We start from the raw sequence: 63,594 nt of genomic DNA on the forward strand, positions 1-63,594 counted from the left end.
ATATTTTTGTTTTCTTCTTCTTATAATTATTATTACTTTTATTATAATTATTATTACTATTATTATTATTATTCTCTACATATATGCAGACTTAAACTTTTAGGCTGTATTGACCAATACAAAAGCTACACATTAAACTATATTTTTATCCCGCTTAAAATGGCTTTAGAGATAAGTAAATGACTGAAAAGATGAATAGATATGATCAATAACAATATCAAAAGCGCAGACTGCAGTGAGAGAGTGCAGATGAATGAGTGTAGTATGTAAAATGAATTATTTTTCTTTTATGATGTGTTCTGTTTTTTACTTTGAATTCATTTATAGTTATTTGTTTATATACCCATGCTGTAAATACAATGTTTATATATTTATTTGATCAATAAAAAAAAAAAAAAATGAAAGCAGCACAAGTTCGTGTTGTTCAATGTTCATCAATGACATAATTCGATTAAAAGACATCTGTTAAACTCGGTATAAACGCAGTGAATGATAACTTAATATGCGTCTTTTTACAGTGGTTAAATGTAAATATCTAGAAAAAAGTGATCCCTCGGAAGCATTTAAGACAGTAAAATTACACTCGGTTTGAGTCTGTATATGAGGGATAATGAAAAAGTGCAACATCCCTCACGCCCCCTAAGTTGCAAAACAATGGTCAAATTCAGGTTATGCCGCCTGAAAATACATAGAGGATATTCAAGTTTTTTCTATAAATACATGATTTATTTTCATCGAGTGGTATGAAAATAAATATTTCATGAGTGGCGGTAGCCACGAGTGAAATATGGTAATTTTCATGCCACAAGATGAAAATAAATCATGTATTTATAGAAAAAAACTTAAATTTTCTGTTTATTATATACATTTTTCTCTTTCAGGACATTAAAATTTGCAAGACTTTCCCTTAAATTTTGAGTACTGGCAGAATTTAAAAGAAAGTAGTCCGGCAAGACACCAGTGAAAATACGGAAAATATGTTTCACTGCAGTGAAAAATATTTTTTACAGTGAAAATACGGAAACTGAAAATACGCATTTTATTTCATCAATATGTCTCAATATTTCATTTAGAAGTATATAATAAAAGAGTTTATTGTGTGACAATGAATTTTATGTTACGTGTATTATTGCGTCAAGATGTGTAATGCTTTAGTAAGAAGGCCTGACGTATGCACTACGGTAAATGAAGGCGCCTTTATGTCCATGCAGAACATTACATACCACTTGGATTGTACAATTCTTTCAGAAGGACAGTCCTTGATTTGATTTTTCTTATTTTGATAAAAAAAAGTTATTGAAATACATATACACAAAATAGAGAGAATACCTAAAGAACATTCAAAACGGCAAAATTCGTTTTATTGAGCCAGTTTATGGACAGTACTTGAAAGTGCAAGCTACTGTCAGCGCCCCTAGCAACGGCTTGAACAGAATTCAGCAATTAAACATGGTAATGGTGAATTTTGAATCTAGAAAAATCCGCAGATTTTTTTTTACGGTAGTAATCATGGAAGCTTCAATGAGGCAAGTTAGTGCCATTCAATGAAAAGCGGCGTATGGCCCCAAGTACGATTATACGTTTGCCTTAACGAATATAAATTCATATGACTAGTACTTAAAGAAATCTTATTACAAATATTTGAATTGACAAATTTGTAGATCATTCCAAATATGGCAAAGACTTAAATGTGTAAAAAAAGTTTAAAACAATTAAAATATATATTTATTATCTCGGTCGTCGATGAAGGGAGAATTAGCGTTGAACCCCCACCCTCTACCGTCCGCCTATTTGTCCGGCGTATGTATTGAAAAATCAAAGACAAGCTTCATAAACTCAAAATGTTTCTAAGGACATAAACAAATTGACTTAAGCATAAATCTTAAACTACTTCAGTCCCAAACCTAAATATGGTTACATTCTATTGAGGAAAAAGCTGCACAAGATTCATAATTCTCTTTTGCAGTTATTGTCCTTTTTCAAATGCATATGATTATTTAAGCATAAACATGGTTTCATTACACTTGAATCCTAGGATTGTACTTTTAATAATAGCATACTCTAAATAAATGTACAAATGACATTTTAAAAGTCAAAATGATATTTAATTGCTATTTTAATTTTAAAGAATGTCTTTTTGCTCGACACTGATAATTTTGCTGGGCTTTGTATCACAAAACGGCTCTGAATTACATAATACACAGAGGTTTCAATCAAGTTATTTGTAACATTCGACGGGGGTATCAATTCAAGGAATTTTCTTTAATATAAACATTTAATAAAAATATCAATTTCTGCCTTTTAATTAATACGTAAGGTTTATAATGCTATTTCTTAATAAATACAAGCCTTTTATTCAGCCATTAAATAATGTTTAATTGAAATTTTAAACGTAACTGCCGCCTTATTATTAGGGATATCATATAATTGCGTTGACTGCTTCTCTGGTTGTATGTTTATTATTAACATCGTAAACAATAACGATAAACATGAACAATAGATGTTTGCTTTATTAACTAGATCGTTATTCTTTGACAGTATTGCTATTGTCTTACAGAAAGCGTTGCTTGTAACCATATATACTGTGCGAGGATACCATATGGGGTAAGTTACCGCAGGTGTGTAAAAAGGCGATATCATTCGTGCATAAATTGCGAGTAGAGAAAATAAATCATTTCAATATTTCACGTAGACAGCTAACTTTATGATAAATTTGAAATCACGAGCTTAAATAGTTCTTTTACTTCGGTAGCACCATATAAGACGGTCAAATGTGTTTTAATTGCAAGAAAAGTTAAACCGTTCTTAAGTTGTGTATATTGTGTGTTTTTTCATATATTTTATAAATTAAAGTTTATTTGAGTGTGTTCATGCCAGGAGCAAATATCTGAAACTCCAAAATTAGGCAGAGGTAAGTAACTAAAGAATATTTAAGATATATTAGTAAATAAATAGTTAGTGTTCTCAAGAAAAATCTTCAAATAAATGCAACGAAAGATACAAGCAGCGGAAAAACACGTTATTTAATTTCCAAGACGATTATGAGTTTCAAATTTTATTAATTCTTTTTATCATAATAACAAATATTTCCTATTTCAAAAGGTTATACTCGATATACCTTTGTTAACATGATACGGTTTAATATTTCACAATTTTTCATCATTTCAGATTATTTTTTTTCACTCTCTATTTATATGATTTTAAAGGGACTCCACTGAGGTTTTTTGACATGATGGGACTGAAAATATTTTTTCCAGATAAATGTATCATTTGATGTAGGTTTAGACCACTAATCTTTGTGCAAAATTTCAGATCATTTGCGCACTCTGTTTTTCCAGAATAATTCTTCAAATTGTAAAAAAATGACCCAAAATGAAAAGCGTTTAAATGCTTTTCACTCAAATTGGGCTAAGAAAAGCATACAAATACGATTTTCAATTTATTTCAAAGTATATTTCTTAACTATCTTTGCATATGTTTCTGTTTAAAGTGCCCCAGCTTATTTATGTAAGAAATTCAAAGTTATGTTTTAGGCTTTTAAACCTCAGTGGAGTCCCTTTAATACAGTTTAAAATTGAAAATTTACTTCTGTTTTTCCTGAGGAGATATTTTTTTTCTATTCTCCAGGCGACGCTGGTTAGAGGACATATATTCAAATACAAGTCAGACATGAGCAAATTAACTATTTTTTCTTTAACATTTTTGTTGTGTTACGTATCGCTCGTACAGGCAATGTTTTTCACAAACAGTAAGGATAACGACTATCCTAGGATTGGAAAAAGACCTGTACCAGCATCCGTGTATAAAACTTGGTTAAGTAGAAATGAACAAATTGAATATTTACCTTACAACTATGAAACAGAACAAGACAGAAATGACGTAGAAGATCGGCGTGAAAGATCGTATCATTGGACAAAGGGTAAATATATCTTAAAATAATACAAGTGATTTATGTTATATAATTTTCTTTGGTAATAATTAATTTTCATTAAAAAAAACTACTCAAACATGGCTAAATCTTTTGAATATTTATATTTATAACATTAAAATTGTATGAGATGTATTTAGTTGGTGTAAAAAGAAATGATTTTAAAGTTTTCAAATTTGACAGAAAAGGATGAGACAAAAAACACATTTGAATTATTCTGAGAATGTTGATTATTTTAAGCTTTCTGTAATAATTTTGATTCAATAAATAACGAGAAGTGAGCAAAACATATCACAAAATGTAAAATTGAAATTTGATTCAAATTAAAGAAATGCTGAATTTCAATGTAAGAAAAAAGTACCAGTATACGTGGAAATTAAAATGCCAGCATGCTGGATTTTCAGGTTAATTTTTGCTGTTTCAAATGTCTTATGACATTTAAATTATGTTCAAGGATATGAAATTATTACTTTAATTTTTACATATATGACTCAAGTGAATTCTTTTTGTAGTATTTTCTTCTATATATATAGTTTAGATATTTCTTCACTGAAATTCAAATTCAAAGGCCATTTTGACCACGTGACCAATACAATGTGCTAAGAAAAGTAGCCCTTTCATACCAATGCACAATGCTATGAAATCTATTGGTCATTTTCTACACATAAAATGTGTATGATTAGTTATATAAAGATTTTTGACAGGTTCTATGGCCCCGGTTGTTTGGAAATATACCCGAACCGCTAGGCGAGGGTTATATTGCAAACACACGTTTATATACTGTCGGGGATATTTATAAAAAAAAAATTATAATACATTAAGTTTCCTGTTTAATAAAACCAGTGAGGTTTCTTCATAAATTGACATCATCCATGTTTATAAAACTATATAAATGTCACGATTTTCCAATGAAAAAAACGACGTTACAAACGCTCAGTATTATAATTGTTAAGATATTCTATTTCTAAAATTTCATGTCCGGTTAATGTGAACTGACAAGGAGTTATTAAGTGAGAAGCATCAGCTATAAATGTTTTTAATTTGTATTCATTCGAGAGAAAATTCAGCAAATGGTTATTTTTTCACATATTTGTTTGTGTGTGTTTTAAATTCTTTTGAGATCTACATTTATATACATTTTTTTAGTTCGCAATCATTGTGTAAAATACTTTTGCTTATACTTAAATGTTTTTAAATAAATCACGTGATATGTTCTGAAATTAGACCAAGAGAAAAAGTAACGAATAACAGTTTTTGTACCACATATACATTACATGTATTTTCTATATATTTACAGATTTTGATGACGTTAAACAATCTACAAAGGGCTCTGTACAAGTCACGGGTGAAATACTTGATCGGAATTTGTACCGGATGTTGATGTCATATCTAGATTCTGACGATGATTTGATATTTTAATCATAGTTCAAACGTAACAGTCAGTTGCAACAGTGTCTTTAATCTGGCATAGTACTACATTGTTCTAGTCTTAAGATCATTTACTTGGAGAACATTTTGCTTTGGAAAACAATGGCTGTACTAGAAGGATTGTTAAAAAAGAACTTTTCTCAGGTTGAATAAATAAATATTGCTACACATTTTACTTAATTTACATACATTACACAATAATTCGTTTTTAACGAGTGATTCGTACAGAAAACAAGACAAGAATTTGACTTTTTAAGTTATTGTTTATGTTTTTTTTTTAAATGAATTGGAGTATAAGTTTTCCGATTATTTCTGATTATTGTTAGACAAATATTTTAGCCCTATGATATACAGATAAAACATTTGTACTGTCTGTTCTCTTCTATAATCATTTATTGCCTTGAAATCTTAGGCATAAGTATTAATTTTAAAGACATGAGCAAAGTCTTAAAGTCTTATCTATAATTATTCGTGACCTTATATATCCATTTCAGATTTCAGTATGGTCATTTTATTTATTTGTATATTTTTAATGTACGAATCTAGACATGATTCTTTGAATACACTGAAACTTAAGAAACATATTGAACAAGATTTCAAAGAAATACGTGTCTGTTTGGCTTTTATTTTACAAATTGCTCTACTAATGCGCATGTTTTGTTTGTTATTGGACTCTTTGTGTTCAAATTGTCTTTATATACAGATTGGAAATCAAAATATGGTCGTTTTTAAACTAAAATTAAAACGTAACAATACCATTAGTCGGGTTATTTTAGTATAAACTGTTGTTGATTTATAAAACTTTTGTTAATTTATATATTACAAAGAACCGTTTTAACATGGTCATATAACCGTTCATATATCTTTATAATGAATTTATAATACAGCACATTTTCTTTATTTGAGGAAAAATGGAAAATACCTCATAATTTGACAGCAACCGTGTATATAAAGTATAAAAACGTCACTATAATCAAATGAAAAATAAGGTCACAAACGTGCAGTATTATTACTAATACTGCACGTTTGTAACGTCATTTTTTATTGGATAATCGTAACGTTTATATAGTTTTATATACACGGCTGCTTTAAATTTGTAAAGAATTCTCACTTTTATCACTAAAAAAGGAAGTTAGCAGTATATATTATAAATTCGTTATAAAGATTGTTGACAGGTTATATGGCCGAATATTAACGGTTGTTTGCAATATAACCCTTGCCTGACGACTCGGGTCATATTTACAAACAACCGTTTATATTGGGCTATATAACCTGTCAACAATCTTTCACAGACGCACTGAGACTTTATACTTGCTGGATAATATCTGAATGGCGTATTTATGTGTCGTACTAAATTATTCCCGACGTTTAATACTTCACGACCTTCATTACACCCACAAAGAAATTAATGTCTGTTATTATAATTGTTAAAAAACATGAGGAATTTTAAATTAGATTCGCACATAGCTAATCAAGCGGTGGATGTACACACCTGATTCTTGTAAATAATGCCGGACTTAATCCTCTTCGTAACTTATGTGTTTAGTTAGGAACGGTTTATTAGGTTTCGTTTTTTTTTAAATTCCATTGAGTTAGTTTAATTTGCAAATCTTTAGCAAAATACTCGAAATTATTATTGTTACTTTTATTATAATTATTTGTTCAAAAAAATGCATGGAAGGAAATGATCGTATTTATTTTGGAAACAAAAACATTAGCGTTTTAACATCGCATTTTAATAATGGTATAAATTAATTTACAGTCCGTTAAAAGGACTAACCGATTGTTCCTTAATAGTCTGTTAAAATCTTGTTGCTCAAACCATACTAATTTGGGTGTTGATTAACACTTCTAGCTATTAACAGGTTTATTCAATTCCATAAATCCCTATTCTGTAGTCTTCAAAATAAAAAATCATTTGAAACGGGTAAGATCAACAAATTTTAATAACACCTTAATCACCGTCTATATCCAGTATCGCAGGAATGCTAATAACATAAAAATTAAAAGTAACGCAGAATCTGTGCAAGCTATGGCAAAAACGTGTAACATGGTGAGTCAACCGGCCTAAATATTTTATCGTAAATTAAGTTAAAAGAAATTAATCAGCGTATACGGCTCCTAGGACATTATTCTTTAACTAGCATTATTTGATTTTCTAGGAATATGTTTACCTTTTAGATCATTCGTAATGAATATCAAAAATCATAATGTAATTTATACGTTTTAGTATTTAAATATATCTATGAAACACGAAATTCAAAATTCAGGTCCTCATTCTCACGAATGATCTTTAAAACTATACATTTTCATGGAAATACTTTTGATGACGTTTGAAATATAATGTGTCAGCTGCCGTATGTGGTGATTCATTTCTTTAAATTTGATGTACAATGAAAAATATTTGCTCATTTTCTTTCCGTGGTGTCCGTATCGGCCATAGTATTGCACGATTCTGCGTTACTTTTGCACAACTCCTGCGTTATTTGCACTTTACAGCGTTACTGGGTATACACGGTGTAAACTTTACCTATCGAGAAATTGGAAAGAGTTAAAATCAAGTGACGGATTCTCAAAACTCTGAAATTTGGAAAGGCATTACTTGCAAGGACACTCCGGGATACTATCAAATGGCATCGCGAGAGTGAATTGAAAAGTGGACCAACAAGAAGGCTGAATAAAACCTGCTTAAAATTGTGTTTCGACCCATTATTTTTAAATATGTTTATATATATGTCGTTGGTAATTGGCTATTCTATACTACCGGCTGAACTTTCTCTTCAGTTAATAAAATCAAATCAGATGAATAAAGCCTTCCTTAATTTCATAGAGCATGGCCACTATAACAGTTTTAAACTTTGAAGTTTGACCTGTGATTTAAGCTGTAAAGTTTGCCGTGAGAGTTGATACAGGGGGAAAAAACGTTTGTTTTTATTGAACTGATTATATATTGTTACAGGGAATAATGTATCAAAACTTTGAGAGATCTGTCAGGAACTAGTATGTATGATGAGTAAATTAAATTTTTACGTAATATCAGAATACGCTTTACAGTGTCTAGTTTAGAGTGTTGTCTAATATTGTTATAGAATATCACCAACTCACAAAAAATGCTTAAACATATATATCTTTATTTCCTCCAATACTGAAGAGTTACAAATAAATCCCTGGTAATGGTTTAAATACAATTTAAACTTTAGAACCACGCCATGCAAAAAAAAAGAATTTTACTCAAAATTTCTCCACTATTACCATTTGATGTCTTGCATATGTTGCAATAATATGACATTTAAACCGATCCATGTAATAAAAGAAGTCGACTTAAATATAACTTGAAAATAGTTAAATTTGTTTATTCACTATTACCAGTTTGATATTTTGCATTTGTTTCAATTTTATAACTGTCAATACATAAAAATAAATATCACACATACAAATCATTTCTTGGATCCCTCTGTTAAATTTAAAAGGAAATTAAATAATTTAAATTAAATAAACGACATACTTAGCCCTTTAAGTTGTCGTAAAAGTGAGCAATGGTTAAATCTAACAGTGCGTTAGTGGATTTAATGGACTGCTAAAGGTAACATGGCTTTGAGAAACTGTTCCCAGAACTCTTATTCTGCGACAATATTTGACATTGATAAATTCAAATAGAAAAGGTGTAGAGTCCTCCGTTTTTAACTCCAATGTATTTCTTTAGGGAAATGTTAACTTAAGCGCATTGAAATAATATGATACATAGAAATTCGTGATAAATTTCAAATAATTTTGTATTATAGAGAATCTGACCAATCGATATAAGGGTAGCAAGAAATTAGTAAGATGATTGTTATTGCCAGGGAAATTAATATAAACGACTCGTATAATCTCACTGCTATGTTAAAAGTATACCTGTACTCTAAAAAAGCAATACTTGTATTTTTAGCAATAATATTGTCATTTTATTCAGTTCAAGAGTTTTATTATGATCGAAAATGTATATTAACAAGTTAGAAGTTGTCACAAATAGAATTAAGGGCGTACACTACACTTTTAAAATAGACATTTAGGCGTAATGAAAACTACGGAAGCGTCCTGGTGCCAATTTAACATGTTCTATAAAAAAAGATAACTCCTACGTAGGACTTTGTAACTCCTACGTAGGACTTTATAACTCCTACGTAGGAGATAAAAAAGCCTAATTAGGAGTTTATAACTCCTACGTAGGACTTTGTAAGTCCTACGTAGGACTTTATTAGTCCTACGTAGGACTTTATAACTCCTACGTAGGAGATATAAAAACCTAATTAGGAGTTTTAAAGTCCTACGTAGGACTTACAAACTCCTACGTAGGACTTTATAACTCCTACGTAGGAGTTAAAAAAGCCTAATTAGGAGTTTATAACTCCTACGTAGGACTTTATAAGTCCTACGTAGGACTTTATAACTCCTACGTAGGAGATAAAAAAAAACCTAATTAGGAGTTTTAAAGTCCTACGTAGGAGTTTAAAAGTCCTACGTAGGAGTTTATAACTCCTACGTAGGACTTTATAAGTGTTCTTCTACGTAGGAGTTATAAAGTCCTACGTAGGAGTTATAAACTCCTAATTAGGCTTTTTTATCTCCTACGTAGGAGTTACAAAGTCCTACGTAGGACTTACAAAGTCCTACGTAGGAGTTAAAAAGTCCTACGTAGGAGTTATAAAGTCCTACGTAGGAGTTATAAAGTCCTACGTAGGAGTTACAAAGTCCTACGTAGGAGTTATAAAGTCCTACGTAGGAGTTAAAAAGTCCTACGTAGGAGTTTAAAAGTCCTACGTAGGAGTTTTAAACTCCTCATTAGGCTTTTTTATCTCCTACGTAGGGCTTATTAAGTCTTACGTAGGAGTTACATAGTCCTACGTAGGAGTTTAAAAGTCCTACGTAGGACTTAAAAAGTCCGACGTAGAACTTATAAAGTCCTACGTAGGAGTTATAAACTCCTAATTAGGCTTTTTAATCTGCTACGTAGGAGTTATCTTTTTTTAAGTAAGTAACATGTTAAATTGGCACCAGGACGCTTCCGTTGAAAACTGTATAAAAGAAATAATAAAAAAAAACTTTATATTTCTTTAAGAATATTGTGGTTCCCTGCTCGTTTTTACGGAAGCGTCCTGGTGCCAATTTAACATGTTCTATAAAAAAGATAACTCCTATGTAGGAGATAAAAAAGCCTAATTAGGAGTTTATAACTCCTACGTAGGACTTTACTTTACAAGTCCTACGTAGGACTTTTTAAGTCCTACGTAGGACTTTTAAACTCCTACGTAGGACTTTGTAACTCCTACGTAGGACTTTATATGGTATGACTCTTTTTTTGTCTTTATGTTATGTTAATCTACGGTCACTATACAAAATTTCATGAAAATTTAATCAAACATTTTTGCTCTCGCTTTAGTTGAAAATAGAGAATAAAAAGTCTTTCAAAATAGGCCGAAAATTAGTACATGTACATGTATAGTGTTAGGTTAAGAAGAGATAAAAAATACACTTTGCCATAGCTTGAAATGTTTGCACACACATCTGGAAGTTAGCTACATTAAAATAAAAAAATGAAATGCTTGATTACCTTGTTTATGAATTATCTACCTTTAAAATAAGCTAAAGTTATATATGCAAGGGCAAATAACTCGGAAATGAGATCTGATACCCCTTTTATTTTCGTTTTAATGTTTCGTAATGATGTATTTAAGTCATACAATCTTTAATCATTTGTTACAACAGTGTTCATTTTTTCCTGTCTATGTTTATATAGAAAAATGAAGCGTGCGTCTTTAAGTTGACATTTTCACAATATAGTTTTAACATATTTTATTTCTTTGTTACGATTTACAATATACACAGAGTAATTCAAATATTCTTTAAAAAAAACAGGATTAGAATGAAAGACAATGTGTCTTATGAAAGTCTTCTGCTTGCACAATTTGCCAACCCTTTTTTAAGTAACATAAGAGAATTTTGATACATTGATATATATTAAAAGAGCATAAAAATAATTTAGAATTATTGGTCGATATCTTATATGATTATTTCTTTGTCTGTTACATTTGTATAAGAACTTGTTCTGTAAATTTTGTCATCTCAAAGTATTGTTACCATTTGGTGTAATCCTATGTTGTTTACAAGGTCTGAAAAAAATACACACAAAAAAATAGTTACAACAAAAACGTTTATTGGAGAGGATTCAGTACTGCTTCAGTCGGTGCAAGGTAGTGTGGCAGAACTCGCACTTTCATTATATCTCACGAACAGTCTCGAACAAATCGAGTCACTGATTTACAGCTATTTGATTTTTTTAAATTGTAATCGAGGAATTTTTCCTAACATGAAATGTCCGTGCATAAAAGGTAAAATTATCTATTGACAAAAGAATTGTTTTGCTATACCGGATCCCTTCCAAAATTATTATACAACACTGTCTGTTACGCTGTTAAATAAGAACTTGTTCATCAACAAACAGATAAGATTTTCAACACAGGGTCAAATAACTCAAATTAATTAAATATCCCATCGAGGTTCCGCTTTATTTTATATTTTGATGTTATTTTGGAAACAGATGTTGTTATTGATAAAGTGTATAACTTTGGATATGCGATCTATTTTAGTGTTAAAACATATTAGAATTGCAAGAATATAACTTCAGACAGCCGTTGAAAAAGCGCTGCAGAAATATCTATTAAAAAAGAAACAAAAGTCAATAAATCAAAGTATTTCTTTTCATCATCAGGTTTAATTAACGTACTTTTTTATTACGTAAATATAACATAGCACGACTACTGCTAGTTAGTGAGAATTTATATAGGTATTAGCCAGGGAGAGCGTCGGATTTGTTATTCAGAGGTCGCTGAATCAACCCTCGAGCGAGGAGAAATTTCTCATTGCCAAAGCGAGGTGAAATTTCTCATTGGCAAACCACAATCCTCGGGTGAGGAGAAATTTCTCATTGGCAAACCGCAATCCTCAGGCGAGGAGAAATTTCTCATTGGCAAACCACAATTCTCAGGCGAAGAGAAATTTCTCATTGGCAAACCACAATCCTCAGGCGAGGAGAAATTTCTCATTGGCAAACCACAATCCTCGGGCGAAGAGAAATTTCTCATTGGCAAACCACAATCCTCGGGCGCGGGGAAATTTCTCACTGGCAAACAACAGTCATCGGGCGAGGAGAAATTTCCAATTGGCAAACCACAATCCTCGGGCGAGGAAAAAATTCTCCATGGCAACGAATCTATTGCTCACTTGTCTCTCACTGCTGATTCAAAAATTATGTAGGATTAGTAGTTGGTCACTTATGAAAATCAAAGTGCTGAATGCACTGAATGCGACGGACATGCAAGGCTTTTTCAGAAAAAAACGAAAACGGTCAACGAAATATTTCTTAAATAAAACCATGCAAAAAAAAACTTCAAGCATAATACATAGTACATGCGAGAATGTTAATTAGAATTGCTTCGTGTTATATTATAGTTGGCATATAGACAATACAATATAAGTCATTAGTATTTCAATTTTTATTTCTCTTGGATATGTTTCATTAAAAATATTTTTGGTTAAAATCATCAGCAATTAATGGTGTATTTTAGATTTTTTCATAAGGTAAAGAACACATCGTTTTAATTTTAATTTAAATTTCACTTAAGCACTACAATGTTTAGTTGTCCCTTTCAGTTTCACACTAAATTCCATTTTCAACTTGTTTGTTTCTTACAATTGTATAAAACTTCTTAAAGTATTGCATGTTAACAAAGTATGTATCTGCTGATTTATTAAATGTATAATGTGTACTACCTAATCGCTTTCGAAAGTCAGCACAGGTGATGTAGTGGTGATTGGCTAAAATCTATTTTTAGAATAGTGTTATCTATTATAATCTATCACAAATCTATTAGCTGATAGCAGGTTAACTCATACCGTGACCTAGAAAATTATGCGCGAGATATTCTAGAATTGTTTAGTCACGAACAACTTTTGATCTGTTAATAAAAATGTTTTGTTTAATGGAGAAATATTCATTCTAGGAATTATTGAGCTTACTCCTTAATTATAGCATAATTTGCTGTCCTACTTTTCGACAGCGGTAAATCGTTTCAGCAGTTATTTGTATATTGCGCAATAATACTACGGTGCTACAGCGTTTTTATCAATGAAATACATTCATATTTTAACTTGGATATTTGAAAAGGCTATATACGAAGTTTTTAAGATATCCCGACAAAGTATGGGAGTTTCATAGGATCAAATCCATGTACTATTTCTTGGGCTGTTATTCGGTTGAGGACACTTGCTCGATAGTAGCCGATGAAATCCCATGTGTAGATGACATAGCTCTGATAGCGCCTGTGGGCGCGTCCGTCGCAAAAATAGTAACTACTGGTAGATTATTCAGGAAAACATGTGGACTAACCGCCGAGAGGAAGATATGATCAGAAATGTGTTAAATTGGTGTTAAACCTTAGAAACAAGAATATAAAAAAAAACAGTTAAACTAAACACACAAACAAATTCTTCACTATGATACGTCATCTTGAATTTCATCATAAAAGATAAATTATCTTGATGCATCCGGAATAACGTGGGCTATGATTTGTATACAACAAGTATAATGCTTTGAAATGTCGACAACTTGATCGGTTATTTCAGTCATCAGCTTATTGTTAATTACATACAAATAAATAAATTTAGATAAAAAAATAATGTGATAATTAAATCAAATGACGGTATTTATTTTCTTATTTGATAAAAGAGAGTTGACCATATTTGGGAGAAAAATGTTTATTGCTAATAGACGTTTACATTAATTAATGTTGTAAACTAGGCATTATTAAAATCTTTTATGGGAAGTTTTTTATTGTAACAATAATAGACACTTGTTTCTTTGATGTATCATGTTCTAAAGATGCAATAACTATGGGCATGAATTTATCGTTTAGGTACCTACAACTTATTGGCTAAAATCTGTATATATAATGCAATAACTATCGGCATAATTTATCGTTTAGGTACCTACTACTTATTGGCTAAAATCTGTATATATAAAACGTATCTTATCTACGTGGAAGACGGACATTCGAATTCAAGAAGTCATCTACTATGATAGTAATTATTATTTTTGCAAGTTTAATCGTTTCTTTTAGCAACATAACAGTTGTTGAAACGGTGTTTTTCACTAACAGTAAAGACAATGACTTACCTAGATTTGGAAAAAGACATTTACCATCGTTACTGTATGGACTAAAGTTAAAGGACGAAAATGAATACAATTTACCGTTCACAAATGAATACATGAATGGTGAAACTCCTAGTAATGATAAAATAGAAAACATGTACGACCAATCAAATGGTAAGATTATTTTCTTGTGTTTTCGAATTTCTTGTTATAAGATTTTCTATGCATTGCAAAGGTATCATAGTGTTTTTGTAATAAACATATATTTTAAAAAAAACATAACAAACAACAGTTCATAAGGTTATAAGATTAACAAATTTAAACTATCCTCAGATTACTATATTGTAAACTATCTGCATTATTTAAAAATATGACTGAAACGAAAATCTCACATCACTATAAATAATCGCATTGGGCAGTACTAAAACGAAGTGTAACATTGTATTATAAATCCTGAAGCTGTTTAAACATTCACCTGGTGGACAGCCTTCGTCATCAGTATACAGGCAGGCCAGCCTGCACATCCTGGCAATCTGGCCAGGCTCTTTACTGTTGATAGCTCATATTTTTGTATATTATGTGTATTGAACACTTTGAAAAGGCTGTTCCGAATTAAAAGCTGGGCAAATCCATTTCACAAATTAAGCAGGTTACGTTTAAAAAAGATCGCTGAGGGAAATAACTTGCCTTTGTTACCATATAAAGTTAAAACAGTTCAGTTTATACAGAATTGATTGAGCGGGAAGCTGTACGCTTATATAGACACACTTTAAAATCAATTCCGGGAACCAATTACTAATGAACAATGAGTGAGTGTAAAGTTTCTTGCCTGAGGAAAAAACGGTTTGTCCCTGACGATGTTTGAGCTATCCTTATGTTAATAGTGTGACGCTTTAACTATTTCGTAAACCGACATGAATCTTAAAGGGTTTTAGTGAGATACGGATTCCGTACAATAAAGGTCCCTTACATTATGTGCATACATTTGAAAAATAGAAAGAAAATTGTCATTTTTGTGTAAAATTTTACGTTGGCTTGAAGGTGGCTGATTAAAAATTCCTGAAATATTTTTTTTATTAACGTCCGTTAAAATGTATTCTTAGTCTTAATGAAACAAAATATAAGATGAGATGTCATCGACTCAAATATTTCGGTACACCTGTAGCAAAAAGATCGACTCTGTTAAAATTTCGCTAAACGGCATCTAACGCGATTATGACCATTGCGAAAATATTTAAATTTTATTTCAGCTTTATGGCAAAAATAATTTCGAATATAAGATATTTTGTTAGCCGATGGAGTTGTGGTAACCGTAACAGTTGCCAATGACACGGAGCGCGTCAAGTCCAAAAACTAGCTTTGGTGGAGAACTTTGATTTCAAACAACTGAACCTTTTAGCATAAACTAAGCAGAGTGTTATCGAAAGTATGATCAACTTTGCACATGCCAATTTTCAAGACGCTACTCGCAGAGAGTTCGCAAAGTGTCGCATTCTGCCTTACAAGATTCTTTAATGTTGGTTGCTGAGGTTATACTTTTATATTGATTTTACTTAAAGTAACCATAAATATGCAAGTCAAAATTTTGTCTGTTAATGTTATTGCATTAATATGATGATGATTCAAAGTCAAATGACTTAAATAGTATGCCGGAAATATAAAGATAGTTTCCCAAATATCAATTACTATGAGACGAAGAATAAAAATAATATTTGAAAATATTGTAAAACGCAGGTACATTTCAATACACTTTTCTATTACCCATTGCTCTAAAGTATATTTTGTTAACATTTTCTTTTCACACAGGTGTTAGTTGTCAGGTGTTATTGTAATACAAACTGTATCTTATCAATATCTATGATAGTCAAATGTGTGCGCATGAACTGTTAGCTACATTATTAGTTATAAAGATTTTGACAGGTTATATGGCCCTATATATACGGTTTTTGTAAATATAACCAGTGCAGCTAGGAGAGGGTTGTATTGCAAACAATCGTTTATATTTGTCCATATAACCTTCCAGGAATCTTTAAAATAATTTATAATACTAGTTCGAACAAATTTTCATTTTAGAGGGAAAAAGTGAGATTTCTTCATAAATTGACAGCAGTCGTGTATATAAAACTATATAAACGCCACGATTATTCAATAAAAAGCGACATTACAAACGTGCAGTATTATAAAATGATAAAGAAATGTTATATTAAGTTAACATATTAGTATATATGAAGAAATACAACTTGACGGTGGCGTATTATTGCTATAACTGAGACTCATGTTATTCTTTTCGCGTTTCTTTTCTTTTATTCTTCTTTTTTATTAAATCAAGACAAAATATTTAAAAGATTTTTGCAGTTTTGTATGGTGGTAGCATGGTGTTTAACTGATTATCTGTTCATATTTTACAGAATACGACAGCGTGAAGGAAAGAGGGGAGGTTGCTCCATATTCTAGAAGACAGGAGGTCAAGGATTTATTTAAAATACTGATATACAGACTACACTTAATAGAGGATTGATATTCGTAAAGACAATAACAGCACATCAAACTACTGCGAGTTTCACACACATATACAAAATATGCTAATGAATGCCATATAGTTATGAAAATTACAAAAAAATATCACAATTTTTATTAACAAGAAAAACTTTTTATTAGTTTATTTTGATACATATTTAATACATTTTGTAATTTGAATACACATACGTTGCCTACCTTAGCATTATCTTACACACTCAATAAATTATACAATCCTAAATTCTTGTTCGTTGTTATATCAATATATTGTTTAAATCCTCTTTAAGTAGATGCAATTAAAAAATACTTATATTAGAATATGTTATTTATTCAGCCTAAAATAAATACTTTTGCAAGCTTTGTATTTTATGGAAATTAGAAGAAATCTAATTAAATTGACAGAGAAAAACAATAAACAATGTACATTTTATACTAATAAAAAATCTTTCGTGGTGTAAATTAATATTTATGATGATTAATTTTTTTAATAAAATTATCTTTTTTCCAAACCAGATGTTTTTTTCATATCCGTGGTTCCTTAATACATTTATGAAAAACTCCTAAATTTATTACAAATATCATTGGAATATTTCTTAATTTTATTTAATTATTGAAGAGATATAATACATAATTTTAAATTTATCTTTAAATAAGAACTATTGAATAACATGTTTGATTAATTGTGCTAACAAAGTAGACCACAAATTATCAATGTTTTAGCTTAGATAAAATAAATCATTGAGCTACAAGAAGTGCCAGGAATCATGTTGATCTAGTATATTTCTATTTAAAAATAATTAATTCCTCAAATAGGAACTTATCATTTTGCACGAAATTATTGTTATTAATTCATTATTATCGAAAAGTTGATGTTATTGTAATTTGAGAGGATTTTAATTTTCCCACATATTAGTCTTGAAGATCATTAAAATCATGAAATACATCAAAATAGCTTTTTTATATTTGAAAAAAATACATTAGTCTTAGGTAAATAAGAAATACATTCTTTCTTCTTAGGTGCATTCATGATTATGAGAATAAAGGCATTTTGGGGTTTTTTTCATCAAAGGTATACAACTCCTGTTGTCCTTTTTGATGCTTGGATAATCAAAGTTAGTAAATCTATTTTTTCTTGACGTAAACCCCTTATGGTATTCTGTAATGTCCAACTGCTTGAAACGTCTTAAAGAGTATTTCAAATATCTTAGATTCCAGAAAATTATATTAAGCACATGGCATCAGCAAATATAAATGGTTGAGGAAATTTAAGTAATCCCGACACTTTATTGTGTAGTAATATGTTTTAATGAGCAATATGAACTAATTGTGAATAAAATATCTTAACTTGATGTTCGTATTGCCATAAAACAGAATTTGCTTAAAATTGAAATATCTGTATATATATATTAAAAATAATCCTAAGTGAATTATGTAATTGAAAGAGTATCGAAACACGAGGCTATCTGATTTGTACGAGGGGGGGGGGGGGGCGAAGCCCCCGATTATTAATCAGATTGCCGAGTATTTTAATGTTATTTTTCTTTTGTGTCACAGTCAAGTATAAAAACACGTTCCCTGTTGTCACAATATGAAATTTCAGAAAAAGTAACCAATGAACGAGCATCTGAATATGATATTTCGATTGCGTTCTCTTTCTTTGCCGTCACAATAAGTAAACCCCAGCAAAAATGAGCCAATCAATGGGCATGCGCTTGAGTGCGGGTAACTAAAACATGCACTCCAGTTAACGCACTGTGCATGTTTATGTTTACGATTTAATCCTGACACATTTTAACAGAAACGTCCCCATTGATGATTATTTACACTTGCAATACAGTTTTTAAAACAATGTGTTTCCTGTATAATTGTAAGAATGATACTAAAACAAAAATCTTATCTTTTTGAACGTGTGACAGCCTAAAAAAGGCCTCAGGTCGATCTTAGGGTAACTAGTAACCAACGCTGAAAGGCTTTTACTCTATCTCAATCCATTGAGAAGTTTCAGCACTTTGAAATCAGAGTTTTGATTGAAAATAAACAATGCAAAAATAGTGATTTTTCGCAATTTTGAGACGACCCCCGTTGCCATGGTAACAGGAAATTTACGATTGAGCATGCTGTTACAGAGGCTATGGTCCAGTGAACATTTTTCATAGTTTCATAGCAGTTTGAACTTGTAACAGGAGGCTTTTCAATGAAAACGGCCATTTTTGCACAATATGCTCATCTGGTAAAAGGTTAATCCTAATAACCTGTACGCTGCATGTCAATCTGTCATAATCATTGATTGCTTGCTAGGATACCGATAGGGCGCACAAACAAGAGAAACCCCAAAAAAATGTACTCAATCATGTCCCCGTAATTGATTATTTTCAATATCACATTGAAAGACCGCCCCAACGCACTTATCAAAGACCAAATAGGCCAAAAGGAATTTTCAAATACATAATAATTTATGATACAAAGATGAATTGTTTCCTTCATTTTCACTGTCATCATACCCGTAAACTGTAAAGAAGTCTTGTTTCCTATTACAATAGATTTGTGGTCAAACATGAACATAATACATAAAGTAAATTAGATGAAAGCAGATGCCCTCTGTTGCCTTTTATTTTCCTCAGTGAAATATTTCTTTCAGGCAAGTTCATTAGAATGAACAGAATGTTTGTTATGTATCAAACACAATAAAAGCATGATACATGTGCATTCTAACTAAGATTCAAGACTAGTCAGCTATTAAGATGCTACTTATATCTATACATGGGGAAAGTACATCTATTTTCATTTGCTTTGTCATAAATTTGACATATTCTGTATGTAAGTGCCAAAAAAAACGTAATCTTATTGAAATTTAAGCGTACATTAAAGAAATTTACTATTGCTACTGAGATGCAGAAATCATCATCATTATCATCATAAATACGAGGTATGATCAAAAAGTTCTCGGCCCGATATACTTCTAGACACTACACTGACATTTACACACGATACGTCGATACCAATATCTTATTGAAGATTACTGACCGTGTTACACGCGTTTTTACACAGCTTAAGTAACATAAAACACACTTTGATCAGTAGAGGGGTGTGTCATTTAAACCATATGGAGAAAGTTGAAATCAGAGCCGTCATTAAGGACCTCTGTAAGAAAGGGATGCCCCCACCCCAAGGAAATACATGAAGACTTCATGGATACACTTGGGTTGGAGTCCCCTTCCTAAACACTGTGAAAAATGGGCCGCTGATTTTAAGAGGGGCAGGGAGAGCATTGGAGATAATGAGCGGCCTGGGCCGCCTAAAGTGACCACCAACGATGAAACTTCTGAAGCTGTGCACGATCTGGTCATGTGCGACAGAAGGGAAAACTTGCGAAGTATTGCTAGGGAAGTAGGTATAAGCTTTGGTTCAGTTCAGGCAATTCTGACTGATGTCTATGCCATGTCAAAGGTTTCCGCTAAATGGGTCACCACAAACGGACCGGGCTTGATATTTCAGGATATCTTTTGTCTTGCTACGAGGATAAACCTGATTGTATCTACTGGATCGTAACTCAGGATGAAACATGGGTTCATAACTTCTATCCAGAATCCAAAAACAGAGCATGCAGCGGAAGCACCCTGGCTCACCCCCTCCGCTCATGACTTCATTTTTTTTTTTTTTTTTTTTTTTTGATAGTCGGGGATATCATGAGCAAGGTCCGTACCATAAACGGTACATACTATGCAGACGAATTGTGAAGTCTAAGGAGGAACAAACTGACACAGGGCGTTCTGCTCCTGCACGGCAATGCGCCAGTTCACACATCCCAAATTGCGATTTACTGCTGCTTTGAAATTCTTCCCCATCCTATATTTTCCGGACTTCGCCCCCTCTGACTTCTACCTGTTTTCGAAACTGAAAACCAAGCTTCGTGGTAAACGTTTTGGAAGCAATGAAGGTGTCATGGTGGCGGTCAATAGGTTATTTGAGGACCAAAATAGTGAGTACTGTTTTTAAGGGTTAAACAGGTTGGAGCAGAGGTGGGCAAAGTACATTGATGTAGAGGGAAATTATATTGAAATGTAAGAACATTAGTTGGGTTCTATGACTACCGGAAGTACATCAGGCCAAGAACATTTTGATCAATCCTCGTATCTTCCCTGAAAACTTTGCCAACTTCAAGAACTATATATTTTTATTTGGGTAAATTTATCATTTTCATATAAATTTATGTATTTCTGTATATTATCTTAAAAGTTTATTGTCTATGCCGAGTCGCTGTAAAACATCTTTAATGAAATTTTTTAATGAACAATAATCTAGATGCGGAAACTTTATATTAATGACTGACATTTAATACTTAGAAATCATGATATGAATGTAGCAAAGGACTACTGAAGGCAGTGTCAATGACCAGAAATTATTGAATGTCTTATTAAAGCGGATGACTCATCTTCCATATTTATTATGTATCATTTGTACATTTTTATAAACTGTTGCTAGAAAAATAATTATAAAATTCTAAGTGATTTAGGTTGAGCATCTTTATGATGAATAATATATGATGAATAACAATATTTTGTTTAGAACATTTTACATATAAAAATATATGTAATATCGGAACCTGAATCTAATACTTGCCCATTACTTCTATGTATTATCCTTTCGTGCTTAGTTATCATGTCTTTGATTGATTATTAATTGTATTGCATATCTTCCATTATACACCAATTCATTTCAAGCTGATAAAGTGTATGTGATGACCAGTATTGATGTTTATTAATACTTTGTACATTTGTTTGTAACCATGCACCATGTAAACATTTTATGTACTTTTAAATTTTACCTTTAATGTTAACCCAATAATTATAAGAAGACATATAAATGAAATAAAAAAATTATCGAAGACATTAAATTCTGACAAGCCAATAAACTATTGTTCTTGTCTGGTAAATAACCTCAACAGTCAGATAAGTAAAGAGGTATCATCTGGCTCAGACCAATCCTAGTTGTGCATAGCCTGTTGATTTTCCACTTGATTTTTTGTGCAAAGTTATGGCCCATTAATGGTCTATTTTTGAGTAAGATAAGCTTGCCCGAGCTTCATCACCAAAACTGATGAGGGATTTCTGTGAAACTTCACAGAATTGTTTGTCACCAAGCCTAGATGTGCATACTCTCTTGATTTTCCGCCTAAATTTTTTATGCACAGCTTTGGCCCCTTAATGGTCAATTTTCGAGTAAAATAAGCTTGTCCGCGTTTCATCACTAAAACCGATGTAGGGATTTCAGTGAAACTTCAGAGGATTGTTTGTCACAATATTAGTTGTGCATACTCTCTTGATTTTCCGCTTGAATTTTTTGGCACTGTTATGGCCCCTCAATAGTCAATTTTTGAGTAAAAAAAAAAGCTTGTCAGTGTTTCATTACCAAAACTGCTCGTGAGATTTCAGTAAAAACTTCATAAAAATTGTTTGTCGGCAAACCTAGTTATGCCTACTCTCTTGATATTCAGCTTGATTTCTTTTGCAGTTAGGCCCCTCAATGGTCTATTTTTTAGTAAAATAAGCTTGTCCACGCTTCATCACCAAAACCGCTGGGGGATTTTAGTGAAACTTCACAGGATTGTTTGTCACCATGCCTAGTTGTGCATACTATCTTGATTTTCCGCTTGCATTTTTTTTGGCAACTCTTGTTAAATGATAATACTGTTTGATTTTATCAAGCTGTCAATTGTATACTGATTATACGGTCAATACACACAATATATTAATCTTCGAAAGATTTTCGGTAAGTTCCGTGAGATGTACACAGTTAGATGTGATTTGATTTGATTTACAATGTAATTTGTATTTGTAAAGTAATTGGACTGTGCGTTATAAAGCAATAGGCTTGCCTTCGGGTTGATAATTTCTAAGTGCCCTATCTGTTGTAAGATCGAGACTGCGTAGGTCCATGTTTTTTCTAATTAATATTTTCAACATTATCGAAGCTATTATCGAAAAAAAAAATCAAAATAGAATTGGTATAAAATATTCTTATCAAATACAACGCTGAAATTAATAACTTATTTTAAGTACATGTATTTAACATTTTTTCTAATGAATATAATTGACCAGAAAAATTATAATCTTTTTTACTTAAAACAATTCACAATACATATATTTTATGAACTATAAATATAACATGCATTACCATGATATAATTATCTTTACTAGAATTTTTTAAGATACATTTTGCTTATCTTAAATTCACTAACGATACTGCGGATAGCTATATATGCGGGCTTTATTTTATACTCTTTTTTTTTAAATGCTTTTGGGCCGTAATGCCTAATTTTGGTCAGGTAACACTTAGTTGAGTAATTTATATGTTGTTTTTGTTATCGTGTACAATATGGTATAAAATCTTTCCTAAGAAAACATTTTATGTGTTGATTCCAATTGCGCCAGATAAAAGTACTGTCAGATCGGCCGCCAAAATTACGATCTTAGATAGGCTGAATCAATTTATTGCTTGGTTATACATGTGATATAACAAATGTTCAGCTTGGTTAAATGCATTCTGTTTTGACTTCATGAGTAGATAAAAAAATTGACCTACATCTATCATACAATAATTTGATCTACTTTATATGCACGTGATATAAATTGTCGTCAAGAAGGCGTTCAACATCAGCTGTTAATGTAAAAAAAAATGTTATGATAAATACCCTTCTGTAGGATATTCAACTTTTGTACAATTTATAGATACGATTTGTATGTCTTTATTGGCGACATTAAAATGCTGATCATATGTAAATTGTCAATTAATTATATAAATAATGTTTTTGAGAATACCTGCATGATTTTCAGCAGACTTTTAACGTCAGTGGGTTCTAGGTTATTATATACCTTATCTCAAATAATAGTGACCTGGGCTGCAGTGTCGACTATGGCCTCCACCAGTTTGTCATCAATGGAAAATTGCCAAACAAATTTTATTTAACAAACATTGATCTGCTCAATTCCAGAGTCTGCCCCCACCTTAACCCTAGATATGTTATCCCTTTCTATGCAGTGTACGTTATTTTCCTCAGTTGGGAACCTATTCAACGCCTGCAACAACCCTTATAGTTATAATTACAATGCGGGCTAGTTTTCAAGTTTTTAGATGCTTGTACTGGCGGAATCAAACGCCATTTTTCAAAATATTCCAAAAACACATTATAATTTTAACAAGCATTCAGAAGTGGGCTTAAAAAGCAGCAGATAAAATAAATTGGTAAAGGTGCGCTCGCTAGGATGAAAGTCAAGTTCTTCAGACAATAAATATATGCATGTACTTTTGTAAGAGCCCACCTCTCAAGTGTCATTCATGATGTAGTATTCCATGGTTTTCCTGGATTAAAACATAGCAAAGACCATTTACAGGCATCGTAAATTACTTGTTTAACTTTAAACTGTAAGTTTCTCATGAGCCTTTACGAGCAAATTGTGTTTTTCTATGTAAGTCTATATAAATCAAGTAATCCCAGTGGCGGACCAATTTTGATTTCAGTAAACCAAAACATGTGTTCTGCACATCATGCCATTAAAAGTAATATTTCTGCCAAAAAGTTTCAATTTCTTTCTTTCGATTTAAAAGATACGGAGCGGACACGACATTGTGAAATTCATATAAAATGACAAATGTGACCTTCATCTTGACCCCTCGAGGAAGGTCAAATCTGCGCTCTGCGTGACATCGTCTCATTAAGATACAGACCGGACACGAAAACTGCTAACAGACGGAAGGACGGACGGACAAACGGACGGACGACCAAAGGTATAGAATTATAAACCAATTTTTTTCAGGCGTATGAAAATGATGATTATTATATATTATTTGCATATTCGCCAATAACTTAATGAACATGATGATACCCTTACAGAATAATAAAATTAAGACAATTTATTGCCATCAGAATACATATTCGTTAACTTAAACAATTACGGATATTTATGGAAGCTAAAAACACACATTCTCATTATAACAGAACTATATTTGTAAACTTTCAAATAAACCTAAAAGTATATCGTTTTTGTCTACCTACTGGCGTAAAACATGCAAGTCCTTTATAGCAACAACAAATAAAGTAAAATTCCTCCATTGTTTGACTTTTCAACTCATCTCACTTTACTTAGACAACAGATATGTTTTTAAGCTTCTGTTTAGAACAAAAAAATGTCTTTTGGCGATGATAACACCAGACCTTAGTAAACCACATTTCTGTCTGCAGTTCATCTGAAATATGACAATTTTCTTCTTTCACAGTATCATAAAAGACTATCTTTATAGTTCATATGGGAAAAAATACTGTGGTTAGTTTTCCTGGAAAGCCGGTAAAGTGGGCCAGCTAAAGTGTGTTGACATTGGCATAAAAACGTACAAAAGAAAGAAAGATATTCACATATAATAAACCAATAAGAAACCGGTTTTTCTTCTTTAATGATAAATGTGTGTGTGAGTGTGTGTGTGCGTGAGTGCGTGCGTGCGTGCGTGCGTGCGTGCGTTATATGGGGTAAAAATAATGTTGAAAAACTCTTCAGGAGACCCAAAGTTGCGGTATGTTCGAATCCCAAATTATTCAGAAAATGATAGTGTCACGGTATTGAACTGTTTACTAATCAGTGGAGGTAGTTTGTAAGCGACTGGATAGCTCAGTCAGTAGAGCCGCAATACGGTATTCTTAGGGTCCCAGGTTCGAGTCTCGGTCAGGCTGCACATTAATCTCGCCCTGTGACAATTATAGTCTAGACTTTTTTTCAAAAAAATGAAAGTGTTTCAATCATTACTCATGGAGAAAAAAATGTTTAGTGAGTAAAGTATGTAAGGGGTCAATTGGAAGGGAACTGTTTTTGAGGGAAACCTGATGATTCCTACAATGCAGAATTACTGTCTGATTGCAAGTGTTGTATTGCCATGAAAATTGTACATCATATCTCATCTGCTCCTTTTTGGCAATGAGTACAGTTATAGTGAATTAGTATTTTATATGGATGTCAAATATTTAAATGCTTACATTTTACTACTTTTATGACAAATTATTTAACATTTATCGCTACTTTTTTCAGGTAACAAGCATCTTACATTTCTCTGATACCATTATTTAAGCATTATAAAATTCATGCTTGCCCTTTCTAAAGAAGTATGAAAGATGTCCCATTAAAAAAGCTTCTGACGCACGGTTGTTACGTAGCTTACAAAAAAACTAAAGTTTGTTGATAAGCTTAATAATGTATTTATAAAAATCAGTTTTTAAAGTCCGATCGAAAAACTTGATATTTCACCGGAACATTGTAATGGACTATATTTATAGTTCTTGGAAAAAAATATTTACTGCATTTTATTTCATCCCCATCATATTTAAAATGGGGCTTAATATGTCACCAACAGTTATCAAGTACATTGTAAATGACTGACACAGGATATTTTTTCACTGCATCTTTTAGTTTTAGGAATACATTCACAATTTATGTACTAGAGTACTTTATTATGGAAACAATTTTTAGATATTTCAAATGGTAAAATTAATGAAACTTTCATCACTTAAGCATCAAACAAAGTATCGACCGCCATCTTGAATACCACCTCAAATATTACAATGTCGCAGATCTAAAATAAGTCAGTACATGTACTCAGTACTTAATCAGAACTCAGATGACACCTTCAGAACTCTTGAACCCAAAGAGTGATGATATGTAGCATATAACGCACTTTGGGGTCAATTTCTTGATTTTGACCCCAAAGTGCGTTGGACCCCAAAGTGCGCTGGACCCCAAAGTGCGGTGTTATTGAAAAAATCCTGAAATATTTTTTTTCCGGTAAACATCCTTTAAAGTGTATTCTTATTCTTAATGAAACAAAATATAAGATGTCATCGAATCAAATTTTTCGCTTCACCTGATTTTATTTTCCCAAGCCCTTGGATAAAAGTCACGCTATCACAGTAATTGTTATTTGTTTGTTGCTTAACCGTATCTAACGCCATTATGACCATTGCGAAAAATATTTAGATAAACAATAAATTTTATTACAGCTCTATGGCAAAAATATTTTCGAATTTAAGATAACTTGTTAGCCGTTGGTGTTGTGGAACGGTCTATCCATAACAGTTGCCAAGGATATGCAGCGACGTAATTTTTAAAAAAAACTGACTTTGGTGGTCAAATTTGACATCATAAGTAGAAAAACGACTGAACATTTTTGTATAAATTAACAAAATGTAATCGAAAACATGATCAATTCTTTTACATACCAAATTTCAAAACGCTACTCAATAGCTCTCAAAGCGTCGCGTTCTACCTAAACATGATTCTTAAACGTTGTTTGCTGAGGTTAAAACTTTTATATTGATTTCACTTTTTTAAGTAACTATAAACGATGCAAAACGGTCTGCTAATGTAATCGTACTAATATAAAAATGTTTTAAAGTCAAATGACTTATATAGTATGCCTTAAATATAAAGATATTTTCCCAAATATTAATAACTATGAGACAAAGAATAAAAATAAAATTCCAGACTTTGTAAATATTGTAGAAAGTAGCTACATATATTTACATATTTCGGTACAGTTTTCTATGAACCATTCCCCTTAAGTATATATTTATTTGCATTTTTCTTTCATTTCAAATAATTATCACATAGATGTTAGATATGATTATGTGTTGTCTTTCATATTGCAATATTTTGTCACTATCTATGATAGCGAAATGTGTGTGCGCATGAATGTTTAACTACATAACCGTATATAAACATTATAGGTCTGTATGGTGACCGCATGGTGTTTAACTGATTATCGGTTCATATTTTATAGAATACGACAGCGTGAAGGAAAGTGGAGAAGTTGCTCCATATTCTAGAATACAGGAGATTAGGGATTTATTTAAAATACTGATATACAGACTACAATTAACACAGGATTGATATTCGTAAAGACAATTTAAGTAAATCAAGCTACTGCGAGTTCCACACATATATAAAACACAGGCTACTAATACCAAACAGTAATGAAAATTACATGAAATGTCACAATGCTTATTAACAAGTAAATCCCTATTTTATTAGCGTATTTTGATACATTTTGTAATTTGAATACATATACGTTATACATACGATGCCTACTTTGACAGTATCTTTCACACTTAATAAATTATATCATCCTAAATTCTTGTTCGTTTTGATATTAGTGTATTGTTTTAATCCTCTTTAAGTAGATGCCATTTAAAATCCTAATATAAGAATTTGTTCTTTATCCAGACTAAGATAACAAAGCGCAAGCTTTCATAATTTAAATTAATGGAAATAAGAAGAAATCTAATTAAATCGACAGAGAAACTCAAGAATCTATGTACATTTTATACTAAGAAAAAATATTTCGAGGTGTAAATTAATATTTATTATGATTAAAACTGTGTTTTACAAAATTAATTTTTTACAAGCCAGATGTATTTTCATATCCATGTTTCCTTTATACATTAAAAATAAATGAATACTGATATATTTATTACAATAATCATTGGTTTATTTTTTAAATTTTATTTAATTATTGAAGAGATATAATACATATTTTTTAATTTTATCTTTAGATAAGAACACTTTAATAACATGTTTAATTAATTGAAATGACACACTAGACCAAAATTAATGAAGGTTTTAGCTTAGAAAAAATAAATAATTGAGCTACTCAAGAAGTGTCAGGAATCATGTTGATCCAATATATTTTTCTTTAAAATAATTAATTCCTTAAATAAAAAATTATCATTTTGCTCAAAATAATTGTAATTAATTAATAACAATATGAAAATTCATGTAATTTTAATTTGAGATTATCTTAATTTTCCCACATACTTATCTCCAAGATCATTAAAATCATGAAATACATTAAAATAGCAATATATATTTGAAAATAAAACCTGTTTTAGGTAAATAAGGAATACATTCTTTCTTCTCAGATATATTAACTTTTATGAGAATAAAGGCATTTTAAGTTTTTTACCCAAGGTATTCAACACCTGTTGTCTTAGTGACCTAAAGAATATTTCAAATACCTTAAATTTCAGAAAATTTTATTAATCACATAAAATCAACAAATATGAATGGATGATGAGGAAAGTTGAGTAATCCCGACAGGTTAGCGTAGAGTACAATGTATTTAGTAAGCAATAGGAACTAATTTATCAGTAGAATCCTAACTTGATGTTCGTATTGCCATAAAAATAAATTCGTTTAAAATTGAAATATCTGTATATTTATATTAGAAACAATCTCTTATCTGAAGTTTATTGTTTGTGCCGACATGAATAACTATCAAGATGTAGAAGCTTTATATTGATGACTGATATTTAATATTTAAACTATGAATGCACACAATCACAGTCTGAATGTAGCAAAGGGCTACTGGAGACCAGAAATTATCGAACGTCTAATTAAAGCCGATATTTCTACTATGTGCTCATTTTCCATATGTATTATGTATCATTTGAATATTCTTATAAATTGTTGCTGGAAAAAAATGTTGATGCAATTCTAAGTGATTTATATTGAGCATCTTTATGATGAATAATTATATTCTGCTTTAGAACATTTCATTATCTGCTATATAATTATATGTAATATCGTATTATGTACCTAACACTTGCCAGCAACTTCTATGTATAATTATTTCGTGCTTTGTTATCATGTGTAATATTGAATACTATCAGCGTAATTATTCATTGTATTACATATATTCCATTATACATCGATTCACGTTAAGTCTTCATTTGTTTTATTGTATTCCTCTATTATTGAAGTGTTTTCAACAATATTCGACATTGTATTCTATTAAATTTCCATTCTATACTTTGTCATATTCGACCATTTGCCCCTTCTTTTTCTTTTAATTGCTGAAAGAGAACCATCTGGCTCTGACTAATCCTTATACAATATAAATATAAAATTCCTTTAGTAGAAAACGAGTCCATCAAGACAAATTTTATTTCTCCTAAATAGATATATACTAATGGCTAACTATTGGTCAGTTTCTTGTCGATTAAAGGATTCTCATTCATATCACTTTAGTCACAAATATAAAGATACGTTTTAATATTTTGATTCCAGTAGTGGCAGATAAAGTACGGTCAGATCGGCCGCCATAATTAGATAGGTTGAATTATAATATATTTCTAGGCTATAATTGTAGACGGTTTAACAATAGTCAAGTAAAAACAAAGACAAGCTGTTTTGACCTTAGAGTAGATAAAGATATCGTCTTACGTTTTTTATCCAAAACTTTGATCGACTTTTCATGCACGTTTAGAAACATGATTTAAAATTGTCGCCAAGAAGGCGTTCAACATCAGCTGTTAATGTCATAAAATGTTATGATATATGATTGTAAGGAATATCTTTCTGGAGGATATTCAACTTTCTACAATTTTTATTAGATAATATTTTTTAGAATACCTTTCTGACTTTCAGGAAACTGTTCACGTCAGTATACCTTGTATACCTTATCTAAAATAATAGTGACCTGGCCTGTAGTGTCGACTTTGCCCTTCACCAGTTTGTCAGATTTTACTTAACAAACATTGATTTGCTCAATATTGATTCTTCCCCCTTTATCCTAGGGATATTATCCTTTTCTATGCAGTATGAGTTACCTTGGAACCTATTCAACGCATGCAACAACCTTTATGGTAGTAATTATAATGCCGGCTAGTTTTCAAGTTTTGCCAGAATCATTGTCCTTTTTCCAAAATATTCCGAAAACACATCATAATTTCAACAAGCCTTCGATAGTGGGCTTAAGATGTATACTCAACATCACTAATTCCGCGTCATCACTTACCTCACGGAAATGGCATATTTTCTGGTGACCAGTATTAAAATTGGTCAGAATTGACATATTTTATTCAAACACCTTAACAACAAAGTTTTTGTGCAAAATAATTTAAATCTATAGATTTTTACGTAAAACTGAACAATATTTTACAAACTTCTGCAAAAAACAACAACAGTCCATTAAATTTGTGCATACGTCTGAAACAATCATCATTTTCTAAATGTTCTTGTTTGTTGAAAAAAAAAATTTCAGTTACAATGTAAATATACTTCTAATATTTAAAATAATGCAAAAAAACTTAAAGAAATCGAACTGAAACATGAAAATACTGAAATAAAACACCATTGCCGCGAGTTAAATGATGACATACTGTTTTCAAAATGGCCGACACACGGTCTACATCAGACAAATTAAAACTAATTTTGATTGAAAAGATTGTTGTTTCCTTGTGCCATATAGCAGAAAAATGACTAAATGATACAGTTTATGACAGTTTTTGTAGTGTAAGTTTATTGTTTGTGTTCTTTACTGTTTTAAAGTGTTAAGTACCGTGAACTAAGAGGAGCACAGTATAGCAGATATTTTTTTTTCGAAAAGGTGTGATCGGTGGGACGAAGGTCTAGTTCTTCAGACAAAAACCAATACCTTTGTAAAAGCCCACCTCTCCAGTGCCATTCATGAAGTAGTATTCCATGGAATTCCTGGGGAAAAACATAGCAAAGACCGTCTTATTTCTCTTGACCTTGCCGTTTACAGGCATCGTATAGTTTCTTATGGGCCTTTACGATCAAAGGAAAAATGGGTTATGAATTTCATCTTTTATTTAACAAACTTAACTCACTGCTTTCTTTGGAAGATTGTAGAATGTTTCAATTATAACTCGCATTGTAGTTTCACACGATTAGACTTAATTAAGTTTTCCGATATATTTTTAGTTAAAAAGACTTTTGGCAGATTATATGGCCCTATATAAACGGTTGTTTGGAAATAAAACCCGAGCTGCTAAGCGAGTGTTATATTGCTATCAACCGTTTATATACAGTACGGCCATATTATCTGTCAAAAATCTTTATAACGAATTTACAATACAGCAAACATCATTTTTTTAGAGAAAAAGTAAGATTTCTTAATAAATCGACAGCAGTCGTGTTTATTAAACTATATAAACGTCGTGATTATCCAATGAAAAAAGACGTTACAAACGTGCAGTATTAAAAAATATGTGACCCCAGGGTTGGACAAATATTAACACAAGGGACATGATTTATATCAATTCTGTAGAGGTCAACAAAGGAATGCTACATGATCTAGGTTTTGTAGTTTCACAAAATTAGCTTGAAATGTGTTTTCTATAATAGATATTAGCTGACTAGTATGTGGGATGAGATATTGAATTCCATGAAGCACGTAGCGCCGTAGGAAATTAAATGTTTTTATTAGACGCCTTGATGCTATATACTACATACCACAGGAGTCTGAAATGTTTCTATCTATAAGTAAAACATGTAATCAAATTGTAATGGAAAGATGAATTTTATTTTCTCTGTTATGTGCATTTGAAATGTTAAACTAACTAAAACATCACGTACATACAATGAAACAAACCAGATAAGAATGTCAGCTAATTGTATGTACAAGTATTAAAATAAGAAGAAAAAAACGGAAAATATACAGAAATCCCATTAAAATTACCTAAAAACGAAGACGGTATTTGTGAAATGAGCAAAGAAATAATTTCTGTATCGCATAGATTTACTGTATTACTAAATTCAAAATTTTACATGAATTCTGCTTAAGCAGGTGCTAGGGAAGTGGACTGTAGCTTCCACTTTCCAGTACTGTCTATGAACAGGCTCAATCAAACCGAGCCTACAATATTTTCAATTCTTCGTTTTTAGCTTCTTTGTGGGATTATATTTCTTTCATTTTTTTTCTTATAATTCTGTAAAATGCGTCATGGGCGGTGGAAAAGCGTTCTCTCCTCGTATTTACTTTTGATATGTGAGGTTACATTTTACTTATTTTATGCTCCCCTTAGGGATAGTAGATAGATGGGTAGTCGCCGCAATGCCCGTCCGCCCATCTGTCCATCTGTCCGTCTGTTCGTTTTGCTTCTCCGGAGCATAACCCTTGGAGATAATGTCTTTAATCTTCACACGCTTATAGAGGGCATTGAGGCGGGTGCAATGTCAGAGAACCATAACTCTGTTTTGCCCCATTTCTGAATTGTCTCCCCTTTTAGAAAAATCTTAAATGGGACATAACTTTAACTATAAGAAATATCAACGTAGATAGATCTCAATATGTAGATGAGTAGTGCGCAAGAACCATAATACTGCTCTCGCCTTATTTTGAAGTTATTGCAGTTTATTTATTTTACACTTTGAATTTTGTCCGCAACATAATTCTAAAACTATATGAGCTATCAACATGACACTTTGTAGGTAGATAGATCTCATTGGGTAGAAATGCAGTGCAAAAAGCCATTAGTCTACCTTCCCTAATCTTGGAGTTATTGCCCTTTGTTCATTTTTTCACTCTAAACTTTTTTCGGGACATAGCTCTGAAAGCATAAGACGTATCAACAAGAAACTTTGTAGGTAGATAGATCTAATTTGATAAAAGTACAGAGCAAAAGAACCGTAACTCTGCCTTCCTAAATTTTTGAGTAATTGCTCTTTGTTCATTTTTACACTTTGAACATTGTCCAGGATATAGCTCTGAAAGTGTAGGAGACACGAACAAGACATTTTGTAGGTAGATAGATCTCATTGGGTAAATATGCATTGCGCAAAAACCGTAACTCTGCCTTGCCTAATTTTTAGCTCAACTGTCACAAAGTGACAGGGTGAGCTTTTGTGATCGCTTTTCGTCCGGCGTCCGTCCGTCCGTCGTCCGTCGTCCGTAAACTTTTATTTAAATGACATCTCCTTATAAACCACTAAGCCAATTTCATCCAAACTTTACAGGAATGTTCCTTTGGTGGTCACCTTTGAAAGTTGTTCAAAGAATTTAATTCAATGCAGAACTCTGGTTGCCATGGCAACCAAAAGAAAAAACTTTAAATATCTTCTTCTAAAAAACCCAAAGAGCTAGAGCTTAGATATTTGGCATGAAACATCTTCTAGTGAGTGTCTACCAAGTTTGTTCAAATAAAAGCCCTGGGATTAAAATTGGCCCCGCCCAAGGGGTCATTGATTTTCCCTATATGCATATAGTAAAAACTTAAAAAATCTTCTTTTAAAGAACCCAAAGAGCTAGAGCTAAGATATTTAGCATGAAACATGTTCTAATGGATGTCTACCAAGTTTGATCAAATAAGAGCCCTGGGGTCAAAATTGGCCCCGCCCCGGGGGTCATTGATTTTCCTTATATGTGTATAGCAAAAACTTAAAAAATCTTCTTTGAAAAAAAACCAAATAGCTAGAGTTTAGATACTAAGCATGAAACATCTTCTAGTGAGTGTCTACCAAGTTTGTTCAAATAAAAGCCCTGGGGTCAAAATTGGCCCCGCCCCGGGGGTCATTGATTTTCCTTATATGTGTATAACAAAAACTTAAAAAATCTTCTTTGAAAAAACTCAAATAGCTAGAGTTTAGATATTAAGCACGAAGCATCTTCTAGTGAGTGTCTACAAAGTTTGTTCAAATAAAAGCCCTGGGGTCAAAATTGGCCCCGCCCCAGGGGACATTGATTTTCCTTATATGTGTATAGCAAAAACTTAAAAATCTTCTTTGAAAAAACCCAAATAGCTAGAGTTTAGATATTAAGCACGAAGCATCTTCTAGTGAGTGCCTATAAAGTTTGTTCAAATAAAAGCCCTGGGGTCAAAATTGGCCCCGCCCCAGGGGACATTGATTTTCCTTTTATGTGTATAGCAAAAACTTAAAAATCTTCTTCGAAAAATCCGAATAGCTAGAGTTCAGATATTAAGCATGAAACATTTTCTAGTAAGTGTCTATAAAGATTGTTCAAATAAAAGCCCTTGGGTCCAAACTGGCCCTGCCGCAGGTGTGTCATTGTTTTTAACTATATGTGTAAAGAAAAAAAACTTGACCAGCTAGACCTTAGATGTTTAGCATGAAACATCTTCTAATGGGTGTCTACCAAGTTTGTTCAAATAAAAGCCCTGGGGTTTAAACTGGCCCCACTACGGGGGCCTATATACAGGTGAGCGACTTCAGGGCCATCATGGCCCTCTTGTTTAGTTATTGTCATTGTCCTTTTTCAATTTTACATTGTGAACTTGTAACTTTGTCCGGGACATTACTGTGAAACTACAAGAGGTATCAACAAAAAACTAAGTCGGTCGATAAATCTCATCCAGTGCAAAGAACAAAAACTCTGCCTTGCCTAATTTTGGAATTATTGTACTTTGAACTTTGTCCAGGGACATTACTCTGAAACTACAAGAGGTGTACTTTTCTGTGTCCAAAACCTATTCGGGCAGCATCACCTGGTTCAAACCGGGCTCTTGTTTTATTTGGATAAAATGCCAAGGTTACGTCGATATGCACGTTTCTTTTACTACGCGGCACGCTGTCTAATATTGGAATAGTAGTTTCGCATAATTAGTCTCATAAATTTTATCCTATATAAGTCTGTATAAATCAAGTAACCTCTGAGGCGGGGCCAACATTGACCTCATATCAGCTCAATTACACAATGATAAATATCTAAGTTCTAGACATTGTAGTGTCACAGAATGAAACTTTAATGTGTTTTCCTATATAAGTCTATATAAATCAAGTTATCCTCTTGGCATCTCAGGAAAGCCAAAACATGTGTTCTGCTCATCATTCCATTAAAAGTAATATTTATGCCAAAAAGTTCCAATTTTTTTCTATCTGTTTTAAAGATACAGAGAGGACATGAAATTTTGAAATTAATACAAAATAGTAAAATTTGACCTTTACTTTGACCCTGAGGAAGGTCAAATTTGCGATCTGTACATCGTCTTATTATCGTTAACATTGCAACGTTTCAATTTTCTCCCATCTGTTCAAAGGATACATACTGGATACGAATACTACTCAATAGGTAAAGCGTTGGACTGTGAAATGGGCGACCCGGGTTTGATTCCCAGACAGTGCAGGTCACTTTCGTTGTGATTGATCATGGAATCTTTTCTACGGTCATTCGCACTTTACCTCTGCTCTGGTATGTACAGAAGTTTCAGTACCTTGCGAAATTGAAGGTATCTACTACTGGTAAACTGCTTGATAGCCTGCCCTGGAACGATGCGGTGGCTCAATTGTACTCTGGTAAATTCAATATAGCTTACAGTCGTGATTCAGAGTTAGAACTACTAACACGAACACCACGAAAACTGCTAACAGACGGAATGACGGATGGACGGACAGAAAAAGGAACGTACGACCAGAGGCATAATAATATATGCCGAATTTTTCCGGCGTATATAAATGACGATAATAATATATTATTTTGCATATACGCCAATAACTTAATGAACCTAATGATACCCTTCAGAAGTATAAAATTAAAACAATTAATTGCCATCAGAATAAATATTCGTAAACTTAAACGACTAGAGATATTTATGAAAGCACAAAACACTCATTCCCGTTTTAACAGAACATCTATTTGTGTAAACTTTCAAATAAACTTAAAAGTATATCGTTTTTGTCTTAAGACTGGTGCAAAAAAATGAAATCCTCTTTATAGCATCAACTAAGAAAAGTACGTTCCTCCATTGATTGACTTTTCAACTAATCTAACTTACGTAGATAAAAAAATATGTTGGAAAAACGTTTTAGAAAAAAATGTCATTTGACAATGATAATCTTGGTGAACCACATTTCTGTCTGCAGTTCATCTGAAATAAGACATTTTCTTCTTCCATAGTATCAAAAAATACTTTATTTATTTATATTTCATTTGGAAAGAAATTACTGTGGTTAGTTTTCCTGGAAAGCCGGTAAAGTGGGCCGGCAAAAGTGTGTTGAAATTAACTTTAAAAACGTACATATTAAGAAATAAATATATTCTCATATCATACCAATAAGAAATTGAAAGTTCTGTACGTTACATAGTATAGTACAGAACATATGTCTTAACATGGCGGGATTCACAAATGCGCGAGTCATTTGTGCATAACGGTCACGTGGTATTAGTCTGTATTTGGCGGTAAAACAGAGCGGGTTTTCATTCTAGGCTTGACTTCTGTCCTTTCAAGGCGTAAATTTTATAAGGCTTTATTTTGAAAATGTCTGACGACGACAGGATGGATGGAATGGAGGGGATTATTGAAGACAAGGTGCAGTCAGCATTGAAAGAGAATAATGAGCAGCTGTTGAAAAATATTGAGGGCATGATAAATAAGATAAGTGTTCCTATTCCTTCTTGTTCTGATATTCAAGAAAAACCAAAACTTAAAAGGAAGAGTAATGACGAGCAATACAGACATAATGCTAAAGTAATGGCTTAATTAGAAGATGTTAGCACATCTTTGTCTTCACAAGATATCGATAGAGCACGAGTTTCAGTTATAGAAGGTAACATTTTTTTCATTTCGTTAGTAACCAATTTTATAAATTTGCGTGGCCTGATCAGTGTAGTCTAAGGTATGCACTATGTAAACATAGTATGGGCTCGATGTAACAGTAAATGTGTATTGAATGCATGTATAAAATATTTGCAAAGAGTTATGTACAGTATTATTGAAATGCTTTATTTTTATTTAGCAAAAGACCTTATAAAACGGAGGCAGAAGTTAATTCAACTGGCTGATGGTTCTGAGCTGGGCTGGCGCCTCGTGGCGGAGTATGAGTCGAATTCAATTGCGTCTGGCAGTGAAGACGAGAAGCGCATTTACAAAGCGGAGGCCAGGGCGAATAGGAAGGCTATGGCGGATAAGGTCAAGAAGGCGAGAATAAGGAATTTGCCTTATCGTAGACGAGTCAACACGGGGGAACAGACGACTAGTCAGCCTCAGCGTTCTATGGGTTCTACAGGACAGACTCAGCGTACAGGAGCATGTTATACCTGCGGGGATTTTGGACACTGGAAGGCAGACTGTCAGCAAAACAGGCGTCCTAACAATAAGTTAAGTGTTTCTAATTGTCATATTTTTTGTGATGAAAAGTCGCAAGACTGTATTGTTGACAACGGACTTTCTGTCCAGAGAGAGGGTATTATGTTAGATACCACGTTAAATGTTGATTCTTCAGATTGTAGAGAAGCTAGTAACTTGAAGTCTGGTTGTTATAGTAACGATTATCCAGCAATTTTCGGTAAGAATTATATTTGCAATAATGTTGATCAATGTGAAATTTCTACTATTGCTGAAAAGGATAAAAATCATGTAAGTATTAATGGTTTATCGCCAAAAGGGCGTCTTAAGGAATCTTTAGAATACTGGAGAAAAATCACTTCAGATAGTTATTTACTTGACGTTGTAGAAAATGGATATAGGCTACCCTTTAGAGAAACGCCCCTGGATATATATTTAAAAAATAACAAGTCTTCAAGAGAAAATCCAGATTTTGTAGAATCAGAAATAAGCTCTTTATTGAGCAAATGTGTTATCTCACAGGTTCAGAATAAACCAAGAATAATTAACCCTTTAACAGTCGCTTACAGTAAAACTGGTAAGCCTAGATTAGTTTTAGATTGTAGGCACATCAACCCTTGTTTACATTTGTTCAAAATTAAATTTGAAGACATTAAAGTCGCTCAACAGCTGTTTGACATATCCAGTTATGTATATACATTTGATTTAAAAAGCGCTTATCATCATGTAGAAATTTTTTCAAAACATAGAACTTTTTTAGGTTTTTCTTGGACATCTAAGGGTAAAACAAAATATTATATGTTTAACGTCCTCCCTTTTGGCATAGCAACCGCAGGTCATATTTTCACAAAATTATTAAGGTGTGTAGTAAAATTTTGGCGATCTTTAGGTCACAAAGTCGTTATGTTTTTAGACGACGGCATTGGAGGTAATGCGGATTTTCAGCAAGCTAACATTTCAAGTTTGTTCATTCAGAAAACTTTAAATGAATTGGGATTTTTGATAGCTCAAGAAAAATGTAATTGGTTACCGTCTCAACATGCTAGCTGGTTGGGGCATGATTTAAATTTTTTGTCGAATAGATTGTTTATCAGTTGTGAGAGAATTAAACGTCTCGAATCATCTATAGATGTTTTGTTGTTAATGCTCAGGGCTGAAAATACACAACTTATTCAGGTGAGATCTTTAGCCTCAGTTGTAGGCCAGGTGATATCACTGCTTAGTGTCATGGGGACAGTAGTTTGTCGCAAAACGAGGTATTTGCATAAGTGTATAGAAAATAGAACAAGTTGGAATAGCAAAGTAAGTGTGACAGACAAAGCTTTACAAGAATTGTTGTTTTGGCGAGAAAATGCGTCGGGTATGAACAAAAAAGGTAAAATCTGGAAAGAAAAGTTAGTAGTTGATGCAGTCGTGTTTACAGATGCAAGTAGATTGGGCTACGGTGGGTATATTGAGTTTGTGAATACATTTGATAGTAAGGAAGTAAGTTCAGGAAGTAAGTATGCTCAAAACTTTGAGACTGGAAGTAAAGATTTTAAGAAAGTAATAAATTCGAACCTGGTGCCCGCAAAAGAAGTAAACATTAAGTCTCCGGAGGTAGACTCAATTAAGGAATCCTGGGAGCTGGATTCGAACAAAGCATGCATGGTAAAATGTTTAAACCACAAGTCTTCAGTAGAAGACTTAAGAAATAAGTCCCCGGAAGTGGACTTGAATTTGTCAAGGGTAAAAGTCTTGAACTGCAAGACTCATGTAATGGACATTACAATATCGTCCCCGGAAGAGGACGCTAATATAGATTCACCGGAAGTGATCTCAAGTTCCGTGTCTTCAGTATATGACACGAGGATAGACGGGCTCCCGGAAGTGAGCTGTCGTTTTAGTGGGTTCCCGGAAACGGACCATTTTTTCAAAAATAATGTTTTAGATGGGCATTGTATGTATGATAGTGATTTGTATGAATTTTCAGATCGTTATGCAGATTACGAACCTGATCAAGGGTTCAGTGTTAGAGGGAAGTATTACATTTAGTTGGCGCATGGCATGCGCAAGAAATAAAAAGTAGTTCTACATGGAGAGAATTAGAGGCAATGTATAGGATGTTGTTAAGTAATCTTCCGAAACTACGTGATAAGAGTATCAAATTTTTCACTGATAACAAAAATTTAAAGTTTATCCTTCAATCAGGTAGTAATGTCGAGCAATTACATGAAACTTGCTTAGATTTTCACAGAACATGTGATGAGAATCAAATTACATTTGTCGTTGACTGGATTCCTCGTTCGTTTAAATAGTAGAGCTGATCATTTAAGTAGATGTTTAGACTCAGATGACTGGTATATAAGCAATCATGTATTTCAGTATTTAGACAAAATGTGTGGTCCACACACTGTAGACCGATTTGCTACACACTATAATTGCAAGTGTCGGAGATTTAATTCAAAATGGTGGGTACCTGGTACAGAGGGTATTAATTGTTTTGATCAGGTGTGGAAGAATGAAAATAATTGGTTGGTACCACCACCAAGCAACGTTGCTAAGACGATAGTAAAACTGGAAATAGAGAAGTGTATTGGTACACTTATTGTTCCAAGGTGGAGGTCTCGGCCTTTATTGGTAGATACACAGGGACAATTTAAAGATTTCATTAAAAATACATTTGTGTTACCCTTTACAGGCGCAGTTTGTAGAGGCAAGGGAAACAACGATGTTTTCAGCAAAGAACCGTTTTCTTTCAGAATGATGGCATTTGGGTGCGACTGTACCAGCTAAAAAATTTAAATATTTAACAGATAAAAAACGTATAGTACAGTCAATTTTCAAGATTGTTTAATATGCTTAATATATTTTCAGGTGTTGGCTTAACACGAAATCTGAAAAATCAATTTCTGGATGCCGGAGTTCCAGTGAGAAATATTGATAATGTAATGGGCAGGATGGCCGTTCAAATTTTACATTCCAGAGCGGATGGAACTATTTCAAAGTATTATTCACATGTTAAACAATTTAGAGTTTTGTTCAAAACACGGATTTCAAGCTTACCCAGCTTTTCCTATCCATGTAGCGATGTATCTTTCGGAGTTAATAGATTTACATAAATCTGACACTGTTGTTTCAGCAGCGTTTTACGCAATTAGGTGGTTACATGAAATAAACGATTTAACTGATCCCACAAAGAATGCCATTGTGATTAGAATGCTTGAATGTGCAAAAAGAACAAACTCTAAGCCTGTACAGAAGAAAGATGTTTTATTGCCGGAGCATTTAGTGAAACTTTGTGACTTATTTTCAACAACAAAAGACATTATAGTTTTAAGAGACTTAACAATGATTCTTTTGTGTTTTGCTGCTTTCTTTAGATATAATGAAGTTACTGATTTACGATGTTGTGATGTTAAATCTTTTGCTGATTACATAGAGGTTTTTGTTAAGAAAAGCAAAACAGATGTATATCGAGAAGGCAAGTACGTAGTAATTGCTAAAGGGGTCACTAGTGCGTGTCCGGTTGCTATGTTACAACGATACATGAATTGTGCCGGTTTGTGTTCTAATTCGGATATGTATTTGTTTCGTCCAGCGTGCAGATCTGGTTCGAGATGTTTTCTTTTAAAGAAAGACAAAAAGCTTAGTTACTCTCGCGCACGTGAATGTATTGTTAGCAAGTTAAAATTAGTCGCGCCAGACATGAATTTGGGTACGCATTCATTACGCGCAAGCGGAGCTTCCGCGGTCGCGAACGCAGAAGGTGTTTCAGAACGTTGCCTTAAGCGACATGGAAGATGGAAGTCTGATTTAGCTAAAGATTCATACATAAAAGATTCTATTCAAAAGAGATTGTCTGTTTCTAAGACGTTAATGTTATAAACATATGTCTAATATACAAGTATACTATTAGATCTATTTCTGTATTTGTTCTCGAATTTGAATTTAAACAAGTCTCTAACATTTGTATTTGTTCTATCGAAGTCTTGCCCACTGCAACATTGTGTTATGTTATTTGTGAGTAGGCATGTTAAGACTTGAAAGTTCTGTACGTTACATAGTATAGTACAGAACATATGTCTTAACATGGCGGGATTCACAAATGCGCGAGTCATTTGTGCATAACGGTCACGTGGTATTAGGCTGTATTTGGCGGTAAAACAGAGCGGGTTTTCATTCTAGGCTTGACTTCTGTCCTTTCAAGGCGTAGATTTTATTCAAATTCGAGAACAATTCATTCAGCAATTTTGATAAGTTGTTTTGTATTTAAATGATGACATGTATATAAATACATAGTCTAGTTTAAGCTGTAATATTTTGTTTTATGATACATAATTGTAATTAAGTACGTGCATCATCGTATGTAAGAAAAGTAGCTTTTTAAACTAAATTTGCATGCTAGGGCGTAGTCCGTAGATCCTATATTCGGAGGAATGGACGATTCAAATCGCTCAGCCAGGCGTTCTTTATATCTGGCGGTGCTGGGGTTGGGCGCATGAACTCATGCCTCAATGCCAGCGTTGACAGGTCGAAAGTTCTCCGTGTTACGGACACACGTTTTTTTTTCCTCAAAAAAGAGGTTTCGGTTCGTGGACGGCTGCCATTCCGTAGATGAATATCCATCAGATTCTGTGGTTTATGTTGTAAATGTTGTAAAAGTAACCGCAAAGTGATTTGGAGCATGTAGCATTAAATATCAATATTTATTGAAGTATTTCAATTTTCTCCCATCTGTTCAAAGGATACAGACTGGATACGAATACTACTCAATAGGTAAAGCGTTGGACTGTGAAATTGGCGACCCGGGGTTGATTCCCAGACAGTGCAGGTCACTTTCGTTGTGATTGATCATGGAATCTTTTCTACGGTCATTCGCACTTTACCTCTGCTCTGGTATGTACAGAAGTTTCAGTACCTTGCGAAATTGAAGGTATCTACTACTGGTAAACTGCTTGATAGCCTGCCCTGGAACGATGCGGTGGCTCAACTGTACTCTGGTAAATTCAATATGGCTTACAGTCGTGATTCAGAGTGAGAACTACTAACACGAACACCACGAAAACTGCTAACAGACGGAATGACGGATGGACGGACAGAGAAACGAACGTACGACCAGAGGCATAATAATATATGCCGAATTTTTCCGGCGTATATAAATGACGATAATAATATATTATTTGCATATACGCCAATAACTTAATGAACCTGATGATACCCTTCAGAAGTATAAAATTAAAACAATTAATTGCCATCAGAATAAATATTCGTAAACTTAAACGACTAGGGATATTTATGGAAGCAGAACACACGCATTCTCATTATAACTTAACAACTATTTTTGTAAACTTTCAAATAAACTTAAAAGTATATCGTTTTTGTCTTAAGACTTGTGCAAAAAATGAATTCCTCTTTATAGCATCAACAAAGAAAAGTACGTTCCTCTATTGATTGACTTTTCAACTAATCTAACTATACGTAGATAAAAATTATGTTGGAAAACTTTTTAGAAAAAAATGTCTTTTGACAATGACAACCTTGGTGAACCACATTTCTGTCTGCAGTTCATCGGAAGTAAGACATTTTCTTCTTTCACAGTATCATAAAAGACTTTATTTATTTATATTTCATTTGGGAAAAAATACTGTGGTTAGTTTTCCTGGAAAGCCGGTAAAGTGGGCCGGCTAAAGTGTGTTGAAATTAACTTTAAAAACGTACATATTAAGAAATAAATATACTCTCATATCATACCAATAAGAAACCAGTTTTTCTTCTTTAATTCATAGTTTTTAAATGTTGTATCACCCATCTTGTTGTGCACTATATAGCATAATGATATATTGTCGTTGTTTTTGTTTTGTTGTTGTTGCGTGCGTGTGTGTGTGTTGTTGTTGTTGTTGTTGTTGTTTTTATTGTTGTTGTTGTATGGCATATTATGATGACAATATGGTTATCAAATACCAGTTTATTGGGAAGTCTAATTTTTTTAACTAAATGTCTATAAGTAGAGGAAAAGTGGTCAACTTTTACGGATTAAAGTAATACTACTGAATTATACGGCCTTCAATATTTCAACAGCTGTCAGCAAAATCTGTGTTGTACCGTATAATAAATTCTTTGTTGTACCGTATAATAAAATCTGTGTTGTACCGTATAATAAAATAAATATGTGTTGTACCGTATAATAAAATCTGTGTTGTACCGTGTAATCAATATTAGCTCCCTGACTGCTTTATTTTGTGGCAAAACTTACCTTAAAGAAAAATACACAAAAAATATCAGCCCGTATTGAAAATTTAATTGATTCTTTTTTTTATCTAACTTTAAACAATGCATGACAATACATTACAAAACACTGCCGAATAAAGCACAATGTATAGTTATAGCTTTTCTTTTGAACACCAGCTTCGTAATTTCGGCAGGTATGGACAAAGGCATTTCAACGTGATGTTCTCCTATGTTAAAATTCAATGTATAACAGAAAAGGTAGATTACATTTCATCAATTTTAATTGCCGAGTGTTATAATTACATGTATATGAAATATATATCATTTGTTCCTTATCAATTTAATAGTAAGCCGATTTTTGTTATAATTCAAATACTGTCAATAGCAACTGCTTTAGTTCTCATATTTTTACACTTTTACTCTTGATAAGTAAATCGTTTAAGTTTAAACTTAGTTTAGAGTATGAAATGTTTTGTGGATTTTGAAAACACCAAAGCTAGACTCGAGCTTAGATAAATTCGCATGCCATACCCGTTCTTATGAGCGCAAAGACACTAACGTTTTCGGTATACCTTTAATATTTGTGTTAAATATTCCGCATCAACGATTTATTACAAGAAATAAGATAAATAAATCTATACTGTGTACTTTGACAAGGAAGTTGTACATTTTTACAGTAAACTGTTGTTTCTGCAACATCCTAAATACATTTAAATACATTTTATGAATTATGGTCACCAGCTCAATCCTGAACACACTTGTAGCGACAATTCTGAAGTAACGCAAGGGAGATTATTCGTGAATGTTTCTCAGTGTCTTAAATAGCTTGGTTTTGTTTTGATGAAATGTAGCATTTATATCTCATATAGCTGAAGTGTAGGTCAATCCGATTAATTCTTATTTGATTTGTTCTTTATATGCTGCGACCTAATTCAAGATCAATACGGTTTCTTAAAATATATAAGCCGATATATTTTGTTAATAACGTATATACCTTTATATATGTAAATTTAAATGAAAAATCACGTCTGCAATATTTTACTATAAAACAAATAAACACGTTGCAAGGTCAGTGTTGAAATTTTGTCATTGCAGTACAAAATAGACGATTCGTTTGAAGATAACATTTCTAAAGCATCTCAGCTGATACACACAAACAATTTAGTCCCAATCAGTAAAATTGAAAATCGTGTTAGTCTATACCGGACAGAAACGGAAAATAAATGAAATACTTATGCCGCGCTTATTACTTAAGATTGCCGTTGGCAAGGATTTTGGCCGTTCTAATCGTACCAAGGTAGATAAAGGCTCTATTGTTTTAATTTTGCCAGGGGGGATAATATAGACTATGATGTGATATTGAATACGGTAACGCACGCAGAACATTACCGAAATATGTATTACGCCAAAACCAACGCAGGTGAAACTAAGCTATTCTATTAATAAAGTCTACATGGTCTTTTACTAATCTTAAATAATGTATTACATGTTTCACGTTGGAGAAGAGATAATAGACAAAGTTTCAATTGTTAAATATTTAATGACAGAGACGAAAAAGTAAATGAGCATGTTTCAGTAATATTTGTCATGAAAAACATGGTAGTACTTAAAAAACAACAGACACACGAAGATTGACTTTTCTAAGGGGATTATCTGAATAAGAGGACAAAACAACAACAAATTATATTATATTCATAGAATCTGACATAAGTTGTCATTTAATATAAACTTTAATGAAACGAGTTCAGAAAATAATAACTTTTTCGTGGATTCTTTTTTCCTGGTCTAGTTTCATAAAATCATAAAAAAGTTAAGATCAAATGACATATTTTGTTAGATGGTTTTTATCGACAAAGGTGCCTTTATACTATACGTGTGAAATATAAATCATACTTAATGGTTATAATTATGGTTATATAACATAGACATTGGGAAGTTATGTGAACAAATTTAGTGTAAGTACGAATCTAAGGAAATGTTGGGCCAACATTGTTTGCTCTCTCTCGAAGAAGAAGATTATGATGATGAAAAAGAAGAAGAAAAAGAAGAGGAAGAAGAAGATGATGATGATGATGATGAAGAAGAAGAAGGCGGAGGAGGAGAAGGAGGAGGGGAAGGAGGAGAATATTACAGGAATACGAGTTTACTTAGCATGAAAAAAGTGAAATACATTGTATAAACAATTTTTGTTATGAAACAGGCTCAAAGATACTACCGGATGATTATGTGATATGCATGTACCTTTGTATGATTTTCTATAAACATGACCATACAGTATATCTCGGATTTAACAACAATCTAAACATTTAAAAACAACTAAATTAATGTTTTCAGTGGTGTTTTTTTTTACTTTAACTCTAGCACAGTTGGAATTCAGTTTGAATAGGACAGACTACAGTCTAAACAAACTAACTAAAAAAATAATCAGGGACTTTAAAAACACTGTTCAAAGAACAGTATTTACAAAAAGAAATAAATATATAAAACTTCTATAATAACATAAACAATTTAAATACATTATCCTATATCAAACAATAAAAATATCTGTATAATTTTGTTTGTCTTATATATACATAAATAACATAGTGTAATTTAAACAATACCATCGGACTACATTAGATGATCAGTCCTGGCATTATAATTCATTATGCAATTATTGTTATAATATAGTAAAAATATAAGTCATGTAATAAGGGATACAACACATATTTCTATGTCACAACGCATGATGAGGAATGAAGGATTTCTTACCAATTACATTTTCATAACACATATCATTACAATCTTGTTACTATAACAATGATATTATTTTTCACAATTCTTCATGAAAAAGTCTGAGGTAGGTTGGCGAGTATATAGTTAAAGACCAACAACGACACGCCTATCACAACATGAGCGTTGCTTGTATAATTCAACTATAAAACCCGCATTGCTGCAAAATCAGACGTTATTTTAACTTCATAATAAAAATTATATCCCCCCCCCCCAAAAAAAAAAAATATTGGTCAATATCGACTAATATTGCTTTCGCCATTTTGTAGCAGTTCCTTTTAGTTTGTACATTTCATCACGTTAGGTAACGTTTTCTCTATGACGTCATCATTTGATAAAATACCAATACGGCAGCTCGTAAACACGTTCATTTAAGGTCCGAAATCCTTAAAAAGCTAGTCATGTATCAAAAATGAGACTGGTTTAACATATCAATAATTCAAACCAATAAAACCATTGACCATGCCTACTGAGATCTTAAAAAATATGTGCTAGTTTATTTCATAGAAATACAGTCATAATTTGTTATTGTTAAATAAAAACAAATCCATTAATATGACGGTATAAGCCGATTATAAACGATTATTAGGCCCATTGCTAGTATATGTATTAATTAAGATGTGTGTAATTAAAGAAACGAGTTGGCTCTTGTGGCTCTGAACTACTGCGATTAAATATGTAAGCTGGCATTGGATCATAGCCAAACAAGTCAAAATCTGGCTTAAAAGCTTGGCTAAATGCTTTAATATCACTAAGAGGCACAGTGGCAAATGCTTCTTTTTTAACCATATCTTTCTGTTTCTTCAATTCTACTGGGTCCGACTCTCTATGTGCTTTTCTGGCCATTTCTATAAACTGATTCACATTTACACTGTCAAAATGTCCTTTCGCGATATTAAGATTTATATTCGTTTGAACTATTCCCCTCATTTGTAATTTAAGCCAGATTCTGTGTAGAGCCTTTTCCCATGATATGTATTTGACAATTTCTTTTTTCCACTGAAATGGACTTCTAATACTATCAGTGATTGCATCGTCGAGGGTATAATCGCTAAACGATGTTTCCATTATGGTAATCGTTCTATTCATGTCGAGTTTTTGCATGATAAAGAACGCATCATCTTTAAATGACTCCATTCTTCCAATAAACTTATAATTATAGGTACAGGGTTTACACCCTTTGTTTATACTGACTATATGTGGATCAATACCTTTACCAGTTTTTTCAGCATTCACCACAAATTTCACAAATTCTGCAAATGTCACATCATGGCCTCCGTGTGTGGAGCTTTTACCCGCGTTTGGAACTTTAGCATCTTTCGGTCTGTACTGAGCTATAGCCCTTAAGCCAAATCCTTTCCAAAATGTCGGATTAGGAGGAACAAGTTTATCAATAAAGGCTGATAGTAGCCTTGAATATGGATTTCTTACAAACAAAAAACTAAATGCACTCTGCGTTAACAGATTCCCTGATTTGGCACTAGAAATTGTTTGTGTAAAACGCTTTGCTTGTCCAAGGGCGATATGAATTGGTACATCATATGGCTGTTTATATTTTGCACGATCACTTGCAACTAACATGTGGAATACCCGCCTCCAGAACGTTGTCCCGATCTTTTCCATGGGACAGTACAATAGTCTTTTGCCCGGAATAGCATGTATTGTTTTCATTGCGCCTGAAGACGATATTTTATTTGCGACACACACATTGTGTGCCGAAGCGGCGAGTTCGAACCCATTGTGACCTTCATGACCTATGTGATGATGAATGCCTTTGCTCTGAAGTATGTATAGAAGACATACATAAATTACTATTAAATGTGTTCATAAACATACATGAAATGTAACATATATGAAGAACTATGCAGTCTGTAAATGTAACATAAATTTGATATATGTGAATCTAAGTTACAAACTTACAATACTTCTATATAAATTAGCCTGAATTATATAAATTTAACACAAATCTAAACACAGGTTATATGACCCTACATAAACGGTTGTTTGGAAATATAACCAGAGCCGCAAGGCGAGGATTATATCGCAAACAAACCTTTCATATACGGTCATGTAATCTGTCAGAAATATTTATCACGAATTTATAATACAGCAAACATTTTTAGAGAAAATGATTTCTTAAGAAATTGACGGCAGCCGTAAAACTATTACTATTATCCAATGAAAATCGGCGTTACGAACGTTCATTATTATAAATCTAGCTGTAATTGCTGTATATGGGTTACTTAATAAATTTTGTACTTCAAGGGATGTAAATCTTTCTGTATCTTGTCAAAATGATGAGAAAGAAAATGTTGGTTTTAAATTATTTTTAAACATATCTGGAAGAACAGTTTTATTTATGGGTCTCGTGTCTATTTAATCTGGATTGGTTTTGTAAGTTAAAATTGTTAGTGTCTGGTGATTTAAGTCACATTGGTCGTGCATTGGACACATGAATGACTTAATCATATTGGCTATTTTGCTAACATTAAACACTTTCCCAGCAATAAACGCTATGAATTAATTTGAGATGAGAAAATGTCCGTTATTTTTGTACTGTTACATACCGTAGTTGTGGTGCCGTTTGTGTCCACATTATCTACGACTATCTGTACTCCAGAAAATGTGAAATTGTTGTAAACAGTCTTCACGTGAGCTGAAACATAAAAATAACTTGGGCTGAAAAACATGCAGGTTCGCTGTGAAAACTAACTACATGTAATTTGATAATACAATTAACAGTAATATTTCAAAAATGAGGGGGCACACAGAATAAAATAATTTGGGCTAAAAAAAACGCAGGTTCGTTTTGAAAACAAACTGTTTTAATAACGGGGTTTACAGTAATATTTCAGTAATGACCGGGCACACAGAGTTGATTCGAATTAAAATCGTAACCCACTCCTTGATTAAGGAATAAGGGAGTAAGTTAGTGTAAGATCTGTAACGCCCGGATGTCTGTTCTCATCATGATCATATAAAGAAGAAGTAGTACACGTATGAGAATTAGTTACGCTCAGATTTCCCCTTAACATTTTGTCCTATCCAACGGACTTCAGTCTCTTCAAATTAATACACGCTTTATTTATATCAAAACCCAACGGCGACAACAACAATGACATCACTTTGTGTATTTATTATTAATGATCCAGCAGATCGTTCTGTCAAAATGTATTAGTCTTAAGGTGACAACGCAAATCTTAATTATGTCTCAGTGCATATTTGTTGGTGAAAATTTTTGTAAAGAGAAGATCAAACAAGAGGAATGAAAACAAATAATACTAGTATTATATCAAAATCGTAGGCTCAATATAATGAGAAATGAAATGTGCAGAATCTCTGCCGCCCCCTGTCACCGGCCTTAGCAGTATTCTTTTAACACTTAAAAGGATCGGAATGGAAACAATGATCCCGAAAGACCAGAAAACGTAAATGCAATACAGGCCAGCTTAATTCTTACAGTCGTCATAAATCACTGGACACATTATTTAGTCGTTTTGTGGTTATTAATTAGTAAATTTATCATGATGGAATTCTTTTTTTAAATAATCCAAAACGTAGCTTTAAGTTAGCATTGACAAAAAAATGGTACGACAGAACCTTAACTAAGTAATATGTTAATTAACTTACTAAAATTACTGGATAAAAGCACTTGTATGATAATCAGAAGAACTCCAAGAATGACTAGGTGTTTCACGCATTTTTGACGAAATGTCATGGCCGCTTCTGATCTCGGCAACTTTCTGGTTCACTGAGCAGTCTGAAATTAAATCCAAATAGTTCAACTTACAAAATTAGAAATGAGATAAAGATATTCATTACAAGTTTTACAGTGTCAAACATAATACATTATTCGTACATTTTAATAAATGTCACGGATATTAAGCATAAAGATGTAATTTGTATTACATGTATTAACTACATGGCTATTGTGCGTATGGCTGCAGTTACAAAATAATGCTGTACAGTATTAGTGCAAAACACAACACGCTATTTTGATTAACTCGTGCAATATATCAACACGCGTGTACGCATCCAAACCAAAATAAAGTTTTGATTAATTTAAGTTCAATTTAACAATTTGTTGAATTTAAATTATCTATTGCAAATATCGGTTTGGATACAACAAAAGAGTAAGTTTATCGCTACAACTCATTAAGCTAATCTACATGTTCTTTTTACTTAATTCATAATACCAACTTAGATATATTTTTGTGTTATTATAGACAATAAGGGATCTTAAATTGAAATATTTTTCATCAACTCAACCAATCATATAACAAGGGCTGTAACAGGAAACAGCGAAGCTCGACTAATTAAATACTGGACGCAGTAAGGAAGACAAAACAGTGAAAGAAAAATCAATTATGATATAAATATATTTCTTCTTATGACAAGAAGTTATAATTGTTAACATAAATTCCAAGTTCAAGGGGGAATAATTCTTGAAATAGTCACAATAGAGTTATGGACCTTGTGACACAACATATGTGTAATGATAAGAAATATATATTTGATTCGAAGTTTGAAGTAGATACCTTAAAAAGTAAAGAAGTTATAATATTTCTTAAAGAAAATTTTTAAGTTAAAAAGGGAGATAAATCTGAAAATATTGCTTCAAGAGTTATGAACCTTGTCACATTAGATCTGGTTGATGATAAGGAATATGTTTTTGAAGTTTGAGGAAGATACCTTTAAAACTAAAGAGGTTATAGTTAAAAACAGCATTTTCAAGCAAAAATATCTAAGTTAAAGGGGAGACAATTCTTGCAATATTGGTGCTAGAGTTATGAACCTTTTCACATAAGATGTGGTTAACGATAAGGAACATATATTTGAAGTAAATAAGTTGATCCCTTAAGAAATAAAGAAGTAACAGTAAAAAGTGATATCTGTAAAAAGTGAAAATTCTAAGTTCAAGGGGAGATGGATCTAAAAAAATATTGGTGCTAGAGTAATGAACCTTAACACATAAGATTTGGTTGATGATAAGTAACATATATTGAAAGTTGGAAGTTGATACCTTAAAAAATGAAAAAGTTATTGTGAATGAAAAAATATTGTACTGCACAAAAACTTTAATCTGAAATCTGGACGCGGACGCCGACTCCAGGGCGAGTAGGACAGCTCTCCATATATTTCGTATAGTCAAGCTAAAAATGTTGACCTGTGTGGTCATTGAATGATTTTTCAAGGGGTCGTTTCAATATTTTTCGATACACTCTATCTATATATGAGTCGCGTCACGACAGAACCAACATTGTGCATTTGCGACCAGCATGGATCCAGACCAGTCTGCGCATCCGCGCAGTCTGATCAGGATCCATGCTGTTCGCTTACCAACTCTATTACAAGTAGAGAAACTGATAGCGAACAGCATGGATCCTGATCCGACTGCGCGGATGCGCAGGCTGGTCTGGATCCATGCTGGTCGCAAACCCATTATGTTGGTTCTGTCGTGACGCGACTCATATACACGACGTGACACCCTTCTTTATTGTATAGCTTCTCATTATTAGCAGCCCTCTGAACCTATTTGAAAAGAGCTTTACTAGCAGGAAAAAAACTAATGGCTCTGTCTTTTTTTAAATAGAATTGTTTTTGGTTTTCAAATGTATATATACATGTATACCGATATTGTAACAGGTAATCAATTTAACTGCCGAATTAAGAGAGGTTCAAAGGACCTTTTGTCAACTTTATTGGGACAATCAAAAACATGGTTAAATCTGCGTTCATACAATAACGTATTTATATATATTTCCAGTTGACCTATGCGTGATTCAAATACTTTTATAACTTGTTATATACACAATTTTAATAGATTTAAGTTTGTGTCTATCACTTCAAGCTTATCAAAATGTATATTGCAACAGACAGGTGTATATGTATAAAATATTGTAATGTATTCATGTAAAATTTTATCAGTCTCCATTTAACGATATGTTCAAGTTAATTAATTATTTAGTGTGGTAAAGTGAAAAGATATTAGTTAAATAATGACAGTAGAAAATGATTTATTGTTCCTGTTCAAGGGCGGGGGAGTAATAATTATCGTTGAATATAAAATCCTGGTGGTATTAGAATAGAGCATCAGACTTTTTGGGGGCAAAAGCTATGATGGCATAAATATATCAATGTATGCCTCACTTTCTTATCTTTGTACAACATTAAAGTTTTTTCTACGACAACAACGACTACGACAACGCAGTAAACATAGTAGTTCGGTCTTAGAAATATACTTATATTTGTCAAAGTTATTTATGTATACATCGTTTGTGGTTTAGGATGAGTGTTTCTATCAGTATCAGCTATTATAGCAGACATAATATACGTATTTTTTGCACAAAGGTAACAATGTGACAAATTAGATAGCCTTACTATAATACTTTCCCGCCAAAGACACTATAACATCGGCCAATATCGTAACAAATCGGGTTTTTACCCGGAACTTTAATTTTTCAAAATCTTGGGCAATAGATTATTTACGATCACTCATCCTTTTATCGCTATGTACTAAATTCGGTATATAAACGGTTAAAAATTATTGAATACCTAATAATGTGAAAAATAACTTTTTCGGAAATGACCTTTTTTTGACGATATTGGCCGATGTTAGAATGATTACCTTAACAAATTAAGATGAAACAAATTATGGGTAACATTATCTGATAGTCGAAAGAAATCATTTTAAATGATATATTCCGTGCATGAACTTCGTTAGCTCAAACTCGGATCGTCATTTCGCTAGAACTCACAGTCTGCAATGTCCCTATATATTAAATACGGTTTTACCTCGGATCGCTCGAACATAGGTCGATCGTACTCCTGAGCCTTGGTCCGGTGTTATGAACAACCTCGCTTCTAACACAGATCTCAAGAATTTGATTGGTCAAAAACTAGCAGAGAATATAAACCCGACCAATAAAGATTCTACAACTTGAGGCGGAGCTCAGAAAAAGGTTTTGAATAACCTCGAGGACAGATTGCTAGTCTTTTTGGCATAATTAACTACCGATCCCGAACAAATTAATTTGCAAGAGACCTCCGAGTTAGAGCGGCTACAGTTATGCGAATCGTTACCAAATACGCATGTTAAAGTAATTTTCACTGGGAACTAGAAGAAGGTATTAAATTGAAATAAAACAAAACTTTAAGTTAATACCTTCTTCTAGTCTTACTTCTGGAATTCTTGACTCCGTTCACGCAGATTTCACCTTGCAGATGGCACTACCATTTGTTTGACCTTTCATTTGAACTAAAATAATCAAACAAAGTATAATATCAGCATGTGATTTTATCATCGCACCTTTAGTTACCACACGATTATTATCACAACTTTACACCAATATGGTACTACGACGTTTAGTATGGAACGCCAAAGCTGCCTTCTATTAACACTTCTTAATACAGTGGTGAATGATGATGTCATTTTGACAGATGGTGCTTTGGTTTAAGCAAGTGGTGATGTCGTTTTAATAAATGATGTTGTCGTTTTGATAGATTGCTAACTTCTTATAGGTGGTGCTGTGGTTTTGATAGATGGTCTTAAATTCTTATAGATGGTGTTGTGGTTTTGATAGATGGTTCTTACTTCTTATAGATGGTGCTGTGGTTTTGATATATGGTGATGTCTTTTTGATGGATGGTGCTGTGGTTTAGATAGTTTTGATGTCGTTTTGATAAATGGTGTCAATAGATGCTTTTTGGCAAATGGTGCTGTCATTTTGATGGATTGTGCTATGGTTTTCATATATGGTGCTGGTAACTTTTATGTATCGTGCTGTGGATTTTAAAATGGTGATGTGTATTTGATATTTTGTGTTATCATAATATTATAAAGCGCAGTTCATTTGATATATTGTGTTTCATACTTATTCTATCAACGGTGATTTTTGTTTTTTTTTAAAGGTTTTATCATTTATTTCCAAACGAAACAGTTTAACAAAACCCAAAAATTGTAAAAAAATTCAACGTCAAGGGGAAATTAAAAAAAATAGTTTTAAATTTAAACAAAAACAAAACCCTTTATTTTAAAAAAAAGCAACTCTATCAAATCGAATCACCCTTCACTTTTAGAAAATTGTGTTTGACATACTTTCTATGGGGGCTCCCTAAAATTTGGCCCAGGATTGATTTTTGCAAAAAGGGAAAAAAGTTATCCATTTTTTCTTTATAACTGGGTGAAGGTAATTAAATTTCCTCTAAAGTAAAAAGGCCTTTAATTAAATGAGAAAATGGTATCAAATGATGTAATGAAAAATAAAATTTAAAGATTTATCCTAAGAAAAACAAAAATTGTTACACTACTTTTAAAACAAATTTTAGATTTTGGGGTGGTATTTAAAATTCGGGAAATTGTTGAAAATATTATACCTTTTGGTATTTACTGAGCATTTAGAAATACTAAATATAAAGTTATTTGGGTAAATGGTTTTTGTCGCAGGGGCAGCTTTGCAACTTTAAAGTTAAATGGCTAACCGCAAAAAAATAAAAACGTTTGGTGGTAAGCCTCATCCCCTAATGTTGAAGGGAAAAATATGACTTTTTATGAAATGCGGGGATGGGCCCGTTTTTAGGGATGTGGGGTCATTTTGGGGGGAACCCCCAAAAAGTTTTTTTGTATTAAACGTAGAGAAAACCCACCCCTTCGATATTTTGGAGACTGGAAAATAGACCCAAGCTTTTTCTTGGGTTTGGGGGGAAAACGTTTGGGCTGGTATGTTTAAACAGTTAAAATGTTTGCTTACTTGTCTGGCGTTGAAATATTCAGATATGAATTAGAACTAGGCGCAAATTTTCAAAATTTCAATTGTAAACTTGCAAATAACAATGAGAAACTATATTTTAAGCTTTAAAAATATATTGTCACACAATTTTAAGGTTTTGCAAATTTTAACTCGTTTTTTTAACAAACGATTTTCAGGGAACTTCTTTGTGATTTTTGGATTTAAACCATTTATTCCAGTTAAATGGTAAATTCTAGATAAAATTGGTACAGGTGAAAGAATTTGAGATTTATTCGAAATTAAATTGTTACTTTTAAGCATTTAAAAAAATTTATCAATTATTGTCATGCCCCATGGACATTGTAATTCTGCTTTTAGCAAAAATTAAGATGTTGGTGCGGTGTAGAACCCTAATCTGTTTACAGACGGAGCAATTTGAAAAGGGTTTGGACATTAATGACACATTAATGCCTAACAAGTATGTAAGGATGGGGATGAAATTGAAATTCATTATTGCTCTCCTATTGTAACCTGTTATTAGAAATGGTATTAACAACTGTTACCAATATGGGCAATGTTTTTATTGGTTTTTTTTTTTTTTATTGTAAGATTTTTTTTACTGTTGATATTTTTGCTTTCTAACATGGATAACAATTAAACCTGTTAAATTGAAATCAAATTGTTGCCCTTATATATAAAGGGAAAGATTTACACTTTCTGCCTCTGTTCCCCATTTTATGTTTTTAATCAGTGTTTGTATACTTTCAATTTTTAACGCCTGTAAAAATTCAATCTATAAGTGAAAATTAATAATTTTTTTCTGAGCTGTTTGGTATCGGGGTTGAAGCATTGTCATTAAAAACCTAAAGAAATTTCCACTGTCAATATGATTTCCGTTTTTTTCCAATATGCTGAAATTTAGTAAAATTAGTTCATACGGTCACAGGATCAAATTCTTATAACACTAATGTGTATTAAATTTTTCGTTTGCTATAATACATTAGGAACTATATAATTATTTTAAACAAGATTTTGTTTGGTTTAAAACATGTTATGACCACCTATCGGGCAGCCAATTAGTCATTTGTGGGCCATTGTTTATTGTAACTTGGACCTTTAACCTAGTTGACCAAAATTTGATAGGGGGTTATGGTACTTTGGTCATGATAGTCACTAGGTCATTGTTGATCGGAAAAGGTCGTGTACAAGCCCAATTTTTATGGACAAAGTTGCAACAAATTTTACCAAAAAATATATGCATAAAATTTATGAATCCATGTAGGCCTCCTTAATGACATAATTTTTTTAGGTTAATACCAAAGACCAAAATGTAAAAGCATTTTTTAGTTTAATAAAAAATCAACGTGTCAAGTGAACTAAAATTGTTGAGTTATTGTCGAAAACCTTTTTAACGTACAAGGCCAATGAAACTTTGACTTTTTGACCCCTTAATTCAAAGGGGATTAAGTACTGGCCAAGACAAATGCACAGTGGAAGGTTGAAGGGCAAATGGGCCCATGAGTTGTTGAAAGAATATTGACAGACAAACCGTTTTACCTATAAGGTCTATGTATTTTACCTCTTTAACCCCTTGACCCCCAAAAACCCATTGAGGTCATTTTTGACCAATGACATGTATTTGTAAGTTTGAAGGTCAAGGTCATGGGTTGTCGAGTTTATTGATAGGAAACTGTTTTGACATAAGGTCAATTGACCTAAAACTTTGACCCTCAAATCCCAAAATTCGTAGGGGTCATCTACTGGCCAAAGAAACCTATGCAGTTTGAAGCCAAGGGTCCTGGACCTGGTAAAATTATTGATCGGAAACCCTTTTTACCTTCAAGGTACCCTTTTAGTAAAAATTTCAAAACATGAATAAATGTTTTTTCACTAGTATCTTATCTTAACCCCCCCTTTCAAAAAAGATGGTGATTGATCGGGAGTTTTTACCAACATATAACCATACAAGTATTTAAAAAGTTTTAAAATTTGTAAGAAAAAAAAATAATCAGGTTGCCCGATTTTAGTCGATTTACAAACATTTAAAAAACCAAAAATTTACGGACCCACCCCTTTTGAGTTTCTGCGCACCAGGGCCGTTTACAAGAAAAAAAATAAAATCCACGAAACGACTAAAAAGGACTAAATTAAAATTAAAAATGCATTAAAACCCCCGTCTTAACTGTGCTTAGTACTGAAAGAAAATAAAATGTTAAATAATGTGTGAGAAGGGTAGGAAAATGTAAACAAAGTAGTATTTTGACTTACATACAAAATACTAAATCCTTATACAAAGTATTATTTAAAAATAAGAATGTAAAAGAAGCAAAAGACTCCTCAGCTGCATGCTCGATAAGTAAACTTTTAGAAACTGTAACGATAAAAAGGCTCTTAAAAATGAAATTTTAAACGTTTCACAAACTTAATAGAATTTTTAAAGCACTTATCTAAAAGTGACATAATTATGTAATGTTCTGTCAATTACATGTTAAAATACCATATAACGAAGTTACTTTAAATGGGATTCATTTCCATCGTTTTATTACTGCCATGACATAATTATTATTACGCTAGTGGAACATTAAAGGCCCATTATGCTTCAGAAATGTCATCGTTTTATTTCCCAAAAGCTTTTTTTATGTCCTGTTTAAGTTTCCCCAAAAAAACACGTTATTGGTTACATAGCTGAGATATCTTTTACAGCTTTTACGTTTTGGTAATGAGTACAATTAGTGATTAAGTATTTTGTATGAAAGTCAAAATACCACTTTGTATACATATTGCTACCTTTATCACGAGTTATTTCACATTTAACGCTATTTTCTTCTGGTGATTAGCATCTCACATGTTCTATTATTATTATTACAACATTACATTATGACAGACATATTTGCCCTTTATACAGAAGGAAAAAAACAAATATTCATTTATGCGGCATAATGTGCCTTTAAATACGAGGATAAAAAATACATCAATTAAAAAAATACTTCGTTCTCTGTTGTCGGGAGGAAACATACAAACTGTTTAACAGACTGGTGAAAAATGTAAAACGTTACAAAAACTATTGTGTTCAACAAAATGTATTTTTAAGTAGCGATTTAGCGTTTATTAAACGTTCTATAATTCGTTTATTTAATCCTTATTGTTAATATACAATTTTCAGTTTGTTAGTGTTGAATATCTCTGGTCAGTGGTATAGTCACTGACATAACGTTGACCTATTCTTTAGTTTAGAAAGAAAACATTTGTTAATGTTAAAGGGGATCAATATTTTCCGCCGGTTAAACTGGACAATACTTCAGAATACAAAAGGTGTAACACTTCAATAAATCTATTTATACACATGTATTGTTAGTTTTAGTACCTTAGGACAGATGTAACTCTCTGATAGGATGACCGTGACGTGTCCAAGCACTTGTTTTCATTCATAACTGTCATATTAATCAGGAGCAATAGTCCGTTCCGGTGGCGAAGGTAAAGAAACGAAACTCATGCTCTGTGGCTAAAATAGTCCATATCACTACTTATAATACATTTTTTAACCATGATGTACAATTTCATACGATGATTATGGGTAATATTTAAAGAATAAAGTTAGCTACCCGAAATTGGGATCACTAAAACATAAGCACGAACTAATTCGCGTCTACAAGACCTGAAGAACAGAGGTGGTATGCCCAATTCAGAAAACCAATACATGCTGAGGCCCCATATAATGCTCTAGGTATGTAAAAGTACCAGTTTCGCCTCAAGGTCGGGGCAACTGCTATAACCGTTCCCTACCTAACCGAAAACTGCAACTACTCTTCAAGACGTCGCCAACGTGGGCAACCGAAATGCGGCAGTAAACAAACCGAAAGTCAGAAATAATAGATTTGTTCGTCTTTGATATCGCCAATTTGTTGTTTTATTTTGTTATTACAATAACATCACTAAGTAATTATTAATTGACCGAGTTATTGTAAATTTAAGTTATTGTAATACATTTTATAGACAACTTGTAGTATTTATGGATACACATATACGGCAAATCATTTAATTGGTATTTAGACATCAGTCTATTAGTAAGTAAAATGTCTTTTCAGATGCATTCCTGCACTTATATTTGCAATCATTAAATTGTATCTACATGTGGTTTAAGCGTTGCTCAACGTTATGTTTCAATAGCTAAGTTCAACTATAACCGCTTTATTCTTGGTCAAAATGAATCCAATATTTTCTTTCATAGTTTTAAAATAACCTCTAGAAGTTCTGACAAAAACAATAAAGTGAAGAACTTTTGAAATATCAGAAAAATTAGGTTTCAGTTTTGTTTAGAACAACAATCCATTTCATGCTGAATGTCAATAGCTTTCTTCTGTTTGCTATTTTTGTTTGAACCTGTTTATATTAACCTTTTTTGTTATCTTAGCCGAACCTACAATTAACGTTTTTATTATAAATAAATTATCATTAAACACTTACCTTAAATATCAATTTATTTGCAGCAAAAAAAATAAATCCATATCACTATTTTAATATTTCTCCCCAGTTAGTCAAGTCCAATAAACCCGTGAAAAACACCTCTGACCAACTATGGTCAGAGCTACTTATTATATGTTACATAATGCTTCTTTGTGTACATTTGGTCTTTTGTTAATGCTTCACGGTCTATGGTTAATAAATGCTGCAGATTAAACTAAACGCGTCATACGGATCGTTTTAATTGTACAGGTATTTACTGTTAAAATGATACACATGTACCGATTTTGATCTGAAACGAAAAAATGTTCTTCTGCATTTAAACGTAATTCCTGCCATTTCAACACAGATTAGATATTGCCCTGATTGAAACAAATGACATCTGATTAAAACAAATGACATTAAAAATAGAGGATATTCAAGTTTCTTCTATAAATACAGGATTTGATTTCATTCTCGAGTGGCAGTAGCCACAAGTGAAATGTGATCATTTTCATACCACAAGATGAAAATAAATCCTGTGTAATAGAAAACAAAATGAATTTTCTGTTTATTATATACTTTTTCTCTTTTTTTAACCTTATAAATAAGAAAAATTCCCTTTTAATTGTGTGTATTGACTGAATTTAGAAGACAATAGTTCGGCAAGACACCTGTGAAAATACGGAAAATATGTCTCACTGCAATGAAAAATAATTTTTAACAGTGAAACTACGGAAAATAAAAATACGCATTTAATTTCATGAATATTTCTCAATATTTCATTTACAAGTATATAATAATCAGTTTTATACGAAAATTTATTGTTTTATTTGTACAAAAATGTTTAATGGAAATATGAGTCTTAACAGACTGTTTTTTTCCGACAGTTTTACCCATGCTGGAAATCTTATCTGGCAAGTTGGTGCCATGTGTGAGTCGTTTGCTCTAACATGACGTCATTTCGGCTCCTTTTAGATCGAAACTGCGTTCTTAAAATTTTAGTTATCCATTTCAAATATGGTAGAATATAGAAGAATACACCTATGAAAGAATTTTTTTATCTAAAATGTATTTGCGGTTAAGATAAGAATATCCGTCCCTCGGGTACCCGCCCACGCGGAACGGATATTCACAAATTATCTAATGTTGTTTTTACTTGTATTGCCCTTTTGCCCTCAGCAAAATATTTTGTTCAATCCACTGGTCTGTAAAATTTATTTATAAGTTAGCATTCTATTTTATCACTTTATGACTTAAATGACAATTAAGTGACACACTTTCAATTTAATTAAGTAACTTATGATATATTCATATAACAATTTAACAGAATATTTGTAAATTAAATCAATGTTTCTGTAAACAGTGCAAAGTATCTTATTTTATATTTATATTCACCAGCTTAATCCTCCAATAAAAGAGAAGTACGAAATATGCGTGACAAATGACCGTTCTCATTGAACTGTTATTTGCTGCTTATCTGTTTTCTAAGGCTGTGAAAATTTAATAAATCAAGACTTATTTAAAACGAACAATGTGTTGCAAGGAATGGTAACGCTAGTCCTGGTATTTCAATTCGCAGTTCGATTCGTTTGCATCGCCAGTTATTTTTAATAGTCTGAGAATGCAGGAAAAAACAATTTACGCTCAACTATAAGTTTATTCATCTAGTTTAGATTAGGCTCCCTTTAAGAATATTCGACCTTTCATTGTACTTGAGAACAATTTATTTGTTTGTACATGGGATGCAGGAAAAGCATCTTTTTATAAACCATTTAATAAATTAAGTGGTGAAAATTGTTGATATGTTACAATAAAAAAATGTTAAACTTATCGCAGCTTAATATAAATCTGGAAGAATATTGTTTACCTAGTGTATGCATATTCAAGTAGAAATAAAGTTAGGGAGTTCTTGTTTAAACAAGAATGTAATAGCGCTAGAAAAGAAATAAATATGTTAAAAATAAATCCAAAGAACAATATAAAAGGGACTTTAAAAGTAAAAGAGATTGATAAGCTATAATAAAAAAGACACTTCAAATAAATTAGACAAATATTTGCCGAATAAATTTTGGAGCAAAGTAAAAAAAATATTATAATGATACACAAATCATCTTAACAGCCAATAAAGTTTAAAAAAAAAGAAAGGAAATGTAGGGAAAAATGTGAAGTTGGAACGAGTAATAAATGTCTAATATCACATATCACAAATATTCCTTCACTTTGTCAATGGTAAATGATACTATTGGAGGATTGTTTATCATATATGAGTAGAAACTGTTTGTTCTAAAATATAGTCAGCAGACGACGCAGTACTTTTTGTCCTAAAAATGTTAAAATTGCATGACAAAATTCACTTTTTGCAAGATTAACTGTCAATTCAGCATCACTAAGTCGGTCGAAGAATGCTCTTATAGTTTTGAGATGTTCCTCCCATTCATCAGAGTAGATGATTGCGTCATCAATGTATGCGTCACATCCGTGTAGACCAGATATTACCATGTTTATAAGCCTCTGAAAAGTTGCTGGTGAGTTTTTCATACCAAATGGCATGACTTTATATTGATACAAGCCGTCTGGTGTTACAAAGGCTGATATTTCTTTAGCTCTATCAGTAAGTGGAACTTGCCAGAATCCTTTTAGAAGATCAAACTTTGTTACATACTTTGCTTTTCCAATTTTGTCAATACAGTCATCAATTCTTGGTATAGGAAATGAATCAGTTTTTGTTACAGAGTTCACTTTACGATAATCTGTACACATTCTATATGTTCCATTTGATTTTGGTACAAGAATACATGGAGAGCTGTAACTGCTTTGACTTGGTTCAATAAAGTCATTATCCAATAAATACTGAACTTCTTGTCTTAGGTACTTTTGTTTTACAGGATTTGTTCTATATGGATGTTGTTTTATTGGTTCAGAGTTTTCAAGAATGACGTCATGATGTATTTTATCAGTCCGTGTGGGAATATCAGGAAATAAGTGTTCATATTCATAAATAAGCTTTTTCAGTTCATCTCGTTTCGACGGTTCTAAGTGAGCAAGTTTTTCATCCAGATTTTTCAGAATATCAGAGTTTTCAAGCTTCGCTGAACCAGGATCAGACTTTTCAAAATTTTCATAACTATTTGATTCAACTGAACATTGATTTTGTGGAACAGAGTTTACAAAAGATATAGGTTTACTAATTTTGCTATCTCTGTCAAAATATTCTTTTAACATATTTATGTGACACATTTGTTTTTGCTTTCGCCTCCCAGGAGTATTAATAATATAATTAAGGTCACTGACTTTCTTTTCAATAGTATAAGGACCAAAGTATCTTGCCTGTAATGGTTTTCCAGGTATAGGTAAAAGAGCAAGTACTCTATCACCAGGGTTAAAACTTCTTTCCTGAGCATTCTCATCATACCTTGATTTCATTTTACTTTGTGTTGATTTTAAATTAAGCCTAGCTAACTCACATGACATTAGTCAACCTATTTCGAAAATCTGATACATACTGAAGCAAATTTAAAAG

The 63,594-nt window shown here is 32.3% G+C and overlaps 1 protein-coding gene across 2 annotated transcripts; it reads right to left on the reverse strand.

Moving 5' to 3' along the window:
* Positions 1-47,317: 47,317 nt before the first annotated feature.
* On the reverse strand, positions 47,318-60,205 carry LOC132747628 (carbohydrate sulfotransferase 10-like). Of its 2 annotated transcripts, none has more exons than XM_060737062.1 (5): positions 60,096-60,205; positions 54,084-54,160; positions 50,533-50,662; positions 49,470-49,558; positions 47,318-48,681 (listed from the first exon to the last, which is right to left on the reverse strand). In XM_060737062.1, the coding sequence occupies exons 3-5, from the start codon at positions 50,618-50,620 to the stop codon at positions 47,512-47,514; spliced, it is 1,347 nt and encodes a 448-aa protein (XP_060593045.1). In that variant the 5' UTR covers positions 50,621-50,662; positions 54,084-54,160; positions 60,096-60,205; the 3' UTR covers positions 47,318-47,511. The 2 variants fall into 2 exon arrangements, with proteins under 2 accessions (XP_060593045.1, XP_060593046.1); XM_060737063.1 differs by having other exon boundaries at positions 54,068-54,160.
* Positions 60,206-63,594: the final 3,389 nt, after the last annotated feature.

This window comes from Ruditapes philippinarum, unplaced genomic scaffold, assembly GCF_026571515.1.
Source record: "Ruditapes philippinarum isolate M1 unplaced genomic scaffold, ASM2657151v2 ctg1011_1_1_1_1, whole genome shotgun sequence".
In the NCBI taxonomy this organism is placed as follows: domain Eukaryota; kingdom Metazoa; phylum Mollusca; class Bivalvia; order Venerida; family Veneridae; genus Ruditapes; species Ruditapes philippinarum.

What these genes read in the sequence shown, in the direction of transcription:
- LOC132747628 (XM_060737062.1), bottom strand. Translation starts at nt 50,620, where the DNA reads ATGACATTTCGTCAAAAATGCGTGAAACACCTAGTCATTCTTGGAGTT. An exon ending in GCTTTTATCCAGTAATTTTA is followed by an intron (nt 49,559 to 50,532) that starts GTAAGTTAATTA and finishes TTTATGTTTCAG; the next exon opens with CTCACGTGAAGACTGTTTAC. An exon ending in CAAACGGCACCACAACTACG is followed by an intron (nt 48,682 to 49,469) that starts GTATGTAACAGT and finishes TACATACTTCAG; the next exon opens with AGCAAAGGCATTCATCATCA.